The following is a 60,948-nucleotide window of genomic DNA, read 5'->3' as shown; positions in this document are numbered from 1 at the left end:
GCCTGTCATTAGCTATATCTGGCTAATGAGATTTCAATCTCGGATATTCTCAATCAATTCATGTTCTTTTATCATTAACGACGCTACCTGCACCGTCTTCCGACTTAATGCATCTACTACCATGTTAGCTTTCCCCGGGTAGCATTTAATTTGATAATTGTAATCTTTGAGTAATTCCATCCATCTCCTCTGTCTCATGTTAGGCTCCTTCTAGGCTTGCTGGTACTTGAGGCTTTTATGATCATAATACAGTTTAACGGTCACCCCATAAAAATAGTACCTCCAAATCTTTAAGGCATAAACAATCACTACCAGCTCAAGGTCGTGAGTGGGGTAATCTCCTCATGAGTCTTTAGTTGTCGTGAGGCATAAGTAACCACTCAACCCTACTGCATCAGCACACATCCCAATCCCTGCTTACTCGCATATGTATATACCACGTATGGTAATGTGGGATCGGGGATTATTAGCACAAGAGTCAAGGTCAACTTCTGCTTTAATCCTGGAAGCTCGCCTCATACTTGGCATCCCAATTGAACAGTTGTTTCTTCTGAGTGAGCTTGGTCAGTGGTAGGCAATCCTAGAGAAATCCCGTATAAACCTCCTATAGTACCCTATAAGTCCCAGAAGGCTTCTCACCTTTATTACGGTCTTAGGCCATTCCCAAGTCAATACAACTTCTACTTTACTTGGGTCTATAGCTACTCTATCTCAAGTAACCACGTGACCTAAGAACTTTACTTCATTTAGCCAGAATTCACATTGCTCAGCTTACCATATAGTTGCTTCTACTGCAATGTGCTTAATACGATTCGTAGATACCGTTCATGCTCCTCTGGTGATTTAGAATACACCAGGATATCATCAATGAATACTACTACAAACTGATCCAAGTATGGTTAGAAGATCCTATTTGTGTAATCCATAAATATAGTAGGTGTGTTCGTCAATCCAAACAACAGCATTACCAAAGATTCATAATGTCCGTACATTGTTCAGAAGGCAGTCTTCAGGATATCTTCTGCCTTGATCCTCAATTGATGGTATTTTGATCTCAAGTCAATCTTTGAGAATACAGTGTGAAATGTCCTGCCTTTAACCCCTCAGAGCACGCATTCGTAACAGTTATGGTTTAAGCAATCATGACACAAGCCAGTGGATTTAAAAATTCTAACATAACTGCTCGGGTTACTATTCACTGTTTAATTTCCAGACTACAGGTCCAACTTCAAAAATTCATGACTAATTCCATACAAATCGTATTGGGGTGTTCTAAAATTCTATAGAAATCTATTTCGATGCTCTTTAAGGAAAAAATATCCAATTGGACTTATCCTTGCCCAATTCGTACAGTTTAATTAATAAACATTACTGTTCATTTCGTAAAATTTGGAACTTCCAAATTCTGTGCCTCAAATTTGGAAATTTGTTACTCCTTTTGTACACATCCAATTAATGTGATCTACCTCTCATTTTAAAGCTTGATATGTGTACTACGAGTCTGCCAAATCTCATAACTTAACTCATTCACTTGGTAGGTCAAACTAGAGCTACAATCTCACTACTCCAGGCCCTACGTTTTATCCCTTAACATCTCTTTACTTTAATTCTTTTTATTTCTTTGGCATACATAACATGGGCTTACTCTTTCCCATTCATGCTCATATACTTTCATTCATGCCATAAGCATTATATTTAAATACATGGCATCATATGCATCCATAACATAAATTACATAATAAGAGAATTACACAATTAACATCAATAATTCTCTACTTTCTTCTCCTTGCTTCTCATGCCATTATTTCCCATCATTGATTGACCTATATGGTTGGTTAGGGAGGGGTGAGATTCGGGGGAATCTCAGTAGCAAACAATACCCTATTAATCATGCTAGATGGATGCTAATGCACTACACGCAACTTGTTTATTCTCTTGTTAATTAGTGACATATTAGCATGCTCAAAGCTAACTTCTTGATGCATGGCCATAGAGACATAATCTACTCATCATGAATAGAAATTACAGCAGCTAAAATATGTCACAATAACATTCAATAACATGTACACGGCAACACACAAGCATACAACATCAAGCAATGACAATAGGTAAGTTCACTACCTTGCACCTCAAGCTTTCCTCTTACTTTTCCTTTGACTCCCTTGACTTTCCAACCATGTGGGCATTGGATAAACATCATCAAACATCCTCTTGGATGTTCCAAGGTCCTAAACATAACCATAATGATCATACAATCCATTAGGACCACTAGATTACATAAAGTTCAAGGCTAGCTTTCTTGAATCTCAACCCTTTCTCTTAGTCTTAGGGTTTTCTTTCTAGCTTTTCTAACATAAATCTCATCATTTCCCATCCTTATGATCCATTTCTTGTCAATTAGAACTACTTTAGATGGCCTTAGATTCAAGAATATCAAATCTGGAAATTGTGCTTCGCGGGTACTGTTCAAGCAGAAACTCCAGAATTTTTGCTCAACTTTGAAAATTCATAATTAATTCTACAAAAATAGAAAATGAGTGGTTCCAAGTCTCACTGAAATCTCCTTAAGTTAAATTTAAAAAAAAAATAGTTTCAGGAACCAATTCTATTCTGAACAGTACCGAAATTGTACGGAACTCGACATTCTTCCAAAAGTTCAACACTGTTTCATATTTCAAACCCTAACTTTGAAAAATCACCATAAATCGTACACATATCCAAATGAAGTGTTCTACATGTATTTAAAGCTTACAGAGTTTACTTTAAGCATGCAAAATTTCAAAATCAGATACACACAGTAACTAATTCGAAATAGGCATAAAATCAGGTGCTATAACCATCACATACCTTGATCTTGAAGCTTGAACTTAGGTGGACTTTCTCTCACTAAAAATGGCTCTTTCTCTCTCTAGATGCAAGAGCGGCAGAAGTTCCCCTATAGATCCTTGCTTGGCCAAAATATGAAGGGGAGGAAGTGCCTATTTATAGCCAAAAATTTGGCTTGAATGGACCAAAATACCCTTGGTGGCTAATAGAAAGGGTAAGGGCAATCTTGGAACTTCAAGTTAACTTTTACATCATCATTGCATCATCTCTTGCATCATGCTTACCTCAACCTTCTAGAAGATGCCAAGTGTCATGAAAGTGGTGGAGGAGAAGGAAGATTAGATCCTAGCCGTTGGATCAAACTTAATTCCTCCGAATTTACTTGGCCCACATTTCTCCGGCTTCCTTTATGGCCTTCCGGAGCTCAGAAAATTCTTCTGTCTACTTCATAAATTCCTTTAATTCTAGAGAATATCTATGAATTTTTTTAGGCCATAACACTTCCTTTAAACCTTGCATAAAATTCATTTACCAAAATGCCCTTTTATCGGCAAAACCGGCTCTTTAATTTATTAAAGCCACTCCACTGGCCTTTTGGCTGCGGGACTAATTTTATAAATTAGTACAACCTTTTCAACCATTTAACCTCATTTTTGTATACATTTTTAGGTCTCTTGCTATTTTAAATAATTACCTCAAATGGTATACTTTTTACTAGTAATAACCTCATAAATTCCATTGAAGCTGCCTCAGGGGTATTTTCGTCTTTTCTCTTCACAGAAGAGCCTTAGAATATTATTTCCCATTTTTTTTGGGATTTTCTTGGAATTCTCTGTGTATTCCATTTTTATCCCTGTTGGTCATAACTTTCTGAATTTACGATTTAGTCCCTGCTTGGACTTAGCTTCATATAATCCTCTCTTTGAGGCTTCTAGCTTAACCTTTGGCCTATATCTAGTCTCTTTTCTCTCTCTGGGCCTTCAAGACTTTACTGGAGCCTCTAACTTTGATTACACTTTAGCCCCTTAAAACTTTCACTTTGTAGTTTAGTCCTTGAAACTGCTTTGACTTCCTTTCTCATCTTTGGGACTTCGGCTCAAAAGGAGTCTGGTAGCTTGTCCAATTCAGGCTATTTCTGGTACTTCTAGGCCCAAAAACTTGGATGTTACACAGTGGCTCCTACCAACTGATCTAACAAATCATCAATCTGTGGTAACAGATACTTGTTCTTGATTGTTACTTTGTTCAACTCACGGTAGTCTATGCATAATCTCAGGCTATCGTCCTTCTTCCTCACAAACAATACTGGTACACCTCACGAGGATACACTGGGGCATATAAATCCTTTCTCTAAAAGCTCCTCTAGTTGCTTCTTTCGTTCTGTCATCTTATTTGGAGCCATCCAATACGGAGCTTTTGAAATCAGATTAGTGCCCGGCACTAGGTCAATAGCGAATTCTATTTCTCTTTTAGGGGGTAATCCACTAATTTCCTTCAGAAATACCTCGAGGAATTCTCGGACTACTGGGATATCCGAAATTGTTTCTTCTATTTCTGCATTCATCGAGAGGAACACCATATAGCCTTGGCAACCCTAGCTTAACCACCTATCTGCTTGAGCCACTGAAATCAAGTTCAATCTCACTTTTGTCGAAGGGGTTAACTCTCGGGTAGGAAGGATCAGTGTTTTGTTTTTACAGTCAAGGAGGACATTTTGGGAAGACAACCAATTCAAGCCAAGGATTATATCAATATCACAGAAAGACATGCATATTAGGTCTAATGTAGTGCAATAGTGGGCATATCGGACAACACAGTTTCAACAAAGAGCATAAGTTAAAATTTTCATTCCAGTATGAGTAGAAACACACAAATCATACAGTAATGTTTTAACAGCAAGACCTAAGTGCCTAGCACAATCATACGATATAAGCGAGTGGCTGGCACTTGAGTCAAACAAAGTATCCATAAGGTAGCCATTCAGTAACCATACCTTGGATCATCTCAAGCGACTTACAAGCCTCTTCTCGACTGAGGGCAAACACCCTGCCCTGAGCTTGAGGTCTTCCCCTGCTTTCGACACCTGGCAGGCACTCCTTAGCAAAGCGTCCGGGTCGTCCGAATCTGAAGCACACGCTCTGACCCATTGTGCACAGCCTATCTCCGTGATTGCGGCCACAACACTCGTATTCCCTCCCTTTGAGAACATTCTCTATTCCCCGGTGGATATTCTCTGCACCTCCTCATCAGGTTCCTCACCTCGACCTACTGCCCCAATTAAACCTCTTCCTTTTCTGACTACCACTAAAAGAAGTACCTTCCTGACCCCTTCTTGCCCCTAGCTTCTCAGCTTGCGGGGTTGCTCTTACTAGCTTAGTATGATTTTGGCTATTCTCGGTGATACGGTAGACTTCCACTGCCTTATTGAAGACTTTCAATTGTCACAGGGCCACTTTTTCCCTTAACCCGGCCTTCAGCTCCCTTATCATCTTTTCCGTGAACCATTATTCATCGTTCATATACTGGAGATAAGTGGAGTACCTGGATAACTTGATATGCCTGCCAAGTACTCATCGAAGGGTTCATTTGTAGCTTGCTTTATGGTGAGGAATTCCACTTCCTTCTCGTCCCTCACAGATGAGGGAAAATATTTCAGAAAGAACTGATCCTTAAATACCTCCCAGGTAACAGGGGTTCTGTTGGCCTGGAGGACCAACTTAGTGTTTTTCCACTATCTGTCAGCTTCCCCTTCCAGTTTATATATTAACATCTGAGCCTTCCTCTCAGATAGACATTCCAAAGAGCAAAGATCTTTTCTAGCCGAGTTATCTAGTCCTTGGCTACTTGCACATCAAATGTTTACTCTAAAGCAAGAGGGTTGTGTTTGGTGAACTTAACAATCCACTAATGCATTGTGTCAGGCTTTGCAGCAAGTTGAGGTCTCGCAGGAGCAGTTTCCTGTGGTTGTTATGGTGGTACAGGTTAGACTATCTCCGCTATTCCTTACCCAGGCTGCTGTAATTGTGCCAGTGCTGCCGCTACTTCTGTAGCTATAGCAGCATCCCTCTCTTGTTCTTGCCTAGCTTCGGTGGCTTGTATCTTAGCCACAATTCTTTGTTGTTCCTCTAACCTCTCCATTATCCTCTCAATCGGGTCAAGAAAGGGTCTTGATGACTTTCCCCTTGTACTGGCTCCCCTTCCTCTTGATCCTCATCTTCCTCTTACCATTTTATTGTTTTTGCCTTAGTTACAAGAGGAACAGAATCGTCACTTTATATAAACAGTATTTACATTACTTTTCAGTTATATGTACATTAGGCACAGTCAGCAAAACATATGGCCGCAACCCCCCACGATTATGCAACATCCCAAATTTTGGCTCATAGATACAAGTAATAGCACAAGGAAAGGATTATTACTAAGTCAAATGCAACAAAAGTCCCGGAGATCCCTCGGAAGGAAGAAGAGTTTTTCAAGGGTAAATGTGTAAAACAACAGTGTTCGGGGACTAAAGAATGATGAACTAGAAACAACTAAAGGCCAGAGGTTATACCAGAAACTTGCAAGAGATGGTTCCGAAGGTTAGGCCTAAGGAGGGACCAAATTGCAAAGAAGAGATTCTAAAGCCAAGTAGGGACCTAATAGTAAATAATAAAGGTTCTCGTTGGCCAATGCTCAGAGTTAGCAAAAAAGACCCAAATGACTTAGAAAAATTCCTAAAAAATGGGAATAGGATCCCAGAGTCGATATAAGGCTAGAAATGACGGAAATGGCCTAAAGTCATTCCAGGGTTTTGGATAATCTGAGATAGTAACTTAAATTGAATTATTTAAGCTATGAGACAGCCTCAAATAATTAGGAAAAACTGGGCAATAGTAGTTGAGGAATTTACACAGATTGTAAAATTAATTCCGTCCCCAGAAACTAACGAGGTTAGCTTTAATTAAATTTAAAGCCTATTTATACCCTATCCGAAGAAACTCAAAATAGCCGTCTAAGGTTTGACTTTTGACTTAAGAAAAATTAGAGGAAATCCCTGTGATGACAGGGAAAGAATGAAACCCAGAGACAGATCGACAGAGTTGTGAGCCAATAGAAAAGAATTCGGTAAAATCGACTCTGATTAAATATTATTCAATTAAGTCACTGAAGAGAGAGGGATGGGATATTCCTTTCTCTATAGGTATACCTTGAGAAGATTAAGTTAAGAGTCAATGGAAGATATATTGGCAATGCTCAGAAACCCAGAAGGGAGCCGGACTGACAATGTCGGGTCCCTTAAGGGTCAAAATGGTAAATTTATGAAAAATTCTCAAAAATTTCCTAAAAATGGAAAAAAGGTAAATTAGGGGTTTTGAGTCATATATGATGTTTTGGGAGTGAAAATAACTCAAAATAAATTATTGCGACATTTCTCAAAAATAGTGATTTTTGAAGAAAATAGTGAAAATTGAGGAAATATAATTATTTTAATTACACAAGGGCCTCAATAATTCAAGAAAAAATATGATTAAGCTCCTTGGGAATATATTTGAATTTATAAAATTGTTCCCAAGCACTGGAAGTGAAGGAAATAATTTATGGGGAATTTACTTCTGAAATTCTATAGGTAAAAGCTCGATTCCGAAGAAAATGTGAAATAAATAGTTAGAGGTTATGAAAAATCCCCAAAATTTTCAGATCATACTTTTATATTAAATTTGGATTTTTCATGGAAAGAAATGAATTTTTGGAGGCCCCGAGCTATTTTTCCTCATAAAGGCCCAAAAGGAGAAAATCGGGTAACAGATTACGGTTGGGATTGAACTAGATTAATCCCATTGCTTCCGAACCAGATTTAACCAGATTTGGGGCACTTAGTGAGCCCAAATAATTAGAGGATTTCATGCTCCCTAAGCCCATGCACATGGTCAAGTTGGTTTGGATAAGGTTTAATCATGACTTTGCAAAATATCTCAAGTAAGCTTGTGAAATAAGCTTGCACATGTGGCTGATTATTTCCCTTCCACCTAGTCCGAAATTTTGAAGATATTTTGGGTAGGATAATTCTGATTAATAGGAGAGAGAGAAGGCAGCACATGTGGCAAATTTCTTAGAGAAGAAACAAAGACCAATGGCTAGGATTACATCGGAATCGATGGCCAGGATTTGTTCTAGCTTTCTATAAATACCCCTCCCCACCCCTCCATTTCGTCCAAGCACCTTGAACCCATGGGGAAGCTCTTGCAAAATGGTGTCTAGAGAGAGAAAGAAGAGGGAGAAAGAAAGGCCAAGTGATCCCAAGCCAGATCAAGCTCTAAAACAAGGTACGAGTGCTGTTTTTGATGTACTTTCTACCTCCCTTGTTATTTTTGGGCTGGTGGTTGGTTTGATTGGATTTTTGATGATTGAAATCCTATAGGGAGGTGCTGCATGAAATTTATTGGAATAGGAGAAGATGATATGGATGTTAGAAGCATGTTTAACGGCTTGGAAACAACAAGAATCAAGTATGTTCAAGAAAGAATCAAGTAGAGATAAGTTGATAACTTGATTCTAATAATCATTTTTCATCATGCATTGATGTGTTTAGGATCTTGGAAAATCCAAGAGGATGTTTAATGGTGTTGACCGAAAATCCATAGGGTTGGAAAGACAAGGGAATCAAAGAAAAAGCAAGAGGAAAGCTATGTTACAAGATAGTAAACTCACCTATATTGTGTGCTTGATATGTATGCTTGCATGATGTGGTTGTGTTGCCATGATGTGACTAAGCTATGATAAAATGTTTGCAAAGTTATGTTTACAAGTTTATGTTATGCTTTGCCTTGGCAATATGTTATGAAAGTATAAAATGCTTTAGCTTACTTTCCATGGCATTCATGTGTTAATGTTATAACATGTTATGCATGTGCATTATGTCTTGCATGCTTATGGGTAGTGTTTGCTACTGAGATTCTCCCGAATCTCACCCCTCCCTAACCAACTATTTAGGTCAATCAATGGTGGGCAATAATGGCATGAGAGGCAAGGAGAAGAAAGTGGAGAATTATTAATGTTAATGAATGATGTTATTATTCAATGTGTAATTCTCCTATTATGTAATTTACGTTATGGATGCCAATAATGCCATGTATTTAATTACAATGTTTATGGGATGAATAGAAATGTATGAGGATGATTGGGAAAGTGTAAATCCAATTTATGTATGCTAAAGAAATAGAAAGAATTAAAGTAAAAAGAGGTTAAGGGATAAAACGTAGGTCATGGAGCAGTGAGTTTGTAGCTCCAGTTTGACCTATCAAATGAATGAGTTAAGCCAAAAATTTGGCAGATTCATAGTACACATCCCAAGCTTTAAAAGGAGAGATAGATCGCCTCAATCGGATTTGTACACAAAGAGACACGATTTTTACAGAATTAGTTATGATTTTTCAAAATTAGACCTAAAATCTGAATTTAAATAATGAACAATAATCCGAGTAGTTATGTTGAAATTTTAAATCCATGGGCTTGTGTCATGACTCGCTTGAACCATAACTCTTACAAATGCGCACTCTGAGGGGTTAAAGGTAGGATGTTTCAGTTATAACACAATATATAGTCATCCTATATTTACATCCCTGATGCGGAAAAAGAGAAAGTAATGATAATAAAGATCTCCAAGTTGTCAAGCAACTGATGGAAAGTATGGGACACAAAGCAGCCACAGATTTTTTGGATCTTATCGTGCCATACTTTGGTTCTTGGTAAGATATCCATCAGTGCTTGGCTCCAGAGAGCATCATCAGTATTTGGATTCTCCTCAATTACTTCATTGTATAATAATCTCACATAAAGGAGAAAATCCAGATAAATAGTACCATACTGATTCTAGGTCCAGTCTATATGCCTTCCCAGCTCCCTTAGCTCCTTGAGGATGCTATCATGGTCCCTAAACTCTTTCTTTATTAGTAAGGGTCTCTTTTGTATGGGTAGGTTCTTGAATTTATCTTGTTCTAGTCTCACCATCCTAATTGGTATTGCCCGAATAACATTAGGGCTCGCTTCATTTGGACGTGGCTAAGGTCTTGTAGCACTTTGGGCATCACCCTCATCCAGTCTTACTATATCATTGAAGTCTTCCTCCAAATGGATATCTTCTATCTCATTGAGGAGTTGATAATAACCTAGTGGTGGAGTTGAGTTGTTGGGTCGGAAATATGCGGGTGGTACCAATATAGATACAATTCCCCCGGTATTGATTTATTGTTTCCTCAAAGTCGTTGCTACAGTAGGCCATAACTTTTCCTGCACTCAACTCAATCTATAATATACCAATCCACCATAGGGTATAATCCCATCCAATATCATTTAATCAAACAACCACGATCCAGAATCATTCATTACAACAAATCACACTTTACAACATAAAACAGTCAGAATAGTACAACTTAAACAGAGCCAGAACCTTTTCTCTGATACCAAAAAGTGTAACACCTCTTTTATTACCCTATTATACATCAATTGGAACCATTATAATGCATTTCCCAGTGTTTCCAAGTGAGAAATTTCAGTTTCAAAATTTTCATTTAATTCTGTTCGAACACTATTCATCCAAATTTTAGTCAACTTTGGAAATTCATAACTAATTCTAAAAAAAATTGAAATAAGGTGGTTCTAATTTTCACGTAAAGCTTGCTAAGAGTTCTTTAGAGAAAAAATATTCATTGGACTCAATTCCATCTAGAACAGTACCAGAAAATTTAACAAATCGCACTGTTCATATGGTAAATTTTCAAATTTCTAGTATTTTATCCTAACTTTGGAAGGGCATAACTCTTAGCACAAAACTCCAATTTTAGTGATCTAAAACTTGTTTTAAAGCTAAAAATGAGCTCTATAGGACTACCAAGTTTCATATCAAAATTCACCCATTTGCTCATTAGTTTATGTGGCACAAATTTAACTTTATTTATGGTCTTTCTATCCCCCCTTTTCCATTTCCTTGGATCTATTTCCCTTTTCCCTCTTTCCACATCCTTTTGACATTGCACCATTCAATATTCCAACACTTGAACATGTCATACATATATAATTTACAACATATTATCATCCATAATTCATCCCAAATGTAACATAAATTCATTAGGCATTACATAACATTTCAAAATGTCATGAATTCCATAATGCTCCGTCATCCCAATACCATTTTCTTGCCCTTGTCATTGGATGAACCATCCCCTATTTGGTACATAAATTAACATAGGAGGAATGAGATTTTAAAGAAATCTTAGTAGGATTTGAATTACAATTATCATGCAAATCAAGCAAGTTACAATGTCACATGTTATAAACTTCAAGACATCCTCAAGCCACATAAAATCATAACCAACAATATGCTCAAAGAAGAACATTAACACTTCCACACTAACACAATTCAATACATTTGACCAAAGCATAAACCAAGAGTATCCAACCAACCAAGATCATCACACAAGTTCCTCAATTCAGGCAAACAACAAATCACATTAAACAAGCAAGATAAACAATCAAATTATAATTCAAAGCTACCTTTTACTACTTATCCAATTCAGTCACCTCAAAGGGCAATGATCCTTCTTGACTCCTCCTCACCAAGCCTTGATGTTTCCCTAGTAAAGACTAGATGATTCATTGCTCAAAACCCTCTTAGATTCAGTCTTCCTTGGTTTGGAATTGCAATGACAGCACCTCCCCTCATTTTCCAATTTTTTCGAGATTTTCTTGTATTTTAGGAGGGGGTATTTATAGACAAATGGACTTGCTATTTTGCCCCTGATTTGGACGCCTAAAATGACAGATAAGAGGGTGTGTTGGGAGCTATCAAATGTAAGGGAAGTTCAGATTTGAACAAGTATCCAAACTCTAGATTTTTCGAAGCATTTATCTCTTAATTTTGCATGTTATTTAATTAAATATGGTGGGGTCTAGAAGCTGCACGAAATTGGGCCCTTATTTTGGCCCCACATATGGTCTAGGCTATCCCAAAAAGGATGACCCACAAACCAAATCAAAATCCCAGACCATTCTGATCAGACCTCCAAAAATTTATTTCTTTTCATGATAATTCATCTTTTAATATGACAACATGATCTGGAAATTTTTATAATTTTTTGCCACCTCTAGGTATTTATTGTGAATTTTCTCCGATTAGGCCTCTATCAATGTCACGCGGGAAGATAAATTTCCTAAAATTAATTCCTGAACTTTCAAGGCCTAAAACTAATTTTATAAATTCAAAAAAAAAATTAGATGATTTATCCATAATTGTTTCAAAATTATTGAACCCTCTAAATAATTAAAATAATTATTTTCCTTCGAGTTTCCCTGATTTTTCAGAAAAACCTCTGTTTACGGGAAATTCTATAATAATTTATTTTCACAATAATTCCACCTTTCAGGCCTTAATCGAGTTTCCAAAACCATTAAATTATAATTTTTCCATTTTTTGAGAATTTTCTAGTATTTTTCTCAAAATTTCTCGTTTACCCTTCCTAGATTGATAATTACGAAAAAGCCAACACAGACCTTATTGGGATTTCACATCAAAAGTTGTTTTATCTCCCCATCTAGTTTCTGCTTTGGCCCTCATCCCAAATTTTAATCCCCTATGTCCAAGTGAAAATTCTCAGGATGTGACACTGGACCTTATCGGGTTTCACATCAAAAGTTGTTTATCTCCCTGTCTAGATTCCATATTAGCCCTCATCCCAATTTTGATTCCCTATATCCAGGTGAAATTTCTCAGGATGTGACAGTTCTCATATAAATTAATATATTTATATGAGGGGTACGAAGGGTAATGTAGGAAGTTACAATACTAAAAGGCCCTGCATATTATTTTATTTATTTAAATTATATTGGTTCATGATCCAACATATGGTTGTGAAGTTTTATTTAATAAGGTATTATTCCAAAAGGTATCTCTTCAAAGCATCATTCCATAGTCTATATAAACCCCTCGCCATCACTTCATTTAGACACAACACAACACAAATACAAAGACCAAACTCATTGCCTTTGTCATTGAGTGCACACAGAGATAGAGTTAAATTATCACTTTGTAAAGGCCATTGTTGTCTTCACTTGAATCTTGGAAGTGCAATCCATATTCAAGGGTCTTCATTATATCCTGAAGGAAATTCACCGGTCAACCCAACTTGCACCCTATAAGATAGGAATAGGTGGGGGCAAATTAGGCCTAAAGAAAAGTGTTGCCCACGCGTTGAAGATATCGTGCACCACTTTCTTTTTCATCTCTTCTTCTTGTACTCTTTAGAGAATATTCCTACCAACATAGAGTAGAGTAATAGAGAAATATAGAGCAAGGGGAGAAGAATCAAAAGAAGAAGAGAGAACATAGACAGAGAGTGAGAAGGAGAGATGAACAATTCAAGCCATCCTCACCCTCACTGTATTCATTTTCTTTATATTTGCAAGGCTCAAATTATAGAGTTGTAATAGAATCTAGTTTCCAAAACATAAAGTGTCAACATTACCCTTCCTTATTTACTAAATAGACTTCATATACCCTTTTACTAAAATATCTCATATCTGCCTTTGCCAAACCACTATGTTGAATTTTTAGGCTACAAGCTACACCACACAGGGGGGAGCAAGAAAATTCAACAATCAGGGGCAAAGAATAACTTAGGGAGGCAACCCTAGTCATAGCATTAAGTAAGCAATATATTAGGAAGGTGAAATCTCTCATAGTGTAGGAAACTTTGGCTATTCCGTATTCTAGGAAATTGGCATACTCCAAAATTGAGAAAATACTACTTGATTTCCCCTCAATCAACAATCTCGCAATTAATGTGGCATTGGATAATAAATTAAATTATAATTTACTTTATATATATTTTAATTAGGTAGAATACCCTAATTAAACAGCTCGGCTAATCAAGGGCAGATTTGAAGTCCAACAACAATATTCACAAGTGCTTCAAGTTTTGCCGACTCAAATTTTCTAAGAACGGATAGCAAATATTACTCATGAGATTAACTATGAAGCTGAGTTTTATTTTGCTTAGGGCTTCTCTGGTTAGCATAGGCCCTTTCAATTCCTTTAGCTCCTATAGCCAGAAGTTGAGTGTGGTTGGTCAGTATTATTTTGCTTCGCTTCCTTTGAAGAAAACGCTAATAAACGCTAAAAGTATGTATGCCGTACATGACAAAAGGCCTATCTGACTGTATTTCCACCTGGGAAGTAGTTTTCCTGCACAAAAAGATAAGCAATATGGCATCCCCTATTTCAGTTACATGCGTAAATCATCAGTAATATAATTTAGCAATTTTCTCATTATGGAATGTTATTTGAGTAACTATTTTTGTAGGGTTAACATTGAATCACAAGTTTATGGCTATCACTTCATTTTTTTGGGCTACATTATAGCTAACACTTCAAACATTAACCAAATTGTTTGAGAAGGAGAAATAATTATGGATTTGACAAAGGTTTTGCCGGTAGACTGCATTTCAAATATTATTTCTTTAACATCTCTGAAGGATGCTTGCAGATCTTCTTCTGTTTCTTCCCTTTTCAAAATAGCCGAAGATTCAGATAATGTGTGGGAAAAGTTTCTGCCTCAAGATTACAAGGACATGATAGCTGAATCCTCATCCCAATCCTTCATTAGTTCTTTGAACAAGAAACAAATTTTCTTTCATCTTTGTGATCATCCGGTTCTTTTGAATGATGGTGAAATGGTACGATAAGCACTCAACTTTAGTTAATGCATTAATCTTCATTGTTAATTTTTGTAGGAATTTTCGCATATCTTATTAATGAGCCTGTTGCGTTCATCTTTGACACCAGATTTTGACTATTGACATTTGATATGATCAATGTTTAGCACTCAATATTTCTAATTTCTTTAATTAATAAAATATCATCCTTTAAGAAAATAGGGTTATAAGATTGATTTAATTTTCACAATATAAATTCTAAAATATAAAATCTACTCGCTTTCCAATTTAGATGTAAATCGTTCAAATGGAAAGGCCCATGTTCATCTATGATATATGAGTAGACATAAATTTGTGATCATTGTATCATCTCCCAAATCAATATATTTGAATATATAAGGGCTGTGTTGATCAAGTAGTCTTATTTTCTGGGAAAGTTAATTGCTAAATTGTGAGCATTTGTCATTTATCAACCATAATTCGTTTCCTACACTTTACTATATATCTATAAAAAAATGTTTTTGATAGAAGACGTCGTGGTTTGTGTTCAGTATCCAAAACAAGAATTAAATAACTTCTAGACTGGATTACACGTTTTCAAAAATAAAGTTGAAAAATAGTTTTATACTCTGTCCTCTTCTTTTTTATAATAAACAATCTTTCTCATAGTGATGTTTCTAATATAAGAAATAAATTTTTTTGAACTGCTTGGTTTTAGTAGTTATTTCTTATCAAAAGAAATGAGAGAGTATATATACAATCTACTCAAATATTATCAGTGACCTCTTTGGCATCCACAAAGAAAAAATCAGTTTTTTTTTTCCATCTATAAAGATCAAGCAATACACAAATTTATTATGTTTGTATTATCATTATAACATTAATTAGTACAATCCTGCCATTAAAAGTAATTTTACAGATAATATTTTTCATACTCTTTATTGTGTAAAATTAGTTTTCTTTTTGTTTCATTTTATGCCAAAGTTTCTGTCGTTTAATATTGTGTATACTTAGCAGAGTCTTGGCTTAGAGAAAGATAGTGGTAAAAAGTGCTGCATACTTGGTGCAAAGAGCCTTGCTATTGTTTGGGGAGATACGAAATCTTACTGGCAGTGGATTTCTTTACCAGAATCTAGGTGTGCTGCCCTCCTTAACACTGCTCTTTAGGTTCCATTTTTTCAGGGGAAATAACACTTTTGTCCAAAAAATTATTTTAATGACAATCAAGTCCCAAAATATTCTAAAGGATACATAAACAGTTACAAATATCTATTATTATTTCATATAAGCAACTTTCTAGATAGATATTTGCAACTCATATTGTTGTAAGATCTTACGGTACATAAAACCATGATTAAATTGATTTTTTTGGATTTGACTGTTGTTCTTCCTATTTTAAAAAACATGGAATATTTGATTTTTCTACACAACAGAAATATTTCAATTCTACATATCTCAAATATGTGATTTATATTGTTTTTGTCAAAAAAAAAAAGTTTAGGGTAACATTATAATTACCAAATCATCTCGCTTTAAAGTTATTTAATTCATTATAATTTTCTTAAAGAGAAGGGAAAAAAATTGTGACTAAATTTGTAACAGAAGTACTTTGTTGCAAATTACCTATTATGTTATAATAAATTATTAAGAATTAATAACTAAATAACTGATCAGCTAAGGAGCTTATGTCCAAGACAACTTGCTTAGAAAATTATGTTAGGATTGGATGAAAATAAATATTACGTACTCCACATTCTATCATTAAAGTCGATTTCAAATTTAAATGGCTTGAGATCTAATTTTACCCTTATTCAGAAGCTTTTTTATCAATATCTCAATAGAAGTGTGAAAAAAGCAGTAACGCCATTTCTAACTGTTAGAATTTTTTTGATAAACAAAACTTTCAAATACTCAGAGTGGAAAACTTTATGAGGCAAATTAAAATTGAACGACACCCAATTTAAGGGAAAAAGATAGAAAAATACCCTTAAATATGTGAAAACCCAGATAAGTGCATGTGAAAAGCAAAATACCATATCAGACATGGGGTACTGATTTGGCATTTGTAAATGTTGTCCAAAGACATAATTGGCCCCGATCAATGCATAAAAGAAAGACAACACAGAACGAAGCTTGTGACTGGGGGAGCTTCTGGGAAGGCAAAGGAGGGAATGAAAATCGGTGGAAGCTGTTGAAGAAAGGCAAGGTAAGTTTAATTTTAAAGTCATTAATACTGTCTGAAGTTCAGCTTCTTCTTCCTTCTCTTTTGATAGTCGTTATTTCGGTGCGTTGTGTATATGGGTGAGTGGGTTTTAGGTGGGTTAAGAGGTGAAGGTGTTGGGTTATTATTTTTTGGTGTTGCGAAGAACTTCATTCACAGCTTTTGGTCTTTCATTTTGTGGGTCTGCATTGGTAGAAAATGTTAAGCAAATTACTTTATTGTTGTCCGATATAGGGTTCAGTTGTTTACTATTTGAGTATGGCAGAAGGCATTAGCGTGGGTGGCAAGCATGAGCATGAATAGTGACGAGACGATGAAGTATGTAGTTAACATATAAGGAAAAGTTGTGAAAAACTAACGTGTTGTTGGTAAGGGAGGAAGTGGGGTTCTGTTACAGACAGTGATGAAAGTGAATAATGTATACTATTTATTATGTTTTTGCAGATTCGAGCATGGCAGAAGGCATTAGCTTGGGTGGCCCAACCTCTTTAAAGGAACTTTTGTGTTATTTTCATGTTGGAGGGACATTTGTAGTTAACGAGGAAGGTGGAGTTCAATATAAAGGGGGTATTGTGAGGCTAAGGAGCATAAAAGAAGCTATTACAGTTGAAGGTTTAAGGGGGAAGATATCATTATGGTTTGGAATTGATGGTACTAATTGTGAGATGAAATATAAAGTAAGTTTTGATGAGAAGACATTGATAGATTTAGTTGATGATAGTGAGATTAGGAACTTTTTTCAGTATAATGAGAGGCATGGCCATCTATACGTAGCATGTAAAGAGAAAGAAAGTGGTGCTGATATAATAGAAGATCTGGAAATGTAAGTGATATTGAATAGGCTATAGAAGTTGTCATTTGTTATATTATTGTTGTTAATTTCGTTACTGAAGTTGTCACTGTGCATGCAAAGTTGACAGATTGTTGGGCCTGTCACAAGAAAGGTCTGGCTCATTCAGCAATATGAAAACTGAATATGAACCAGTGGGGCATGAAGATATGGGCGGGGCCTTAATGTATGAAGTTAGAGGCGGTTCTAGCAACATAACATGTGGAGTACAATATGCACCAACACCATACCCTGAGATGAATTGTTCAAAATGGAGGGAATTGATTTCAAGACAGCTACAAAATTTTGCACATACAGAAGAGTTTAAAAAGGTAGTGCACAAATATAGCATAGCACATAATTTTGAGTTCAAGTATGTGAAGAATAGTAATGACAAGATGTCGGTGAGATGGAAGGTTGAAGGTTGCCTATGGAAGATATGTGCAAATGCAGTGGGGAAGAAGACTCCTTTCCTACACTTGACGACATTTGTAAATGAACATATGCATAGTGCATAAGACAATCTCCAAGTCAGCCATGGTGGAAGAGCTAGTTTGACATCAACAATTATAATTGATGAGGTAAGGAATCACATAGACAAACGGCCTATTGAAATAATGACAATGTTGAAAAAAGACTATAGGGTGAATCTAACATACAAGTAAGCATATAGAGCTAAGGAAAAAGCAATGGAGGAAATACAAGGCAGACCTTAGCAATCTTACATGCTAATACCTTGGATTTGTCAAAGACTAAAAGAAAGTGATGAAAAATCTATTGCTGACTGGGTTGCTACTGGGAATAACATATTTGAGCGAGTTTTTATAGCTTATGGGTGTTGAATAGAGGGTTTCTTAACTGGTGGTAGGCACATACTGTATATAGATGGAACTCACCTAAGTGGACCGTATAAGGGAACATTGCTGTCAGCATCGGCTTATGACGTGGACAATGAATTATTACCATTTGCAATTGCCATTGTGAAGGGGGAAACATATGAGGATTGGTCATGGTTTCTACATATGATTAAAAATATCATTGGCTCTAGACAGTTAACAATAGTTTCAGACCGTCACAATTCAATCATAGCAGCTGTTTGAGCAATATTTGGAAGTGAGAGGCATGCATATTACTATAGGCATGTGAAGGAGAACTTCAGTGCAAAACTAGTTAAAGCAAACAGAGGCAAGAGGAAGACAAGTAAGTCCATGAAGGAAGATGGGTTGCAATTGCTTGATAATATCGCATATGCAAGGCTTGATGGTGAGTTCGATAAGGCAATGGACCACATGCATCGTTTCTCTCCACAGTTATTCCAGTGGCTCAATACTCATGGAGATGTGGGAAAATGGGCATTGAGTAAGTTTCCATATCGACGATGGGACAATATAACTACAAACCTTGCCGAATCATTTAATGCTTGGTTGGTAAAGGAGAGGAGGCACAATGTTACACAGCTTATCCATGAGCACCGTGAGAAGGTAGCCAAAAAAATGCATGCAGCTAGTATGACAATGGGTAGATGAAGAAATGGAATAGGACCAAATATTGATGAACAAGTAAAGAAAAATCTCGCCCTTGCTGAACATATGTTGCCTGAACCGTATGGTAGGCATAGGGTTGTTGTCCACACATCCCATGGAGCCTTGCGTGTTGATCTCGGTGTATATACATGTAGTTGTGCAGCTTGGCAAGTGTCAAGGATCCCGTGCCCACATGCTTGTATACCCATAAAGTCCATGCACGAAAATGTCTATGACTTTGTTGAAAATTGCTACAGGATCACATCCCAAGAAAAGATTTACTCCCGCTACATGATACCAGTGGTCACTATCGACAGGCCTGACCTAAATACCATTTTGATGGAAAATATTTCAGAGCAAATTTTTCTGTTCCCACCTCGGACTAGTCGACCTGCTGGAAGGCCAAGAGCTAACAGACGTGAATCACAATTTTAGAACAAGAAGATATACCATTGTGCAAATTGTGGTGAAGCTGGTCATACATGGAGGAACTGTAGAAACATAAACCCAGCATGAAAGTGGCTGTAAATGTTAGAACAGGCGACATTTTTAGTTATTTTGGCCCCTTTGTAATTTTTTGGGTAAAGGGTTTAATGTAAATGATACATAGCATGCAGAGGGTATAAGTAATATGTACTGCATGCATGGGTTGCAAGCTTTTTGGGTGACAAGCAAACATTAAGTGCAAGTATGACCTTAATGTTGACTTGTCATTTAATACAGAAAATGCTATTATTGTTACTGGAAATCTAGTTTGTTGTCAATGGTTAAAGTAACGTTGTTAATAGCTATCATTTTGTTGTCAATGTCAATGTTAAATAGTGAATGATATTGTGGAACCAATCTTCTGAACTCCTTCACATTATTGCCCTGTAATGAATGAAGATGTTTTATTAACTTGACCTTTATGCCATTTTCACTGAACTTTGTTACGTCTAATATCAGTGACTGGTTCTCTAGAACTCAACATTGCAGCTTAGGTTTAGTCATCATATACAAATGTGTTGTGATTCTATATAATTGTGTTGTCAACATGCTTCTAATGTTGCTTAATTCCCTGATCAGTGGCTGGTTCCCTTCATTCCCCTGAACAGAAGTTCCAGTGTTTGTGTCGTCAATTCATATGATGACATTGTCATTATGGTTTAAAGTGTTATGCACGTGCATGCTGCGAGAATAACATCTTCATGTCTGGATCAGTTTCCCCTGACTGCAACATCCAGTTTCCATGTTGTTAATTAATTTGATCATGTTGTCATTATATATAGAAGTGTTGTGATCTTGTATAACTATGGGAAACATCTAATTTTCCCGACTTCCCTATCTGTTGCCCCTGAATGCGACTTGTAGCTTTACATGTCATTAACTGCTATGATAGTGTTGTCACTATATTTAAAATTGTTGTCACTTCAACTACCCAGGTTTCTCCATTGCTCTCCTGATTCAAACTTCCACTTTCGGTGTTTACTCAAATGATGGTGTCATCACTTCATATGCAAGTGCTGTTTAATTTTATGATGGTGTTGTCATTATATATGAAAATGTTGTCAACGTGAAAAATAAGGAAGACATCTGATTACCCCATTTTCCTACATAGGGTATCCCCAGAAGCAAACTTTCTACTTTCCGTGTTGTCATTATATATGAAAGTGTTGTTATTATCTTCGTAAGTGTTGTAAACGCCCAACTCCTATTTTTATGCAAGTCTTTAGCCCAGGTTTCTTTTTTGATTGGCTGAAACACAAATTACTAGTTCACGTGTAGTCAACATATATGAAGGAGTTGTCCTTCTTAATGAAAGTGATGTCAACGTCCTTATCAAGAGTCTACATTTCAAAGCAACTAGAACCTGTAATAAACTTACCTAATAGCACAGTGTCAATAAATACGGAAATGGTGTTAAACCATTTATAATAATTGCCAACGTGGTTCATACATTGTCAGAACTTGAATTTCTTACAATATAAGTGGTGTTTCCAAAGTACACGCACACACCAGACATAAGATCACCATTTGGAAAACGGTTTGTTTTTGTACAAAACAAGCGGTTCATATGTAATATAAAGCCTAACACCAACCGCAACCAACCATGTATACTACTTGGATAAATGTTGTCGCTTTGTGGTCTTCTTTTCTTCTTGAAGCAGCTTCAAAGCTTCAACCCTCTTATCGTTTCCCTTATGGTTAACCAGCCACCACAACAGGTCACGTCTAAATATAGTGACTTGTTCATTTGTGTAGTCCAAAGCCACATCCAGGGACCATTTGCTTAACCATATCAAAACATGTACACCGTAGTCTCTCGTGGGCAAAAAAAGTCATTCATAAATTGTTAGTAAACTAAAACAATTTATGTTCAATAATGATTGGTCAGAGTCAATGGCACTCACAAGTTGGTTTGCTGTGGAATGGGAGGCATAATTATATTGCCTTTGGCTTCTTCCCAATGAGCTCTGGTTTGACCAATTCAATTATATCATAAAAGCGATCCCTCTAAACATAAACACATGACCATAGTAAGTAACAAATTTATATAAGTAACAAATTAATATAATAATAACATCATTATTAAGGTTCTCTTATTCAGTTCCTACGCATGCATTGTGTAACATCCAAACTTTTGGGCCTAGAAGTACCATAAATAGCTAGATTGAATAGGCTACTAGACCCTTTTTGAGCAGAAGTCCCAAAGATGAGAAAGGAAGGCAAAGCAGTTTCAGAGACTAAACTGCAAAGTAAAAGTTTTAAGGGGCTAAAGTATAATCAAAGTTAGAGGCTCCAGTAAAGTCTCGAAGGCCCAGAGAGAGAAAAGAGACTAGATATAGGCCAAAGGTTAAGCTAAAAGCATCAAAGAGAGGATTATATAAAGCTAAGTCCAAGCAGGGACTAAATCGTAAATTCAGAAAGTTATGACCAACAGGGATAAAAATGGAAGAGTACACAGAGAATTCCAAGAAAATTTCAAAAAATGGGAAATAATATTCTAAGGCTCTTCTGTGAAGAGAAAAGATGAAAATACCCCTAAGGCAGCTTCAATGGAATTTATGAGGTTATTACAGGTAAAAAGTATACCATTTGAGGTAATTATTTAAAATAGCAAGAGACCTCAAAATGTATACAAAAATGAGGTTAAATGCTTAAAAGGTTGTACTAATTTATAAATTTAGTCCGACAACCAAAAGGCCAGTGGAGTGGCTTTAATAAATTAAAGAGTCGGTTTTGCCGATAAAATGGTATTTTGGTAAATGAATTTTTATGCAAGGCTTAAAGGGAGTGTTGTGGCCTAAGAAAATTCATAGATATTCTCTAGAATTAAAGGGAATTTATGAAGTAGACAGAAGAATTTTCTGAGTTCCGGAAGGCCATAAAGGAAGCCGGAGAAACGTGGGCCAAGTAAATTCGTAGGAATTAAGTTTGATCCAACGGCTAGGATCTAATCTCCCATCTCCTCCACCACTTTTATGACACTTGGCATGTTCTAGAAGGTTGAGGTAAGCATGATACAAGAAGATGATGCAATGATGATGCAAAGGTCAACTTGAAGTTTCAAAATTGCCCCTACCTTTTCTATTAGCAACTAAGGTATTTTGGTCCATTCAACCAAATTTTTGGCTATAAATAGGCACTCCCTCCCCTCATATTTTGGCCAAGCAAGGAATCATAGGGAAAACTCTGCTACTCTTGCATCTAGAGAGAGAAAGAGCTATTTCTAGTGAGTGAAAGTCCACCTAAGTTCAAACTTCAAGATCAAGGTATGTGGTGGCTGTAGCATCTGATTTGATGCCTATTTCGAATTAGTTTCTGTTCATATCTGATTCTGAAATTTTTTATTTTTAAAGTACACTCTGTGAGCTTTAGATCCATGGGTAGAACACTTCATTTGGATATGTGTATGATTTATGGTGATTTTTCAAAGTTAGGGTTTGAAATCTGGAAACAGTGTTGAACTTTTGGAAGAGTTTCGAGTTTCCGTGCAATTCTGGTACTGTTTGGCATAGAATTGGTTCCTGAAACTATTTTTTCTTTAAATTTAACTTAAGGAGCTTTCAGTGAGACTTGGAAACACTCAGTTTTGATTTTTATAGAATTAATTATGAATTTTCAAAATTGAGCAAAAATTCTGGAGTTTTTGCGTGAACAGTACCGCGAACCAAAATTTCCAGATTTAATATTCTCGAATCTAAGGCCATCTAAAGTAGTCCTAATCGACAAGAAATGGATCATAAGGATGGGAAATGATGAGATTTATGTTAGAAAAGCTAGAAAGAAAACCCTAAGACTAAGAGAAAGGGTTGAGGTTCAAGAGAGATAGTCTTGAACTTTATGTAATCTAGTGGTCCTAATGGATTGTATGATCATTATGGTTATTTAGGACCTTTGGAACATCCAAGAGGATGTTTGGTGATGTTGACGAATGCCCATATGGTTGGAAATTCAAGGGAGTCAAAGGAAAAGTAAGAGGAAAGCTTGAGGTGCAAGGTCAATCAATGATGGGCAATAATGGCATGAGAAGCAAGGAGAAGAAAGTGGAGAATTATTGATGTTAATGACTAATATTATTATTCATTGTGTAATTCCCTTACAATGTAATTTATGTTATGGATGCCTATGATGCCATGTATTTAATTATAATGCTTATGGCATGTGTAGAAATGTATGAGCATTAACGGGAAAGAGTAAGCCCATGTTATGTATGCCAAAGAAATAAAAAGAATTAAAGTAAAGAGATGTTAAAGGATAAAATGTAGGTCCTAGAGCAGCGAGTTTGTAGCTCCAGTTTGATCTATCAAACAAATGAGTTAAGTCACGAGATTTGGCAGACTCATAATACACATCCCAAGCTTTAAAACGAGAGGTAGATCACCTCAATTGGATGTGTACACAAGGAGATACAAATTTCCAAAGTTGAAGCATAGAATCTGGAAGTTCCAGATTTTTGAAATGAGTAGTAATATCTATTGATTTAACTGTACGAATTGGGTAAGGATAAGTCTAATTGGATATTTTTTCCTTAAAGAGCATCGAAATAGCTTTCAGTAGAATTTCAGATCAACTCAACACGATTTGTATGGAATTAGTTATGAATTTTTGAAGTTGGACCTGTAATATGAAAATTTAACAGTAAATAGTAACCCGAGTAATTGTGTTAAAATTTTAAATCCGCAGGCTTGTGCCATGATCTGCTTGAACCATAACACTTACGAATACGTCCTCTAAGGGGTTAAAGGTAGGACGTTTCACATTGTGAGTGACTCCTTTAGGATCCTCTAGAAATCCCTTTTTCTTGCCTTTCTTCTGCTTAACACCATCGACCTTCATCGAATCAAGCACATCAAAATTCAATGTCTTTGGCTGGAGGACATAATAGAACCAGTGGTCAGCCACAAGAGCAGGCCTAAAAATCAGATCACAATCTCCTATGTTTTACCTAACATGCTCAGGTAATATTTGCTTCTTATGCTCAGAAGCCCTCCAACTAACAAGACGTGACACCATTTTTAGCTGTAATTTAAGCTTGTGTTAAAAACAGACAAATATCAATAAGGCAATGAAATAAGTTATTCATCTAACCATGAAGTAGGCATCAAACAAGTGTCTTTTCACATTTCCTTCCTTTTTCATATCGGCCATCAAGGTCTTACATACAAGCGACATCAGCTGCGTGTTTATTTTCTGGATTCCACCCAGTGAACCCGAGTGAGTACTTCATCATACATATCAACTACTGGCATGAAAAAGGAACAAAAAATAATTCAATCCTGGATATGATTTTGTTGTCGACTCATATAGGTGACGGGTGAAAACATAATGAAAAGTTGTCATTTTATAATAACTTACTGGTCACCCTGATCCCGTGGAGGCATCATGGATATGATTTTAAAAAATTTGTCCTTGTCCTCCAAAGTCCTCTTTCTCTTTTGCATTTCCTTCATCCAGATCCATAGAGATCTAACCGCTGGTTTAATCACCCTCTTTGATCTTCAGAGTTGTTGTCCCTCCTCTACTCCTTTCCCACTCACATCACAAATTGCTTGTCCTTTATTGGCAACTTCATTATCATCACCTTCTCCTTCTCCTTCTTCTTCACCGACAGATTTATCCTTGTCACCTTCTCCTCTTCCTTCTTCTTCGCTGGTAGATTTATCATCCTCAACTTCTTCTACTCCATCTTCTTCACTGCTATATTTATCATTGTCTCCCTCTTCTCCTCCTTCTATGGGAGACTCATCATTATTCCCACCTACATTGTCCTCAAAATCTTCATCAATGTGAAAACTGTCATCACCTCTTCCAACTCCTTCTTCTTCCACCTCAATTGGCTCCTTACTTTCCTCTTGGACGCCTTTTTTATATGCCTCTTTTGTCAGCTGAACCTTCAGCAACTCTTTCGCAATTACAGTGAGTAGTCTTTTATTGCTCTCATCAATAATAGTCACCAATCGCCCATAAAGATTGTTCAGCTTCTGCAACAAATACCATCAAATTCAACATAATCCACATATTAAACAACTAAAAACACTAGATAGAGTAACACATACCGGGTCTAGATAAGGAACTCCTACCCTGTCCTCTTGTCCCACTTTCACATCTCTTTATGTCCCTCCAAACAACAACCCTACGTTGCTCTCCCTCTCTGTCTTAACAACTTCTTTAACTCTCTCCTCATTCCAGTACTCAATAGCATTTGTAGCATCATGCACATCATTTTTTTTTAGCCTGAAGTGCTCGCAAAAATATATCTGCAACATGAAATAAATAAAATTATACAAATATCAATTAAATCAAACATTGACAAATTACATTACATTACATACCAACAGCAAGTACACACAGCCGCTCACATTAGAGCTCCCACAACTTCTGAATGCTTTAACATAAGCCTTCAACTCTTTCGCTAAGTCCTTCATAATATATGTAGCCCAATCATAATGCTCAAACCCATTCATAGTGCAAGCCATCAGTTTCAATAACCGATCACTTACTTTATCCCTTGAATTTGGACATAGAAAGGTTCCAAGGGTGTATAACATAAACAAAAACTCAAATTATCATCATGCTATCTAGATTTAATGTCATTTAATATCTTGGTAAATGACACTTTATAGTACTCCCTTTTTAACTCCCTTTTTTGTTGATATGTTGGATTATTTTCATCTACTTTGGCCTTCACTACTTCCCTAATGTCAGGTACACCAAGCAATATTTTAACATCTTCTTGCTTGAATTCCTTTGAAATGCCCCTAATTCTGAATTCATCTGTTGCTGGATCATATGAACGAAGAAAAGCCACTAGTAGGTCACGTGGGAGTCTCTCACATGCTACATGCAACAACTTTAAGAACCCTATTTTCTCTACTCTCTCCCTCAAATTTGCATTATCATTTACAAAGTCCGCCAATGACCTGAATTAGGGCAGAGAGTACTGAGTTTGGAATGGAATTTTGTTCTTCCTTGTTTTCTTCCTCTTAGGCCTTGATTCCCTAGCCTTGTCATTGTACCTCTTTTTTTCCTCCTCACACAACTCTTTCCATGCCTTTGACACTTCCTTATTCTGTTCCTTAAAACGCTTTGACCTCTTTCCCCCTAATTTCTCATAAAACTCCTTCCTAAACAACATGAATCCATTCTGTATTGATTTTGATGAATCTCCTTCCAAGACTATCTTCACTCTTCTACATATAAACAATCACTGATGCTTAACTATTGTCATTCACTATACAATCGTTGTCAATCACAATAGAAACATTCAAAATATCATCTTCAACAGTCACTAGTACTCAAATGTTGTCATTCACTATGCAATAGTTGTCAATTGCTACAACTATGTAATAACTTCCACTTACAGATGTTGTCACCTTCACACACAAATTAGCCAAAAATGATCATGCAAAAAGTAATCACCAAAATATAATGTTTCCTCACCTCATTCAGTACAGTGAGGCTTAATCTTTAATTAACAATAAAATCATTCAAAAAAATCATCTAAAATAGTCACTTCTACTCAAATGTTGTCATTCACTATGCATTCGTTGTCACTCGCAATAAACCATTCAAAAATTCATCTTAAACTGTCACTACTAGTCAAATGTTGTCACTCACTATGCATTCGTTGTCACTCGCAATAAATACATTCAAAAATTCATCATCAGGAGTCACTAGTACTCAAATGTTGTCATTCACTATGAATTTGTTGTCAATCACAGTAACAACATTCAAAAAATCATCTTCAGCAGTCACTTGTATTCAAATGTTGTTATTCACTATGCATTCATTGTCACTCGCAATAAAAACATTCAAAAATTCATCTTCACCAGTCACTAGTACTCAAATTTTGTCATTCACTATGAAATCGTTGTCAATTCCTACATCTATGTAACAAATTCCACTAACAGATGTTGTCACCATCAAACACCAATTACCCAAAAATGATCATGCAAAAACTATTGACAAAATAAATCGGTGCCTAGCCTCATTCGATACACTGAGACTTAATCTTTAATTAACAATAAGATCATTCAAAAAATCATCTTAAGCAGTCACTCATGCTAAAATGTTGTCATTCACTATTCAGTTGTTGTCGATCGCTATACCTATGTAATAAACTCTACTAACAAATGTTCTCACCATCAAACACCAATTACCCAAAATGATCATGCAAAAATTATTAACAAAATAAATTGTTCCCTCTCCTCATTCAGTATCGTCAAGCTTAATCTTTCTTTCATTAACAAATAAATCATTAAAAAATCATCTGAAATCAACTTACCTTCGCGTGATTGACCCATTACTTCAACCTAATAACCTTATTACTCTCCAAAATCTCTAATCTCTGATGTAATTGATTCCCTAACGACAACCACCGTGCAAATAAAATAAATAATAAACTTACCAGACCCCAGTAATGGTGACGATCTTCCCCTCACACCGACAGTGCTCCACCAACAGCGACTGCTCTACTCATAGCTATGATGTTCCCCTGAAGGCGATGCCACTTCCTCTCACCCTCACGACGGCCAAAGGCAGTTCCTCACAGGCACGATGTTCCTTCCCCTCATGGCAACTGGTGATTGTGGCGCAGAGATGTGGGCACAGGAAGTTTCACAATGGCACAATGCAAATAACCTCTCCCACGTTTCGTCTTTTTTTTTTTTCAAATTTTCCTCAAGGGCAATTATGTCTTTGGCTAACATTTGCAAATGCCAAATCAGTACCCTAGGTCTGATATGGTATTTTGCTTTTCACATGCACTTATCTGGGTTTTCACATATTTAAGGGTATTTTTCTGTCTTTTTCCCCCAATTTAAATTAGCCAGAAATAAATAATTCAACTCCTCCAAAAAAGCAAAAATATTTTGAAAGAGAAATAAACCTCTAAATAGTTGTAGTTGATGCACAAAACAAGCACACTTAATATGAGCGAACTGGTTGTTAATTGTCACACCTTACTTATATAGTACCTTAGCAGTCCTTTAGAACCATTCCAAACCACTTTGGATGGTCTTAAACTTGAAAATTTCAATTTGGACGTTAATTTTCGAAAAATTACTGTTCACTGTCTAGTTTTCAGATTACAGGTCCAACTTTGGAAAATCATAACTAATTCTAGAAAAATCGTATGGAAGTGTTCCAAAATTCTATGAAAAGCTCTTTCAATGCTCTTTAAGGTAAAAATATTCAACTGAACTTATCCTCACTGAAAACGTACAGTTTATTGGATTAAAATTACTATTCATTTGGTAAAATCTGGACTTTCCAGATTCTGCGCCTTAACTTTGAAAATTCATATCTCATTGTATACACATCCAAATGAGGTGATTTACCACTCATTTTGAAGCTTGGGATGTGCACTATAAGTCTGCCAAATCTCGTGATTTAACTCATTCATTTAATAGGTCAAACTGAAGCTCAAAACTAACTGCTTCAGGACCTACGTTTTATCCTTTAATATCTCCTTACTTTAATTCTTTTTATAACATGGGCTTAATCCTTCTCATTCATACTCATATACTTTCATTCATGCCATAAACATCCTAAGCATATATATTGAATTGATGGCATTCATAACATAATTTACAGCAAAGGAGAATTATACATTGAATATTCATATCAATCATTTGCATTAATAATTCTCCACTTCTTCTCCTTGCTTCTCATGCCATTAGTGCCCATCATTGATTGACCTAAATGGTTGTTTAGGGAGGGGGTGAGATTTGGGGGAATCTCAGTAGCAAACAATACCATATTAATCACGCTAAATGGATGCTCATGCACTACATGCAACTTGTTTATTCTCTTGTTAATTAGTGACATACTAGCATGCTCAAAGCTAACTTCTTGATGCATGGCCATGGAGACATAATCTACTCATCATGAATAGCAATTACAGCAGCTAAAACATGTCATAACAACATGCAAATAACATGTACACGGCAACACACAAGCATACCACATCAAGCAATGACAATAGGTAAGTTCACTACCTTGCACCTCAAGCCTTCCTCTTACTTTTCCTTTGACTCCCTTGACTTTCCAACCATGTTAGCTTTCGGTCAACATCATCAAACATCCTCTTGGATGTTCCAAAGGTCCTAAACATAGTCATAATGATCATACAATCTATTAGGACCACTAGATTACATAAAGTTCAAAGCTAGCTCTCTTGAACCTCAACCCTTTCTCTTAGTCTTAGGGTTTTCTTTCTAGCTTTTCTAACATAAATCTCATCATTTCCCATCCTTATGATCCATTTCTTTTCAATTAGGACCACTTTAGATGGCTTTAGATTCAAGAATATCAAATCTGGAAATTTTGGTTCGCGGGTACTGTTCACGCAGAATCTCCAGAATTTTTGCTCAACTTTGAAAATTCATAATTAAATCTAGAAAAATCCAAATTGAGTGCTTCCAAGTCTCACTGAAAACTAATTAAGTTAAATTTAAAGGAAAAATAGTTTCAGAAACCAATTCTATGCTGAACAGCACCGGAATTGTACGGAACTTGACACTCTTCTAAAAGTTTAACACTGTTGCCAGATTTCAATCTCTAACTTTGAAAAATCACCATAAATCGTACACATATCCAAATGAAGTGTTCTACCCATGGATTTAAAGCTCACAGAGTGTAATTTAAGCATGCAAAATTTTAGAATCAGATATGCACAGTAACTAATTTGAAATAGGTATCAAATCAGATGCTACAGCCACCACATACCTTGATCTTGAAGCTTGAACTTTGTTCCTTCTTCTTGGCCTTCACCCCTACGTTTTTCTCTCTAAATTTTGGCAGAGTTTCCCCTCTTAAACTCATGTTGGCTGAAAATATGAAGGGGAAAAGGCTCTACTTATAGCCAAAAAAGTTGGCTTGAATGGACCAAAATGCCCTTGGTGGCTAATAGAAAGGGTAAGGGCAAATTTGGAAGTTCAAGTGGACTTTTGCATCATCATTGCATCATCTTATTACATCATGCTTACCTCAACCTTCTAGAAGATGCCAAGTGTCATGAAAGTGGTGGAGGAGATGGGAGATTAGATCCTAGCCGTTGGATCAAACTTGTTTCATAAGCTTCCTCCGAATTTACTTGGCCCACGTTTCTCCGGCTTTCTTTATGGCCTTTCGGAGCTCAGAAAATTGTTCTGTCTACTTTATAAATTCCCTTTAATTCTAGAGAATATCTATGAATTTTCTTAGGCCATAACACTTCCTTTAAACCTTGCATAAAAATTCATTTACCAAAATGCCCTTTTATCGGCAAAACTGACTCTTTAATTTATTAAAGCCACTCCACTGGCCTTTTGGTTGTGGGACTAATTTTATAAATTAGTACAACCTTTCAACCATTTAACCTCAATTTTGTATACATTTTTGAGGTCTCTTGCTATTTTAAATAATTACCTCACATGGTATACTTTTTACTAGTAATAACCTCATAAATTCCATTGAAGCTGCCTCAGGGGTATTTTCATCTTTTCTCTTCATAGAAGAGCCTTAGAATATTATTTCCAATTTTTTAGGATTTTTTTGGAATTCTCTGCGTACTCTTCCATTTTTACCCATGTTGGTCATAACCTTCTGAATTTACAGTTTAGTCCCTTCTTGGACTTAACTTCATATAATCCTCTCTTTGAAGCTTCTAGCTTAACCTTTGGCCTGTATCTAGTCTCTTTTCTCTTTTTGGGCCTTCGAGACTTTATTGGAGCCTCTAACCTTAATTATACCCGAGCCCTTAAAAACTTTTACTTTACAGTGTAGTCCCTAAAACTGCTTTAACTTCCTTTTTCATCTTTGGGACTTCTGCTCACAGGGGTATGGTAACCTATTTAATTTATGCTATTTTTGGAACTTCTAGGCCTAAAAGTATGGATGTTACATTAATTGATAACAATTTTTTATTTTTCAATAAATTCTTATTTGCAGATTTAATGAGGTGGCGAAACTCAACTACGTGTGATGGCTTGACATTAAAGGAAGAGTAAGGGCTGATGTTTTGTCGCCAGGAACACTATAGTCTGCATTCTTCGTGTACAAGTTAGAAGGCGACCATTCTATGGCAGACAAATTTGTGGATGAGCGTGAACAATGAAGAGAGCTTTAGTGGGTCCCATAGAAGAGTGATCTTAGACCCTTCGACGATGAATTCAATAATGAGAAAGAAAGGGAGAGCAGGTTTCAAGAGAGAAATGGATGGATGGAGGTTGAGATGGGAGACTTCTTTAATGAAAATGGATGTAAAGGCTTCATGGAGTTCAGGCTATGGGAGACTAATGGCTACGTCAAAGATGGCCTTATTGTTGAAGGAATTGAGTTCAGACCAAAACGTTTTGGATATATGACGTGGCTGTAACTGTATATACTGGGATTGGCTTATTTGTAGACATTTCTATTTGATTTCACGTAGTGCATGTTTGGCATAGCATGAGCAAGTTTTAAAAGTCAGCTGGAACAAAGTCCAAAACTAGCTGGATGAAAAATTGACAATTGGCATGATTTTGGGAGAATTGACTTTTTACTCAAAAGTCATTTTGAAGTTCAAGCAATTTTTTCTAACTTCTAGATTTGAAATTTCTAAAACCGATTTCTCAATATATTATCAAAACAAGTTACTTTCAAATTGACTTTTTTTTAATTAAAAGCATATTTAAATATAAATTATATTGCATGTATTAACTTTTACCCTAATTTTAATTTGCAAAAATTAGTTAGGATAAAAGTTACTTTGCCAACATTAATCATAATAAGCCCATCCAACAAGATTTCTGCAACCTTAAGTTAAGCAAAAGTCAAACCTTTTAAGAGAGAATCGAGGAAAGCAAATATGAACTGTTGAGTTGATTCAAATTTATTAAAAGAAATTAAAGTTCAGGTGGAGGATAGAATACAAAAGAGCAGTTATTCTATTTCAATACTCCCCAATTATATGTTTTTATAAAGTCATGTTAGCTAATTTCTTGAAATTAAAAAATTAATTAAAATTAATTAAATGTCAAAAAAGTTTACAACTTTTAAAAAATATCCTTTGGTTGGTATAAAAATTGGAGGTAAAGAAAAAGCCATCAGGCGAAAAGTAAAAGAGAGCCAAAGGCACTTTTAAAAATGAGTCGTAAATGTTTCTATAAATTTTGTAAAGAGTCTTGTTTTGTTTTATGAACCAATAGATTGTCTCTTATAAATAAGACCAAATTAAAGGGTATATGTAGATAAATGTATTAGCTTTGGAACTTCCTTTTACATATCTCTTAGTGTTTTTGACTTCTACTCATGTTAGAACAAAATAAAATATTCCTCCGATCATAAACATATAAGCTAAATAACTAATTCAAAAAATTAATAAAATAAATTCTACTTTTAATTCTACTTGTATAGAACACAATCCATTACTTTTAATTCTCCAAATTTAGTAAAATATGTTTTTTGTTTTTCCGCAATGCTTTGTTCAATAACTGACATTGAAACTAGCTCTGTTGATGAAAAACTCTCTTTAACATGTGTAACCAGTGGATATAGTTTAGGTAAGAACTTACAAATTTGGAGAATTAAAAGTAATGGATTGTGTTCTATACAAGTAGAATTAAAACACACCCATGCTCCTCTCTCTCTCCCCCCTATTTCTCTCCATAAGTGAGAGCTTTCTTCACTCCTTTTCTGTGAGTGCAGTTGTTTCCAGCACCTCTCTCTCCGACATAGGCTAGAGAGGAGGTTGTCTGGCTTGGGGATCTTTAGTTTTAAGGGTGAGGGTTTTCTTTTCATTTTATTTGTTGTTAGTCTTTTGGATTTGTGTGGCGGCAATGATTACAAAGGGGAAGACTAGATTTGAATTGGTAAGGCCGCTAACAGCGTCATGGATGATGGAAAAACACGTGCATATTGCTGATTCAAGAATCAAAGAAGACCACGCATGATTGGCCGTCATAATGCGATGGACAAAGAGTGACGAGCAGGTTGACAACCCTCAACTTTCAATATCTCTTCATGAAGATCTCAATCTGGTACATTTCCTAATTCCATCTACTCTGATTTGGTCTAGCTGGCAATGGAATATAGGTTCCATGGTTAGATCTAGCGGCTTTGGGTTGATGGAGGTTTGGTGGCAATGGGTGGAATCTCACCGGATTAATGCATTGTCATTGTTGGCATTGATGTTTCTTCCAATGTGGCGGCAATTGAGTGGCCATAACTCTACTCTCATCGTAGCATATGGTTTGTCATGGGACGGTTAACATGGCTCTTTGAAGCCCCATCCCTTCTTTCAAACTTGGTTTCTGGTGGTTCTATTTTTTCGGCGGCAACGCCACGAGGATCGTTCTGGCTCTGACTTAGGGTTAGGGTGTGTATTGACAGAGTTGTTTGGGTTTAGTGTTTTGTTTGGGTTTTGGCCTCTTTTGATGTTTTGGTTTTTATTTTAAAATTTCTGTTAAACTTGTCTCTTTTTAAATAAAACATAGATACTTCTATCAAAAAAAAAAAAGGAATTAAAACAAACCCTTGGATACCTCTTACATGTAGGACTTGAAAGAGAGTAATAACAAGTAACAAATGATTATAACACAGCATGACTACCAAGAATTTTCTAAACGTTGTCTATACCATAGTTCTTTTTCCTAGCAATCTATGAGGAGCCATATTTTTATTTGGAACTAAATAAAGCTTTGATGGTAAACACATTTGACCTTCCAAAATCAGAAAAGCCCTACTGATCTCTCTCTATTAATATTTGACGCCACATGAGCCCTTGTTCTGTTGGATAATTGCCCTGGACCTTCCCAAACTTGCTGAACGTCGCTCAAAGACATTAACATGAATATTGATCTGATTTAGCTTGGTACTACTGCCCCAGGCCCAATTAAGAGGGTCCACAAATCTCAACATAATTCTAAGAGTCTAAGTCATATGGCCCAATAAAAAAAAACTCACCTCTGGATTAATTCTAGCAATTTTAGCAAAGTTCGAGTCTCCTTTGGTTATTATTTAAGGATTATTATAATGAGATCTAAAGAAAGAAAATAATTATCAGTAAGTCCAATAACAAGTGAGCAGTTATCTTTTATTACCATAAAACTTGTTATTGCATGCTGTTTTATTGTGATTGGGATTTTTTAATAATTATGTTCCTTACTTGAGATTTTATAACTGTAACATCCAAACTTTTAAGCCTAGAAGTACCAGAAATAACCTGAATTGGATAGGCTACTAGACCCCTTTTGAGCAAAAGTCCTAAAGATGAGAAAGGAAGTCAAAGCAGTTTCAAGGACTAAACTGCAAAGTAAAAGTTTTCAGGGGCTCAAGTATAATTAAAGCTAGAGGTTTTAGTAAAGTCTCGAAGGCCTAGAGAGAGAAAAGGCTAGATACAGGCCAAAGATTAAGTTAGAAATCTCAAAGAGAGGGTTGTATGAAGTTAAGTCCAAGCAAGGACTAAACCGTAAATTCAGAAAATTATGACCAACAAGGGGTAAAAATGGAAGAGTATACAAAGAATTCCAAGAAAATCCTAAAAAGTGGGAAATAATATTCTAAGGCTCTTCTGTGAAGAGAAAAGACAAAAATACCCCTGAGGCAGCTTAAATGGAATTTATAAGGTTATGACCAGTAAAAAGTATACCGTTTGAGGTAATTATTTAAAATAGCAAGAGACCTCAAAAATGTATAAAAAAATGAGGTTAAATGGTTGAAAAATTTTACTAATTTATAAAATTAGTCCCACAACCAAAAGACCAGTGGAGTGGCTTTAATAAATTAAAGAGCCGGTTTTGCTGATAAAATGGTATTTTGGTAAATGAATTTTATACAAGGCTTAAAGGGAGTGTTGTGGCCTAAGAAAATTCATAGATACTCTCTAGAATTAAAGAAAATTTATGGAGTAGACAGAAAAATTCTCTGAGCTCCGGAAGGCCATAAAGAAAGCCGGAGAAATGTGGGCCAAGTAAATTCGGAGGAAACTTAGGAAACAAGTTTGATCCAACGGCTAGGATCTAATCTCCCTTCTCCTCCACCACTTTCATGACACTTGGCATCTTCTAGAAGGTTGAGGTAAGCATTATGCAAGAAGATGATGCAATGATGATGTAAAAGTCAACTTGAAGTTCCAAAATTGCCCTTACCCTTTCTATTAGCCACCAAGGGCATTTTGGTCCATTCAAGCCAAATTTTTGGCTATAAATAGGCACTCCTCCCCTTCATATTTTGGCCAAGCAAGGATCTATATGGAAAACTCTACCGCTCTTGTATCTAGAGAGAGAAAGAGCCATTTTTAGTGAGAGAAAGTCCACCTAAGTTCAAGCTTCAAGATCAAGGTATGTGATGGTTATAGCACCTGATTTTATGCCTATTTCGGATTAGTTACTATGTGTATCTGATTTGGAAATTTTGCATGCTTAAAGTACACTTTGTGAGCTTTAAATCCATGGGTAGAACACTTCATTTGGATATGTGTACGATTTATGGTGATTTTTCAAATTTAGGGTTTGAAATCTGGAAACAGTGTTGAACTTTTGGAAGAGTTTTGAGTTCCGTACAATTCTGGTACTGTTCTTCATAGAATTGGTTCCTGAAACTATTTTTCCTTTAAATCTAACTTAAGGAGCTTTCAGTGAGACTTGGAACCACTCAGTTTAAATTTTTCTAGAATTAATTATGAATTTTCAAAGTTGACCGAAAATTCTGGAATTTCTGCGTGAACAGTACCCGCCAACCAAAATTTCCAGATTTGATATTCTTGAAGCTAAGGCCATCTAAAGTGGTCCTAATTGACAAGAAATGGATCTTAAGGATGGGAAATTATGAGATTTAGGCTAGAAAAGCTAGAAAGGAAACCCTAAGACTAAGAGAAAGGGTTGAGGTTCAAGAGAGCTAGTCTTGAACTTTATGTAATCTAGTGGTCCTAATGGATTGTATGATCATTATGGTTATATTTAGGACTTTTGGAACATCCAAGAGAATGTCTGGTGATGTTGACCGAATGCCCACATGGTTGGAAAGTCAAGGGAGTCAAAGGAAAAGTAAGAGGAAAGCTTGAGGTGCAAGGTAGTGAACTTACCTATTGTCATTACTTGATGTTGTATGCTTGTGTGTTGCCGTGTACATGTTATTGAATGTTATTGTGACATGTTTTAGCTACTGTAATTGCTATTCATGATGAGTAGATTATGTCTCCATGGCCATGCATCAAGAAGTTAGGTTTGAGCATGCTAATATGTCACTAATTAACAAGAGAATAAACAAGTTACGTGTAGTGCATTAGCATCCATCTAACATGATCAATATGGTATTGTTTGCTACTGAGATTCCCCTGAATCTCACCCCTCCCTAACCAACCATATAGGTCAATCAATGATGGGCAATAATGGCATGAGAAGCAAGGAGAAGAAAGTGGAGAATTATTGATGTCAATGAATGATATTATTATTCATTGTGTAATTCTCTTATTATGTAATTTATGTTATGGATGCATATGATGCCATGTAATTAATTATAATGCTTATGACATGTCTAGAAATGTATGAGCATTAATTGGAAAGAGTAAGCCCATGTTATGTATGCCAAAGAAAAAAAAGGAATTTAAGTAAAGAGATGTTAAGAGATAAAACGTAGGTCCTGGAGTAGTGAGTTTGTAACTCCATTTTGACCTATCAAACGAATGAGTTAAGTCACGAGATCTGGTAGACTCATAGTAAACATCCCAAGCTTTAAAATGAGAGGTAGATCATCTCAATTGGATGTGTATACAAGGAGATATGATTTCCAAATTTGAGGCACAGAATCTGGAAGGTCCAGATTTTACGAAATGAACAGTAATGTTTATTAATTAAACTGTATGAATTGGGCAAAGATAAGTCCAATTGGATATTTTTTCCTTAAAGAGAATTGAAATATTTTTCTGTAGAATTTTAAAACACCCCAATACAATTTTTATGAAATTAGTTATGAATTTTTGAAGTTGGACCTGTAATCTGAAAATTTAACAGTGAATAGTAACCCGAGTAATTATGTTAAAATTTTAAATCTGCGGGCTTGTGCCATGATCTTCTTGAACCGTAACACTTACGAATGCATGCTCTGAGGGGTTAAAGATAGGGTGTTTCATTTTGGTATCATGGCAGAGGTTCTGGCAAGTATGTAAACAGAACAAAGATTCTGGTAAGAGTTGAGACAAGGCAGAAGTTCTGGTAGAGGTTCTTACCAAGGTATAAGCAGAGTATTGGTTCAAACAAAGCCCGATATGTGGAAAAATGTAAATTAGAAAAGTAACGGGTTACTAGGATTGGTCCAACTAAGGTTAAGGTATTGAGGTGTTGTCTCCAAGGGAAATAGACATAGAAGAGAAGTAAGGAATGATAGAGAGTAACCTGAGAGATAGGTAGTCACCGCTAAGAGACTCCCCCTCAGGAGAGGAATGGTTGAGCTGAGAGAGCTTGACCAAGGAATGAGTTAAAGTTGAAAGACATCTCCAGAGGATAATGGCTAAGAGTATGGTAAGCCAGTAAGGAATAGGAGTTCAGACCCTAATAGGGAAGCAGGGTGACAATTTAAGCCTCGGGTGATTGGTTAAAGGTGCTTGACTGGAATGCCACATAGCGGAGATGTTTTAATGATCAATGCCTGCTGTGTAATATGGTCACTTTATGATTAGTATATGACCATATAAGTGATTGGTTAAAGGTATAGTATGCCAGTCAGAGGTATAAGTCAATACCCTAGTAAGGGAACCGAATGTCAACTTGTACCTTAATTAATCCATGTGACCTCGATAGAGGCAAGATAATAGGATGAGATGTTTGAGGTTTGTTCAAATCCCTGAATAGAGAGAAATCCCTAAGGGATAGTGAACTAAGAGAGACAGAGATTAGATGACAATGAATGAAGGGTCAATGATGACCTAGGTGCCTGACATAGATACCACACAGTAAGGTGATTAAATGTTCACTGTATGTTGTGATGAGGGTATAGTGATCAATACCTGACCATAAGAATAATTGGTCAAGAGGTAAAGAAAGTCAGAGAGAGTAAAGTGAGGCAAGATCCCTCTCAAGGATAGAGATAAAAGGAAATGAATAAGAACATGATAGTAGATGGTTGCATTGGGAACTAATGTACAGAGAGAGATAAGCAAGTTCCTAGTAATACCTAGAGCTCGATGATGCTTAGATACATGATAATGTTAGGGACTAAACAGTTGATTGAGCTCAAGTTTTTATTATCTTTTCATTACATTATCCATGATTTTGTGGTATTTTCTGGCCCTTTTTAATGATAATTGTGCTTAATTTAGATTAAGAGTTCTTACTTTAAGTTAGTGTCTTTTTTAGGATAAAATTGTCGTAATTGGTTATTAATTGTATTCAATTGATTTCTAGGACAATTGATACTTCAATTTGTTGCTTTTTATTGTAGGACACTAGAGATTGGGGCCAGAATTGAAGGACTCAAGGCACAAGAAGCAAGAGAGGAGCCTCTGCCTCAGCTCGCCGCGACACACTTCTGATTTTGTCGTGGCGAATATCGTCTGTCAAGAAGTAAAGCTCTCTGCCATGGTTCGCCGCGGCGAACCCCTCGTATCAGCAAATTTCAGACCCGACCATTTCTGGAAATTCTGACCTACCCACCCCCAGGAACCGACCCATACACGCAGTTTTCGAGTTAGAAACCCTATTTTGGGTATGGGTGAGGTGAGACATAAGGAGAGAGCCACCACTTAAGTTTTCTATCATCATCTCTTCTCATCTTTCCCACAGAACCCTAATCCTCCATCTCCATCTTCTTCACCTTCCATTTTCCTGCACTTCTTCTTCATTCATTTTCATTTCTTTCATCTCCTTACTGTTATGGCTAAAGATCTACCTCTGGTTGGAGCTGATTCCAAGGCTATGATGAGCTAAGCTTTTCAACTCTTGAAGATGGTGGAGTAGCATGAGTTTCCAAGCTTCAAAGGGGAGTTTTAGTTTTAATCTTTAGTTTCTAGCTATGTGTTTACAATTTCCTAGGTGTAGGAGTTGTAAAGTCTTAGTTATACACTTAGGTTAATTCTGTAATCATTGGTTAGTGATTAACTTTTGTAATTTGAATTGATTGATGTTGAACATTGTGCTTAAATATATATAGTTGAATATATGCTTATTGTAACTCTCATGATTCTCTCCTATCTTGCATGGTTATGTTTCGGTACTGAGTTGATTGTGTGCTACATTGAGCCAATTGCATGATCATTCCAAATTTACACATTAGGGAAGCTAAACAAAGTTTTCATTAATGAGTTCATTAATGAAAGCTTTGGACTCATTGAGTTAATGAGGTTCTTATTAAGAAAACCTAATGGATTTGTGAAATTCCAAATATTTAAGTGAACTATGATTGCCATCAAAACCATTTTCAAGAGATTTCTTATCAATCATTTCCATTACATCATTATTATCTTAAAAGCTCCAAAAACATAGTATCTTAGATTTGTTTCCATTGCATTCAGTTTAGGCACCATTCATTTAAATGTTAAAAACCCAAAAACCCCTTTTCATTACTTTGCATGGCATTTAGTCTAACTTAGGTAATTAATTAAGGCTCCCAAGCGTGAAACGACCCGAGTTTGCATTATATTGCATAGCTTGGATTTATTTTTGAGTGAGAACCCCAAAGCGAACAACGAAAGGCTCTCTTCAAGTGGCGCCGTTGCCGGGGAGCCAAGAAATTGGTTCTCTAGGTTAGCTTGTGCTAATTGGTTGTCAATTGAAGTTTTGATCTTTTTGGGTAGCATCTTAGGTAGTTTAGTTGCATATTTGTTCATAGTATAGGTTTTCATCTTGCATAGCATCAAAATTTTTGGAAATACAAACAAATATACTGATTTTCTTGATTTTCTGCATCTCTCACGTTGCATCAGTGGAGTCCAGTGTCTGATAAGCATTTTGTGACACTTCGCCGCGGCCAACTTTCTCCTTCGCCATGGCAAACTATTTGAAAAACCGAAGGATTCCTCTCGAGATACCTTCGTCGCGGCAAACATTTGCTTTCGCCGCGGCCAACTCCCTGCAATCAGATATCTGGTCGCCTCTGTCAACTTTCGCCGCGACCAACCTCTGCTTTCGCCGCGGTGAACTCTTCTGGAAAATTTTGAAACTTACACTTTTTACTTCTTTTTCTGTGCATACATACTCATACTCACCCATACACTTGCATACTTACCCATACACTTGCATTCATCACATTGCATGCTTTTAGTTGACTTTGTGTGCTACAAGTCAATTTTGTTTGCTCTTTCTCTTGTGACTGTTATCTTGCATGCCACGGAAAACAAAACTTGTGCCCTATAACCTTGAGATTGAGAGAAGACTCAGAGAGATAAGAAGAGAGAAAAGAATTAAGGGGACAAGTGAGTTGGTGATTGAGCAAGAGAATATTTCTGTGGAATCTAGCCTATCTAGTAGTGAGAGTGAGCCTACTGACCAAGAGATTATGGCTGAATTACCACAAAACCAACCTAATCCTAACCTGAATGCTAATCAAGTGAGGAATGGTGGTAATGGTGAACAAGAGAGAGTAGGAGAAAATAATGGAAACCCTAGGAGAAGAATAATTAGGGAAGCCACAACTTCTGATGTAAATTTTGATCCTTTTACTGCGGCTTGTCCAAATTTTGAAGTTAACTTTGAGATTAAAAGTTTATTGATTAACTCTCTTCCCAAATTTCATGGCTTGACAGGAGAAGACCCATACCTCCATCTGCAATCTCTTTCCATGATTTGTCAGAGTATGAAGCCTATGGGAGCATCATTGGACCAAGTGCTATGGAAGGTTTTTCATCTATCCTTGGAAGGAAAAGCTAGGGAATGGTACATGAGCCTCCCAAGACATGTAGCTGATGCATACCACAGTTGGGGGAACTTAAGGAAGGCATTTCTGGAGAAATACTTTCCGGCTTCTCGTACTTCATCAATGAGGAAGGAGATTTATTCTGCCAAGCAAGACTATGACGAATCTCTTTATGATTACTGGAATAGATTTCAGGACCTACTTTCAAGTGCCCACATCATCAAATCCCAGATGAACAACTGGTGCAGTACTTCTATGATGGGTTGAAGAACCAAGAGAAGGGTATGTTGGATGCTGCATCGGGAGGATCTTTGATAGACTCCACTGCTGAGGAGGCTTGGGATTTGATAAAGAAGATGGCCCTGAATCATCAACAACATGGTATGAGAGATACTAGAGGAGTGCATGAGGTGGGAGCTGCTTCGGTGCACAGTAGGAGAATAGACGCTTTGGAATCAAAAGTAGATTCTTTGGGAAGCAAAGTGACATCTCAATTGTCTTTGATCACTGCTGAATTGAAGAATATGAGTGTGCATCGCCCATCTGCTCCTATGGACATTACAGCGCCTAGTTGTGAAACATGTGGATCAGTCATGCATATTTCTAGCGTTTGTCTAGACCGCTATGAGGAAGTGTCTGCAGTCTTCCAAGGCCGTCCAAATCAAAAGTGGGACCCCTACTCTAACACTTACAACGAGGGATGGAAAGCAAACCCTCGATTGGGCTGGAGGAATGATGATAGTAGACCTCCAAACAGATTTCAGAAGAGTAGAAGAGCCTGGTCCATCTTCAAACCAGTTCCAAAACCAATCTCAAGCCCTAACTGTCCCACCTAAGGATGAAACTAATCAACTCCTACAAAATATGATGGCCTTAATGAAGGAAGAAAGGGCTGCTAATGCTACTCAGTTCAACTCCTTAGCTTCACTAATTCAACAAGACTCATCCAAGAATGATGCTAGATTTAGTGCTTTGGAAAAGAGAATGGAGCAATGGGAGACTAAATCTGAGAACATCAACTCCTATGTAACTCAGTTGTCTAACAACATAAGTGAGCAACAAGCAAGGAGCAGTGGCGCAATCCCCTCCAACACTGTTATCAATCCTAAGGGCTTGAATGCTATTACCCTTAGGAGTGGGAAGCAAGTGAATTTTAAAGAAGAGGAGGATGAAGTTATAGATGAGGAAATCTTGTGTGATGAGCTGCCACAAGCACCTTCAAAAGTGAAGCATTCTGAAAGCTCCAAGGAGAAGAGGCTAAAGCTGAAAGAAGCCTCAAAAGAACATGATGGCAAGGGGACAACTGTGAATCTGAGCCAAGCAATCATGGAGCCTCAAGCAAGGAAGGTAAGGAGGTAAACATCAATGAACTACCTTTCCCTAATGCTTATTTGAAAAATGTGAAAATGGGTAAGGAGAGGCAAGATCATGAGTTGCTTGAGACATTTAGGAAAGTAGAAGTGAATATACCCTTGCTTGACCTGATTAAAAAGATTCCTAAGTATGCTAAGGTCTTAAAAGAATTATGTACTCAAAAGAGGAGATTTAAACCTAATGAAAGAGTCCAATTACCCTCTAATGTGTTTGTATTGTTTAAACCCCAAATTCCTGTAAAGTGTCAAGACCCTGGATCTTTCACTATCCCTTACACTATAGGAAAGTTTACTATAGGGGGAGCTCTGTTAGATCTAAGTGCAGCCATTAATGTCATGCCTAAATCCGTATACACATCTCTAGGAGTCAAGACTCTTAAGTCTACTACTGTTGTGCTCCAATTAGCTGATAGGACTATTAGGTATCCTGAGGGCATTATTGAAGACATTGTAGTCCAAGTTAAGGGATTGGTGTTTCCTGCTGATTTTTATGTGCTTGACATGTCTTCTGAACTTGTAAATGACACTACACTCATCCTTGGCCGACCTTTCTTAAGGACTGCTAATACCATGATTAGCATGAAAGAGGGCACCATAACTATGGAGGTGGGTGATAATAAAGTTTCTTTTAACATGTATGAAGCAATGAAACATCCTTATGAGGACTATTCACTTTTGGGGGTTAACATGATAGACATTGTTGTTGAGGATGCTTGTTCTGAAGTTGAATTGCAAAATGACTCTTTCTATTCTGATATTTACACTGATGAATCTATTGATGAGAATGAATCCATTTCTTCCTTTTCATCTCTTTACTCTACACCTTCTACTTGCTCATGTGGTGGTGATGTTACATGTCTTGATTGTACTGTGGTTAATTGCATGCTTTCTATCCCACACACATTTTCTGTTTCCTCCCTTGACTCCAAAGTAGACTTTGATTCCTCTATTATCAGTGATGATTCCCTTGGGGAAAGGTTTCCTGTTGTTGTTTCAGATATGGAGGAAGAAGTCATGGAGAAGAATCCCTCTAAGGCAGTTGTTGTAGATCAACTAGAAGTTGGTTCAACGCTTGGAGAGGAAGTTAACTACAAGGCTGAGGAATTATCACTGGTTAAAGGAAAGAGGAGTAATCTGTTCTCTCTTGAAATTCATAAATTGATTCCTTCTATTGTGCAACCACCTACACTTGATTTGAAACCCTTACCACCCACTTTGAAATATGCTTTCCTTGAGTCTAATGAACAACTACCTGTTATAATTGCTAACTCACTGTCTGAGAGTGAGGAAGAGAGACTCTTATCTGTGTTGAGGGAGCATAGAAGTGCAATAGGTTGGACACTAGCAGATATACCTGGAATTAGTCCTGCTGTGTGCACACATAGAATTTTACTGAATGAGGAATCAAAACCAGTGAGACAACCCCAAAGAAGATTGAATCCTCTCATATTAGATGTAGTTAAGAAAGAAATTACTAAATTGTTGAGTGCTGGGATAATATATCCAATTTCTAATAGTGAGTGGGTCAGTCCGGTGCATGTTGTGCCAAAGAAGAGTGGGGTAACAGTAGTAAGGAATGAAAGGGATGAGTTAATTCCGACAAGGGTTCAAAACTCATGGCGTGTGTGCATAGACTATAGGAGACTTAATGATGCAACATGTAAGGATCACTTTCCTATACCCTTCATTGACCAAATGTTGGAGAGACTAGCTGGTAAATCACATTACTGCTTTTTAAATGGCTTTTCTGGCTATTTTCAGGTACCCATAGCTCTTGAGGATCAGGACAAAACCACTTTCACATGCCCTTTTGGTACCTTTGCATATCGAAGGATGCCATTTGGGTTATGTAACGCTCCAGGCACCTTTCAAAGGTGCATGATGGCGATTTTTAGTGATCTCTTAGAGCATAATATGGAGGTTTTCATGGATGATTTTACAGTTTATGGGGAGAGCTTTGATCAGTGCCTAAATAGCCTAAGGCAAGCTCTAGAGAGATGCATAGCCAAAAATCTTGTTTTGAACTTTGAGAAATGTCATTTCATGGTGGGCAATGGCATAGTGTTAGGTCACCTCATCTCTAGTAAGGGGATTGAGGTTGATAAGGCTAAAATTGAAGTTATATCATCTTTGCCTTACCCCACTTGTCTGAAAGACTTGAGATCTTTTCTTCGGCATGCAGGGTTTTATAGGCGCTTTATTAAAGATTTTAGTAAAGTTGCCTTGCCCCTTTCTACTCTTCTTAAAAAGGATGTTGAATTTAATTTTGATGAAAAATGTAGACATGCCTTTGATACTCTTAAGTCTATGCTTGTTTCACCTCCTATTTTGACTGCACCCAACTGGAATTTACATTTTGAACTCTCATGTGATGCTTCTAATTGTGCAGTGGGTGCTATGCTTGGCCAGAAGGAGGAGAAGCAATCTAGAGTTATAGCCTATGCCTCTAAAACACTTGACCCAGCTCAAGTCAACTATACCACCACTGAGAAAGAAATGTTTGCCATTGCATTTGCTTTAGACAAGTTTAGACAATATCTAATCAATTCTCGAGTGGTTGTGTATACAGATCATGCAGCTGTCCGTTATTTGCTCAAAAAGCCACAATCTAAACCAAGATTGATTAGATGGGCTTTATTGCTTCAGGAGTTCGACACTGAGATTAAGGATAGACCCAGGGCAGTGAATCAAGTAGCCGATCACCTGAGTAGGCTACCAGAAGACACAAGGGGAGTAGACTCTTCTGACTTGACTTGTGATTCTTTTACCGATTCAGCTTTATGTTCTGTGATTACTATAGAGCCTTGGTATGCTAATATTGTCAATTATCTCATGTCTGGACTCACTCCTCCCTTTATGTCTAGATTTCAGGCACAAAACCTTCGTAGCGAGTCAAAGTATTACATTTGGGATGCCCTCATCTGTGGAGGATGTGCAGTGACCAAGTTGAAGGGAATTGAAAGACGCGCAATGGAATAAACTTTAAAATTTTCATTCCCTTGCCCGGATCTACCGATTGTGTTTAAGTCAAGTAGTAAGAAGCATTACCTTCAATGTTTGGTTTCTTGGTGACTCGGGGATTCCGCCGTTCAGGATGCCTCTGCTCGCCTCTTTTATCGCTCGAAGTCGACAACTCATGTCGACTTCCTCTATCGGTGTCCACACGAACAGCTTTTCAACCACGAACGACGTGCTAGCGCCTTTTGTCCGTCTAGGGTTTTTCGAAGAATTCGTCCTCCCTTCTCTATTTCCTGACCGTCTCTTATCTGCAAGTTTTGCACTCTCACACACAAAACCCTAGCTCCTAATATCAAATATATAGGATGCTATAGGTTTTATGAAGGATATTTAATTTCAAAATTAATCTTAAATTAATTCTGAAATTAATACAATATCAAATATTGCGTAATCAGATAAGAAAACAATTAAATAAATGTGGTTTATATTAAATCCGTCCTACAGATTTAATTCACCTATTTATTTAATTCATAATAAAGATATGACGGAATTATATTTGATTTATTCTCATAAATCAAATTTGAAATATTATATTATATCTTATCAATTTAAAATTGATATATAGACTTAATTTATCCTAATAAATTAAATCTAAGATATATATATTTCTCATATATAATATGTATATATATATACGAATTTATATATATATACGTCTACCCTATATTATTCATTCAATCTGGACATATCTTAGATTCAATGAATCTGGACATCATAGCTCATGTTGGGCTATTTTGTGTGCGACCCTGTAGGCCCATATGAAGTTGGTAGTGGGCCATTAACTATAATGACTCACAAGTCATAAGCGGTCTCTACCATCACAACTACCCAAATCATATGAGGATCATTGAACGATGTAACCTTTAATACAACCATATCACGTCCCCTTTGTCACATGACATTTTGGTCATGGATGAGGCATGGAGAACGTCATCCTCCTATTCATGACCGTTACTTTCTCGATCCCTGAGTAGTCTGAGTATAGAAACGGAACTACCTTTCCATTATAGTATGGCCATACATTTCTCAAACTCACTCATCGAGGGGCCCAGTAATATCTCTCTACGAATGTGAGGGACAAATTCCATCTTGACCATTCACATTCCTCCGCATGAAAAACCACTAAGCCTGAACATAGTCTTTATGATCACTCGGTCAAAAGTGACTTTTGACTAGGTCAAAGCTGAGCGTTTCTCATATAGGAATCCATGATGATCTCAGGTCAAAGGGCACAGTGACATGGCTTGTATATGAGAGAGGCTTATGACTTAACCCTTGCAGCTCTCTCATAGCGGGTCGGTCCAACACCTTGTACTCTTACATGTGCCTATGACTTTAATTTATATCTCTATATATCTTCAAAGTCATACTGGTCTTATTTCATCTCTGCTCCCACATAAATGACCGACCAGGGACATTTAGGATAAATCATGAGTTATCCAAGGATAGTCATTGTAACACCTTACATTTATGACCTTATATTGTGCCAAGTTAAGACATTCGGAAGCGCAATTTAAGGTTACCGGGTTGAAAAACCTGAATTTGAAAATTCTTTTTCCGCATTACTATTCACCATAACCTTAAACTTGGCATAACTTTGGAAAATCATAACTAATTCTAGAAAAATCAAAATAAGGTTGTTCCAAGTCTCACTCGAAGCTCTTAACATCATCTTTCAAGGAAAAATGACCTCAGGTTCCGCTTTAATCAGAAACGCATCCGTTTTCAATTTCGAAAGTACTGTTCATTTGGTCATTTTTCTATTTTCCAGGATTTTTGTCTAACTTCGGAAAGGTATAACTTCTTACACAGAGCTCCGATTGTGATGCTTTACCACTCATTTTAAAGGGAAAAATAAGATCTATTTGCATGCCAAATTTCAAGGAAAAAGTCAACCATTTGACTAGGGTCTTCGTTGGTCAAAGTTTGGTCAAATCTAGACCATTTTTATCCCCTTTTTCACTAATTCTAACAGCATTTCGTTTTTCACTATAAGCATACCATAATTACACATAAAGCTACTCTACCATTAATATACATTCAAAAAGGTTATCACATCATGTGTTCACAATGAGAGTATGCTTACATGGCTTGAAAGAGAAAGGTTCAAAACCATATAATACAATACATAATTCATAACTTCCTCAAGCCATGATTATTTCCTTTCCCTTCTCCTTAGCAGTAGTGGCACCTAGGATATCATGTTATAGGAGGAATGAGATTTCATAGAAATCCCAGTAGCATTGAACATACAACCATCAAGTCAACATGCATAAGATGTCATGCTACATGCAATAAAATAACATTTCTAGTCTTTATGCCATGCCATAACCATTCTGTATCCATGTCATCATATCATGGAGCATATAATCATTCTGGTCTCAACTCAATCATGCAAGAGCCAAGGCATACATTGCAAGGAGTTCACATCATCTGTACATAAACATTCTCATGGCACATAAACACACATAGCAGAAACACCAAATGCAGATCAACAAAATAATTGCAGTTCACGCTACCTCAATTCCACGCTTAATGTTTCCTCCTTGTTCCCTTGCTTGAGATCCTCCTAGGTTTCCAGAAAATTGCCTATCAACCATACAGTAAGGGTATGGTAAATTCCATATCCAGTATACCATTCTTTCTCAATATAACGCTACCCTTGTGCCTTTCAATTTATAATTTCTGTATACCTTTCCTAAACCTTTAACCTTGGTTTGACCAAGCCTTAATCCTCAATTAAGGTCTTGGAATTCTTCTTCAATCTATGATTAATCATGCTTTCTTGGTTAATCACTAACCCTTAATCCTTAATCCAATATTTAATTAAGGTCCTCAAGTCACATAGTCATTGGTACAACATAATCTTCTCAAGATTAAGTCACTAATCCCTTATGGATTAACCATTAATCATTTTCTACTCAACATGATTAACCATTAATCATTCCTTAATCAACAGGATTAATCATTAATCATTCTCTAATCAATATGATTAAGCTTTAATCAATCCTTAATCAACATGATTAATCATAATTAATCATCCTTCAATTAGCATAACTAATCACTAATTAATCAGGGTAGCTAACCTTAATTACTTTCTAATCTTTAATCAAATAACATGACTAATCTTAACTATCACTAAACCATAATTAATCAAGGTAATTAATCCTATTCTTCCTCAAATAAATAATTAACTAAAAGTAATTAACACTTAGGGAGATAAACATACCTTAATTAGCTCTTAATCGGCGATTAGAGGTGTCTAACCTTGCTTTCTCCCTTTCTCTCTCTTCTTTCTTCCTTTCTCTCTCCTAGAACTCAAGAACACAACATTCCCTCTCATGCAAACCACCTTGGCCGAATTTGTTCATGGAAGGGGGGTATTTATAGGCTTTAATATTTCAAAATGCCAAAAATGCCCTTCGGGAAAAAAATGCGATCTTGGCCGTCCATTTTTTTCTACTTTACACATGGACAAATCTTAGGGCACACACCATAAGAAGTTGACACATGGATGGACACCTAATCACCATGTGATTTTCATGTGGAAATAAAATATTATTTTATTGTTTTGTCTCTTATTTCCCTTTATGCCCTTGAACAATTTGAAAAATTCCAACTTTGTCCTCCCCTTCTAATTTTGGCCGAAATATTGCTCTCAATATTGGAAAAAAATGACTCATCCAATAATCAGTGCAATCCACTGATTATTTGTATATTTCCGGTCCGATTTTCCAACAATCCTGTCCAATTTACTGTCACAAAATTTTGATTTCAACACCTCATTAAATTCCCCTCATCCCAAGGGTAATCCATGATTTTTCTCAAGTTTTACCTCCCTCTATAATTCTCTAAATTTTATTCTTTCAAAAATCACTATTCTACCGATAATAATTCGGTAATAAATATTCTTTAAGCTAACCTCTGTACATCCAAAGGTGGGAAATAATTTTATAAACTAGGATAATATGTCATATAATTTATCCCTATTTTTCCTTGAATTTTTGAGGCCTCTATATATTTTAAATAATGGAAATTGGCTAATTTTCCTTAATTAACCAAAAATTCCAATAATTACAAATAATTCCCTGATAAATTATTTTTAATCTTATATTCATCTTCTAAGCCTCAAACATTATTCTGTACGCTCCTTTCTATTTTTCATGATTTTTTGGGAATTTTCAGGAATTTCGGACATTATTTCCAATACTGCCCTTTCTTAACCGATCTTTTCAAAAATGACCGTTATGTCCCTTTCCTGATTTTTCTTCATAGCTTGGATCCTCTACCAGTCTACTATACTATTTGGCCTTAGTCAGTCACAAATCATTCATCAATTAGAATAAAATTATCAGGGTGTGACAGTCATCACAGTAAACATGCAAATAATATGATAACATAATTAAGAAATTCATAAATCAACAATGTTCATAACACAATGATTGGCCCCTAGGGCACAATTTCCAACATCCTCCCACTTGCACTAGGTACAATCATTAATTTGTCTAATTCCTATTGACCTAACATGACGCTCATGCTTTGCTTGCACAAGCGGCTTTGTTAGAGGATCAGCAACATTGTCTTCTCCTGCTACTTTGCATATTTTTATATCACCTCTATCGTTGATTTCTCTGATGAGATGAAATCGCCTGAGTATATGCTCGGTCCTTTGATGTGACCTAGGCTCTTTGGCCTGTGTAATGGCACCGTTGTTGTCACAGAACAAAGTTATTGGATCTGAGATGGTAGGTATCACCCCAAGTTTAGTAATGAACTTTCTAATCCAAACGGCTTCCTTAGCTGCATCAGATGCTGCTATATACTCAGCTTCCGTTGCAGAATCCGCTATAGTGCCCTGCTTAGAGCTCTTCCAGCTTACTGCTCCATTATTCAGGAGGAATATGTATCCCGATTGTGATTTACTGTCGTCCTGGTCAGTTTGGAAACTTACATTTATGTAACCAGTTACACAGAGCTCATCATCCAATCCACCCTAGACCAAGAATAAGTCCTTAGTCCTTCTTAAGTACTTAAGGATATTCTTGACAGCAGTCCAATGGCCCTCACCAGGGTCCTGTTGATATCTGCTAGTCATACTTAAGGCAAACGAGACATCCGGTCGAGTACATAACATGGCTTACATGATAGATCCTATAGTCGAGTTATATGGAACCTTATTCATGCGACCTCGCTGATCAGGTGTACTAAGACACAAATCCTTGCTGAGGTGAATACCATGAGACATGGGTATGAAACCCCTCTTTGATTCCTGCATACTAAACCTATGCAGTATTTTGTCTATGTATGTGCTCTGACTTAGTCCTAGAAGTCTTTTAGATCTATCTCTATAGATCCTAATTCCTAGGATGTAGGTGGCTTTACCCAAGTCTTTCATTGAGAAAGACTTTCCTAACCAAGACTTGACAATCTGCAAGGTAGGAATGTCATTCCCAAGAAGTAGGATGTCATCGACATAGAGTACCAAAAACACAACTGTGCTCCCACTAACCTTCTTGTACACACAAGGTTCATCAACATTTTGAAGAAATCCAAACCCTTTGACTACTTCATCAAAATGATGATTCCAACTCTGAGATGCTTGCTTCAATCCATAAATGGACTTTTGAAGCTTGCACACCTTACCAGAGTCCTCATAACGCATAAACCCTTCAGGTTGTGTCATGTACACATCCTCAAGTAGCTTTCCATTAAGGAATGCTGTCTTGACGTCCATCTGCCATATTTCATAGTCATAATATGCTGCAATGGCAAGGAGGATTCTGATTGACTTGGCCATTGCAACCAGGGAAAAAGTCTCATCATAGTCTACACCATGAGTTTGAGTAAATCCTTTTGCAACTAGTCGTGCCTTGTAGACATTTACATTGCCATCCATGTCAGTTTTCTCCTTAAAAACCCACTTGCACCTGATGGTTTTTACACCTTCAGGAGGGTCGACTAAGGTCCAAACCTGATTGTCGTACATGGATTGCATCTCAGACTTCATGGCATTAAGCCATTTTTCAGAGTTTGGTCCCACTATAGCCTCTTGATAGGTAGTCGGCTCATTATGCTCAATGAGCAACACATCACGATTGTCAGAAATCAGAAATCCATATCTCTGAGGCTGAAACCGTGCCCTATTAGATCTCCGTGGACCTTGCGTGACTTGAGGAGTCTCAACAACTTGTTGTGAGTTATCTCTGATTTCCACCAGTAGGTCTGTGGTGTCTTGTGGCTCTCGAACTTCTTCGAGATGTACCTTGCTCCCATTGGTTCTTTTAGAGATAAATTCTCGTTCGAGAAAGATACCATTTCTGACAACAAACACTTTGTTATCGGTGGGGTTGTAGACATAGTATCCCTTGGTTTCCTTAGGATATCCCACAAAAAGGCACCTTGAGGATTTGGGCGCTAATTTATCTTAGGCTTATTGCTTAACATAGACCTTACATCCCCAAATCTTGAGAAAAGACAAACTAGGTTTTCTCCCAGTCCATATCTCATAGGGAGTCTTTTCAACTGCCTTAGATGGAACACGATTCAGTGTGAACGCAGCTGTCTCTAGGGCATGGCCCCAAAAGGACGGTGGAAGATCTGTTCGACTCATCATGGATCGAACCATATCTAATAGTGTTCAATTCCTCCGTTCAGAAACGCCATTCCATTGTGGTGTTCTTGGAGGAGTCAATTGTGAGACTATCCCACATCTCCTAAGATGATCAATGAACTCTTGGCTCAAATATTCACCACCCCGATCAGATCGAAGGGCTTTAATTATTTTGCCAAGCTGGTTTTGTACTTCATTTTGAAATATCTTGAACATTTCAAAAGATTCGGATTTATGTTTCATCAGATAGATGTACCCATATCTGCTAAAATCATCTATGAATGTGATGAAGTACGAATAACCTCCTCCGACATTTGTATTCATCAGTCCACACACATCTGTATGTATGAGGCCCAATAAATCTGTGGCCCTCTCACTGTGCCCAGTGAAAGGTGACTTAGTCATCTTTCCTAACAAGCAAGACTCGCAAGTATCATATGATTCAAAATCAAATGAGTTCAGAAATCGATCTTGATGGAGTTTAGAAATGCGTTTCTCATTTATGTGGCCTAGACAACAGTACCAGAGGTATGTCAGATTCAAATCGTTTGGTTTGACCCTTTTGGCGGTTATGTTATAGATATTTCCATGATTGAGTTGTTCTAAATTCAATATATAATGATCACCATGCAAATCACCATGAGCATATAAAACATTATTACGATAAATAGAACATCTACCATTCCCAGCAATGGAAGTATAACCTTCCTTATCCAAATAAGAAAGAGAAACAATGTTACTCCCTCCGTTCCTTATTATAAGAGACAAATAACCGAAGTACGTTGATCAAAAAAATAGTTAAAATTAGTTAAGAACAATTAATGTGTAAAAAGTATAATTTTTTTCCAAAAATGCCCTCATTAATGAGGAGAGAGCATGAGAGAGAACAATTAAATTATTAAAAGAAAGAGAAGTGAGAGGGAGAGAGAGTGTGAGTTGGAGATAATAAATATGGGTAAAATAGTAAATCAACACAAAAAAGTAGAGACAACTTGTAAGTGTCTCTTATATATAGGAACATGCCATAAGCATCAAATGTCTCTTATAATAAGGAACGGAGGGAGTACTACTCAAAGCAGGAACATAATAGCAATTGTTCAAAACTAACAAAAGCCCAGTGGGCAGAACTAATTCATAAGCGCCTACAGCTAAAGCAGCAACCCTTGCTTTGTTTCCAACTCGTAGGTCAACTTCGCCCTTCTTCAGCTTCCTACTATCCTTTAGACCCTGCACATTTGTACAAATGTGAGAACCACATGCAGTATTTAATACCCATGTAGTGGAAATAGAAAGATGAATGTTTATAACATAAATACCTGAAGTGATAGCCCCACTATCCTTCTTGTTCTTTTTCAGATCTTCGAGGTAGAGCTTGTAATTCCTCTTCCAATGACCAGGTTCATTGCAGAAGAAGCAAACTCCTTCCTTTGGAGGCTTTGCCTTCTTTGGTGCAGGCTTGGTTTCAGGCTTGCCTGACTCTTTGGTCTTACCAGATGAGCCATGACCTTTCCCTTTGCCCTTGCCTTTGCCTTTCTTCTTCATATCCTTTCCTTTCTGAACCATCAAAACAGAATTGGGCTTCTTCTTAACACTCGGCTCAGCAGTTTTAAGCATCCCATGCAGTTCAGAAATAGATTTCTCCTTGTTGTTCATGTTGTAGTTCATGACAAACTGGTCATAACTTTCTGGGAGTGAGTTCAAGATCAAATCTGTAGCTAACTCCTGGCTCATGGGAAATCCAAGCCTTTCAAGGTGATCAATGTACCCTTTCATCTTTAAGACATGAGCACTGACTGATGCACCTTCAGCCATCTTGCAGGAATGTAAGGCCTTAATGGTCTCATACCTCTCTTGCCTTGCCTGTTGCTGGAACATTTCCTTGAGATGGACAATCATCTCATATGCCTCCATGTGTTCTAGATCTCTTTGGAGCTCTGGAACCATGGTGGCAAGCATCAAGCATCCCATGTCGACAGAGTCTTCCTTATGCTTTGTGTAAGCATCTCTCTGAGCTCTAGGAGCGTTGGCTGCTGGCTCTTCAGGAATGGGTTGATCTAGGACATGAGCCTTTCTTTCATGCTTGAGAACAATTCTCAAGTTCCTAAACCAGTCAAGAAAGTTTGTCCCATTGAGTTTGTCCTTCTTAAGGACAGATCGCAATGATAATGTAGCAGTATTACTAGTCGTCATGATTCTACAATTAAAATATGCAATTGAATTAGCAATCTCCCGCTAAATATACAACCCTCAATGTAATAATTAGTGGGCTAAGATCCATATTTGGCTTAAACTTAAGTCCGCTTTGGCAGGATGCTTAAAATTAAGTTATTTAGGTAGGTACCACCTTTACCAATTACATCAAATGTAACTCTTAGATGTTCATGGGATTCTATCATCATATGATCCGGCATGTCTTAATCCCATCTAATGCCTTGAGACCCAAAACCATTTTGTTAGTCTCAATTAAGTCAAACAATAACAAACATATGTGAGTAGCACCATTACTCTTGCTTATCTCCCCAAGATAACTCAAATGCACCCACTTTGGTGGAGCCTACAAGTGAGCGATCGAGGTTTTGACCAGTGTTCATTAATTTACGGCATTATGACTTAAGATTTCATTTAGAAGGCTTAACTATCTGGTTTACAAGAATGCATGTATCGCGGTTGTATCTCATACAAGTAATATGCATATTAAAACATACATATAGTAATGTAATCATAAGATGCATGATTTTAAACGTGACTCAATATGGCTCACCTACCCTAAGTCCCCTTAAGCCAATGAGAGGAGCTCTCTAATAAGAAAAAGAAAATTACATAAAGAAACCTCGTTTTTAACATTGAGGGGAGTGAGATGAGAAGAGAATGTACATCGAGAGAGAGTAGAGGAAGGCACGACACGCAGGCCGTATTTAGAAAAATTACAACACTTGTAATCTAGAGCCATATTGTTCACCATACCCAAACAGTCAAGAATCAATATTCATATTATGTGAAGGGCAATAAATGTTACAAAACTAAAACATTCATACACCAAGAAAGGCAGTATATGTTACGATTAAGTCGCGCTACGATTAGATAGCCACAGCGGTCCCGCTTTACACACATGTATCATATACATGACCGCCTTACACATAATCGCACACACATGTAATGAACGATTTCAGTTTCAATTCGGATTCCCTATATGTCATACATAATCTCATACGTTTATAACGAGTATCTTCGCACAATGATTATACAATATGCATGTTCAATTCGAATTACAGGTTATACAATATGCATGTTCAATTCGAATTACAAAAATAACTAGTCAGATATAGCGCACATGATCGACCAAGAAATTTAACATACATCACATGTATCAACAACCGAACCTAACTTAAACACAGAACGGCACGACTCTGATGCCACTGAAGGGAATTGAAAGACACGCAACGGAATAAACTTTAAAATTTTCATTCCCTTGCCCGGATCTACAAATTGTGTTTAAGTCAAGTAGTAAGAAGCATTACCTTGAATGTTCGGTTTCTTGGTGACTTGAGGATTCTGCTGTTTGGGATGCCTCTACTCGCCTCTTTTATCGCTCGAAGTCGACAACTCAGGTCGACTTCCTCTACCGGTATCCACACGAACAGCTTTTCAACCACGAACGACGTGCTAGCGTCTTTTGTCTGTCTAGGGTTTTTTGAAGAATCCGTCCTCCCTTCTCTATTTCTTGACCGTCTCTTATCTGCAAGTTTTGCACTCTCACACACAAAACCCTAGCTCCTAATATCAAATATATAGGATGCTATAGGTTTTATGAAGGATATTTAATTTCAAAATTAATCTTAAATTAATTCTGAAATTAATACAATATCAAATATTGCGTAATCAGATAAGAAAACAATTAAATAAATGTGGTTTATATTAAATCCGTCCTACAGATTTAATTCACCTATTTATTTAATTCATAATAAAGATATGACGGAATTATATTTGATTTATTCTCATAAATCAAATTTGAAATATTATATTATATCTTATCAATTTAAAATTGATATACAGACTTAATTTATCCTAATAAATTAAATCTAAGATATATATATTTCTCATATATAATATGTATATATATATACGAATTTATATATATATACGTCCACCCTATATTATTCATTCAATCTGGACATATCTTAGATTCAATGAATCTGGACATCATAGCTCGTGTTGGGCTATTTTGTGTGCGACCCTGTAGGCCCATATGAAGTTGGCAGTGGGCCATTAACTATAATGACTCACAAGTCATAAGCGATCTCTACCATCACGACTACCCAAATCATATGAGGATCATTGAACGATGTAACCTTTCATACAACCATATCACGTCCCCTTTGTCACATGACATTTTGGTCATAGATGAGGCATGGAGAACGTCATCCTCCTATTCATGACCGTTACTTTCTCGATCCCTGAGTAGTCTGAGTATAGAAACGGAACTACCTTTCCATTATAGTATGGCCATACATTTCTCAGACTCACTCATCGAGGGGCCCAGTAATATCTCTCTACGAATGTGAGGGACAAATTCCATCTTGACCATTCACATTCCTCCGCATGAAAAACCACTAAGCCTGAACATAGTCTTTATGATCACTCGGTCAAAAGTGACTTTTGACTAGGTCAAAGCTGAGCGTTTCTCATATAGGAATCCATGATGATCTCAGGTCAAAGGGCATAGTGACATGGCTTGTATATGAGAGAGGCTTATGACTTAACCCTTGCAGCTCTCTCATAGCGGGTCGGTCCAATACCTTGTACTCTTACATGTGCTTATGACTTTAATTTATATCTCTATATATCTTCAAAGTCATACTGGTCTTATTTCATCTCTGCTCCCACATAAATGACCGACCAGGGACATTTAGGATAAATCATGGGTTATCCAAGGATAGTCATCACAGTAAACATGCAAATAATATGATAACATAATTAAGAAATTCATAAATCAACAATGTTCATAACACAATGATTGGCCCCTAGGGCATAATTTCCAACACAAGTAATACGTAAGTGTGTGCCGGAGGAGGATTTTGAACCTATTATTTCAGCTTGCCATTCCATGGTTTGTGGTGGTCATTTTAGTGCAAGGAGGACATCTAAAAAGGTCTTAGATTCAGGATTTTATTGGCCCACCCTCTTCAAAGGCTCTTTTACATTTTGTAGATCTTGTGACAAGTGTCAACGATTTGGGGGGTTGGGAAAAAGACATGAGATGCCTCAGCAACCACTTCTGTTTTGTGAGATTTTTAAGGGTTGGGGAATTGACTTTATGGGACCCTTTCCTTCTTCCCTTGGTTTTGTATATATTTTATTAACCGTAGATTATGTATCCAAGTGGATTGAAGCTATACCTTGCAGAAAAAATGATGCCCCAACTGTACATAGATTTCTAAAATCACACATTTTCTGTAGGTATGGGATCCCTAGGGTTATAGTGAGTGATCGGGGAACACACTTTTGTAATAGGATAGTCAACAGCCTATTGACCAAATTTGGTGTCACTCATAAAATCTCTACTGCCTATCACCCCCAAACCAATGGCCAAGCTGAAATATCTAATAGGGAAGTGAAGCATATTCTGGAGAAAATGGTAAAGCCATCCAAGAAGGACTGGAGCTCACGTTTAGAAGAAGCATTATGGGCTTACTGGACTGCATACAAATCACCCATTAGCATGTCTCCCTACCGCTTAGTATATAGAAAGCTATGTCACTTGCCAATGGAGCTGGAACACAAAGCATATTGGGCGGTCAAGCAATGCAACATAAATATAGAGTCCTCTGGCATGGAAAGAAAGCTGTAATTGCAAAAGCTGGAGGAGGTTAGACTTGAAGGTTATGAGAACTCCAGACTCTACAAGGAGAAGACCAAATTTGTGCATGATCGGGGTATCTTGAGAAAAGAATTCAAGGAAGGCGATAGAGTGCTGTTGTACAAGGCTCGATTTACCTTCAAGCAAGGAAAATTCAACACCAGATGGGATGGGCTATACACAGTCATTAAAGCGCACAATTTGGGTATGGTGGAGCTACTACACGAGGAAACCGGGGCCAGATTCAAAGTTAATGGCCATCTACTGAAGCTCTACCATGAGAACCAAAAGCCTCCTTAACTCCCTGGTCGTTTCTTTCCTTCACTCATTTACATGCTTTTGCTTAATTATTGATCTTGCTATGTTTTGTGCATTGTATGTTGAATGAGTGTAGGGGAAAAACCCTTTTCAGTAGGAAAGTAGTGTAGTTGTTGTTTGAATTCAATAAGACCCCCTGGAAGTTTTGATCTCTATCTTATCTTATTTTGTGCTGGATGATTTGGTGCTTGTAATGAATTATATGATTCAAATTGATTGAGAAAGTTTGTCTGTGGTATACTACCTAATCATGGACTTGTTGAACACCTTCTGATCTCTTTTGATGCACTTTAATGTTTTTGAAGTGTCCAGCTTCATCTGTTGTTTAGTGTTATGTTTCTCTGATGTTTGAGTGTTTTATGTATTGTTTTGTGCTCTTTGTGACACTTCGCCGCGACAAACCCTAGCCTTCGCCGTGGCAAAGTGGTTCTATTTCTCTTGTGTTGCTCTCGGTGATATTTCGCCATGGCGAAGGTCGCTAGTCTCTGTTGTTGCTCTAGGGAAGGTTTGTCCGCGGCGAACGTTCACTTTCGCCGTGGCGAAACCCTTCTTTTCTCCCTTTGTTTTCGCCTCAGGTATGGTTCGCCGCGGCGAACCTGCCGTTTTTGCGTTGGACGGTTTCATTTTTTCCCTATTTTTCCGCATGAATTTCCCTCTTTACCCCCATTTCTGACTCACCCACCCTTTTCTCCTGAGCCCATTTCAATCTTTTCCCCTACCCATTCCTTTAAACCCCCATTAACCTATTCAATTCTATCGCCGTCAGTCCCTTCTTTATTTTGCTCAAGCCTTCCTTTCTGAAACCGTCGACTCCTCCCTCTCATTCTGAACCCCCTCTTCGACTTCTCCCTTTCCTCAACTATTCAAACCCCTCCCTCTCCTTATCCCTCTCAGTCACCTTCCCCCTCTCTTCTCTTCTCCCTTATCTCTTCCAATTTCCCGTTCCCTCCTTCTCTTCCTCTGCCGTGCGCACCTGTTCTCTCCCCCTCTTGGTATGTTTTCTCTCTTCCTTTGTTCTTTCTTGTCTTTTATTTTTGTTTAGTTGTTAATTAGCTTGTTTGTTCTGGTATTGTGTTGTTGGGTTGAGTTATTTTGTTGTTAGATTATAGTTACATAGCCTGTAGGTTATCTAATGATTCATGGTACATTGTGTTTTTCTTTAATCTCTTTACTTAATTCTGAAAGTTTTTGATCCTCTGAAAGCCTATGAATCATTATATAACCATTTGCTACTGTTTAGGTTGTAATTTTGGTTTTTTCTGGGTTCTTCAAGTTGTGGTTGTTTGTTCTGTGTTTAGTGTTTTTGTTGTTTATTGCTACAGGACAATGCCTCGTACCAAACGCCCTAAACCCTTGCCCACGTCTGACTCTGACTCAGAGGAAGACTTGTCTTATGACAACCTTTATAAGTTACTAGACCAGCGCCCCCTCCTTAAGGAGAGACCCTTTCCTCTTGACCCACCAGACAACCCCTTTGTCCAACAACTCCGGGAATCCCAATTGACCGAATTGGTTCGCCCATGAGAAATGGGTAATGATGCCTTCGTCCGCCACTTTTACACCTACGCCCGCCTTAATGGCATGTTATCCATCGTGTTCTGCGACCATTGTGTGAATTACTCTTTCACCACAGATAACATATCTCACCACTATCGCCTTCCTGAGGTTCGTCATTCCCACTATTCGCGTTACAGAGATAATTACCCTTTTGATGAAATTGTCCAGATCCTGTGCCGGGATGGTGCCACTTGGCATCGTCCCCGCAATGCTGAGCTTTACTTGAAACGCTCCGATTTCCGGCCTGAGATGAGGCCGTGGCTGTACCTGGTCTGCAACAACATCTTACCCACTTCTTATCTCCAGAACCTTCCTAAACGCCAAGCCCTTCACGTTTATCTCCTCATGATCGGAAAAACTTTCGATGTAGCTGAAACTATCCAATCGGCCCTCTACGATACCGTCAACACCCCCAAACTCACCAATAGCATCATTTTTCCCCACCTTATCACTGACATTTTCCGCGCGTGTGGGGTGCCTGAATTTGATAATGACAGCTATTTCGAACCTGCACCCCTCTTCCGGTATGAGCGCCTCAAATAGCCTACTATTGGACCCTATCCTCCTATCCATCCTGTTTATGATGTTGGTGCCGGCCAGGCAGCTGCTGAGCCAGCCGAGAAAGGCCAAGATGCTCCTGAGCCTTCCCAGCCAGTCACTTTAGACGCACTTGCTGATGACATTGATGAGCTATCCAAGGATGTTCACCAGTTACGCATTACACTATTCTGGGAGATTAAGCGGCAAAAGGACCGTGATGCATTGTATGAGCGAGATCGTCGTTACCTCCGCCGTATTGATGCCTTGATCGCGGACCGGTTGAACTTTGCCTTACCAG

At 37.2% G+C, this 60,948-nt stretch overlaps 1 pseudogene; it reads left to right on the top strand.

Moving 5' to 3' along the window:
- The first annotated feature begins 14,268 nt into the window (after positions 1 to 14,268).
- LOC114755773 (F-box protein At2g02240-like) lies at positions 14,269 to 31,667 on the top strand (annotated as a pseudogene).
- Positions 31,668 to 60,948: the final 29,281 nt, after the last annotated feature.

The sequence above is a fragment of the Neltuma alba genome, unplaced genomic scaffold, assembly GCF_004799145.2.
Source record: "Neltuma alba isolate B1F8T4 unplaced genomic scaffold, ASM479914v2 tig00010339_pilon, whole genome shotgun sequence".
NCBI classification, from domain to species: domain Eukaryota; kingdom Viridiplantae; phylum Streptophyta; class Magnoliopsida; order Fabales; family Fabaceae; genus Neltuma; species Neltuma alba.
The sequence above is the reverse complement of the archived record's forward strand: the minus strand, read 5'-3'. Positions and strand labels throughout refer to the sequence as shown.